The 60,948-nt window shown below is 41.7% G+C and overlaps 2 protein-coding genes across 3 annotated transcripts in view; one reads left to right on the plus strand and one right to left on the minus strand.

The window, feature by feature from the left end:
- cotl1 (coactosin-like F-actin binding protein 1) overlaps positions 1 to 18,193 on the minus strand; it is a 20,969-nt gene extending 2,776 nt beyond the window's left edge. Inside the window, exons 1-3 of the mRNA XM_067997508.1 lie at positions 17,832 to 18,193; positions 17,649 to 17,731; positions 15,592 to 15,749 (exon numbers count right to left, since the gene is read on the minus strand). Of these exons, the coding sequence (XP_067853609.1) occupies positions 15,592 to 15,749; positions 17,649 to 17,731; positions 17,832 to 17,908 (318 nt within the window). The 5' untranslated portion in view covers positions 17,909 to 18,193. The remainder of the gene's footprint in view (positions 1 to 15,591; positions 15,750 to 17,648; positions 17,732 to 17,831) is intronic.
- A 15,081-nt stretch (positions 18,194 to 33,274) lies between these two features.
- klhl36 (kelch-like family member 36) lies at positions 33,275 to 59,876 on the plus strand. Of its 2 annotated transcripts, none has more exons than XM_067998115.1 (5): positions 33,275 to 33,376; positions 39,912 to 39,991; positions 47,029 to 48,102; positions 51,553 to 51,710; positions 54,911 to 59,876. In XM_067998115.1, exons 2-5 carry the CDS (start codon positions 39,932 to 39,934, stop codon positions 55,455 to 55,457), a joined length of 1,839 nt encoding a protein of 612 aa, XP_067854216.1. In that variant the 5' UTR covers positions 33,275 to 33,376; positions 39,912 to 39,931; the 3' UTR covers positions 55,458 to 59,876. The 2 variants fall into 2 exon arrangements, with proteins under 2 accessions (XP_067854216.1, XP_067854217.1); XM_067998116.1 differs by lacking the exon at positions 33,275 to 33,376 and adding an exon at positions 40,099 to 40,199 and having other exon boundaries at positions 39,911 to 39,991.
- The last annotated feature ends 1,072 nt before the right edge of the window (positions 59,877 to 60,948 follow it).

Raw genomic sequence — 60,948 nt, forward strand, 5'->3', positions numbered from 1 at the left:
TGATTACAGTACTCTAATTATAAATGTAATACTGGAAAAATATAGTGGCAACATTATTGGAAGGTGTGATACAGCTATAAAGCCTTGTAGCACATCCTACACGTTATCCTGAACACTCCATTATGTCCCTTTCATACCATCATCTGGTATTACATTTTAAACTTTGATAACACTATTCACTAGCATTAAATCATTTACACATTTGAAAAAAAAAACTGATCAGGGTGCTGCAAATTTGGAATAGCTGAAGGTTAATTATGTCACAATTAAGACCTCACCTTGAGAATAAAAATAAAATATCCATTTGTTTTGAGACATGTCCATTGCACTTAGTGAAATGAAAATTTCTGTCATACTTTTATTACAAAAATTAAAGACCAATTGCTTCCAAGAGAGAGAAACTGCCCCACCAACAAAAATCCTTTTGAATTGGCTTAGTCACTTTTTCAAAAAGAAATCCAGTCTGACCTCTAATTGACCTGTGGATCAAAGTGCCATCACCCCCCAATTGACCAATTGGTGTAATGCTTGTGTTCTTACAAAGTATCCTATCCTCCAACCTACTGTAGCAGCAGCATCATGGGAGGCCAAGCATGAGAATATATAGGAGAGGGAAAAAAAATCATCTGTACTTGAGAAACCCAGAAAAATTTGGGACCAGAAGCAACTGCAGTCTTTCTGGCCAGTTCCAAAAACTAATCTCCCTCAAATACCAATCCAATTCTTAATTTTTTTCCTGCAATCTGCTGGCACTACTTCTGTGGGCAGTTAATGCCACATATTCACCAATGAAGTACTAAATCTAAACCATCTGTGCGCCTTCCCTCTTCTAAGCTTGAGCTGGTCTCTGCTGGTTCTTGACTGTGGCAAGCTCAAAAACATCAGGTTTCCATTCATAAATTCCCTCAAGAACCTTGAAAAAAAAAATGGAGTTGCTTACTTTTGGAGTTCACTAGGTTTTATAGTCTAGCATTCTATGATTAATGCATTTTTCCCCTAAAATTGTTCCTTGGAGAATTTTGTTTAAAATCAGAAGCCCCATTTAGTTCTACTTTAAAATCTTCACAAGAATGAAAACATTTTACTCACAAATCAGATGAAAACCTTAATGACTATCAGTGCAGTTTCCTGCTCTCACCCAAATCTGGCAAATTTCATCAACTTTGCTTTCAATTTCCACCATTCTCTTGCCTTCACATGGTCCATCTCTGACTCTTCCCTTCTTTGACTTCTATCTCCATTTCTAGGATGGGCTGTTAACCAATATCTACTATAAGCCCACCAACTCCCATAGCTACCTTGATTGCACTTCCTCCCACCCAGCTTCCTGTAAGGACTCTATTCCCTTCTCCCAGTTTCTCCATCTCCATCGTATCTGTTCTGACAATGCCACCTTCCAGAGTGCTTCCTATAGATCTTCATTTTTCCTCCACCGAGGATTCCCCTCCACAGTAGTTGACAGGGCCCTCGACAGTGTCCATCCCATTTCCCGCACTTCTGCCCTCACCCCTTCCTCTCCCAGAACCATGATAGAGAACCCTTGTCCTTACCTTCCACCCCACCAGCCTCCACATTCAATGTATCACCCTCCACTATTTTCACCACCTCACACATCTTCCCCTCCTCTTTCAGCATTCCAAAAGGGACCGCTCCCTCCACGACACCCTGATCCACTCTTCCATCACCCGCTATCCTCCCCATGGCACCTTCCTGTGCAAGTGCAGGAAATGCAACATCTGCCCTTTGATCTCCTTTCCCATCATTCAGGGCCTCAAACACTCCTTCCAGGTGATCAGCGATTTACTTGTACCACTTGCAATTTAGTATACTGTATTTCCTGCTCACAACACGGTCCCCTCTACGCTGGGGAGGCCAAACACAGATTGGGTGATCGCTTTGCTGAACATCTCCACTCTCTCCGCAAGCATGACCCCGACCTGTCAGTCACTTACCATTTGAATTCCCCATCCCACTCTGACCTCTGCCTACTTCACTGTTCCAATGAAGCTCAACGGAAGCTCGAGGAACAGCACCTCATCTTTCGATTAGGCACTTTACAACCTTCTGGACTCAACATTGATTTCAATAACTTCAGATAATAAACCACTGCTCCCATTTTTCCAGACAGCAAGTGTTGATTGTGGTTCTGATGTTGCCATTTTACAACTCCTCTCGACCCATCTTTTGCTTCTTGACTTGTCCCATTACCACCCTCCTTGCCTTATCATCCCTTTTGTCATTTAATCTCTCCTGCCCTCCACCCTATCACAGACCTTCCCTTTTGTTCTTTCCTCCCCTCCCTCTGGCTTTGTACTTGCTTAAAAATTGTTTAATGTTCAACTACTTCCAGTTCTGACGAAGGAGCTTCAACCTGAAATGTTAACTTTCTTTCTGCACAGATGTTGTCTGACTTGGAGTATTTCCAGCATCCACAGTATTTTGCTTTTGATTCAGTTGAAAACCTCGATGGTTCATATTGAGAAGCAGAATTAAGCTTTATAAACCCAACAACCACAGTTGTAGAGGAGACTGTACTCAATGTACTGGATTTATAAAAAGACCAGACTTTGAATTTAGACTTGAAGGCTCAGATACTCTCCTCAGTAGCATGTGGGGAATGCTCATTTCCCCAGATGCTGAGAAAGAGTGCAAAGCGCTATTTTGTGTCACCTCCACCCTGTTTATATCACCCCACCAAGGTGCCTACAAGTCCTACTTTCTCCAGCAGCCTCCCGACAGATTTTCTGGCCTGAAAACCTTCTGGCAGCTGCTCTCTGGCAACAGATCTCAGGCCCGCAGCTGCACTTAGGGTATGCCATGTCTGTCCAGTGCCCAGGAACAACTGAAACCATACTGATGTTCAAATGGACTTTGAATTCTTAGTCATGGAACCGCCTCAAATTAGTGTCAAATGAAGTTCATAAGTGGTCAGTTCTATGCATCCAACTTAGATCACAAGTACAGAACAAATGTAACTGAATTAACAGTGGAAGACATAGAAAAAAGACCCAGGATACGTGTAGGCACCACTTTCAATGTCCACACAGTGTGGTGAAGCAATATATCTCCATTTCAAAGAACAGTAGAATGCAACTCTGCAGAAGTTCATAGAATGATAGTTATGCTGAAGACTTTAAAAGCACTGATTCAGACCCCACTGTTTAGGTCATATTAGAAATGGTATAGAAAAAAAAAAATCAGCAAAACTAATCCCTAGACTAAAAGGGGATCAGCTATGAGAAAGATTAGAGAAATTTAATCTTTACACTCTAGAAAAAAGGCAATGGTTGGGAGGGGTTGAGAAACCAACATAACTTCAAAGTAAGCTGTGAAATAGGGCAAAAAATGGAAATGAAAATTAAATTTAGAGGATACTAGTTCATCTCCCATATACATGGCATTACAACCAAGTGTAGTCTTCAGGTAAAGCAAAATTAAGAGGGTGGGAGATAATTGGACCAGGAGATAGATCGATGTTCTATATGCTATAATGACATCCTCCCACCAGCAGAGCCACTGTAATGCCCCCATTAGCAGAATGATGGAATTATACAGTGACATGTTTATATAGGCAATTATTATTCTAAATGTGGACACAGGAATCTATAATGGAACATATGAAAATGGACAGCAACATACCAACTGATCCATCTTACCAACTGATCCATCTAACCTGTTCCAGACAGTAGTGATGCCCTATGCATCATGATTAGACACTTCTTACCCACCTGGAGCCATATAATCTTCTGGGAGGGGCAAAAAACCAGACTCAAATCCAGGCCAATTACACAAAAAAAAACTGTAAAATTCTTCTCCGACACCCTTGAGGCAATCAAAACTAGTCCAGGAGACCACAATGATCCTGACTTACATTACAAAGTACCTACCTCTTGTATAATGTGATCTCCGCACCAGCTAGAAAGAGGTCACACTCACTCTAAGGTATACAGCAAATCAGCATTCAACCGACAATCTGTACAAGTCTACTATTCTCTGGAAAAAAGAACCATCTAACATCCAACCTAGTTCTGCCCTTACGTAACTTGCTAAGCGTGACCCTTGGTTTTCCACCCCCCCCCACCCACCACCAATCCAGTTGAAATAATTTGTCCGCACAATCTAGTTCCCTTATTATTTTATAAACTTTGATCAAATCACCCTAGTCTAGGCTTCTCAAAGTATACAGATGCAGCTCTTTAAGCCTATCGGGGTATCTAAGGTGTTTTCAACTGGGAATCAATCTAATAGCCCACCTCTGCACCATTTAAAAAGCCTCAAAATCTCCTGCATGCGAGCAGACCAAAATGAGGTCTAACCAAGGTCTTGTATAAGGACAAAATGCTATGTTTCAGTTTTGTTGTGAATTGTCCTGCAAATACAACCTAATACCCCATTTGCTTTAGATATAGCTGCACAACCTAGGTAGTGAACATTTAGAGAGAGTCATGTATTATAAACAACCAGATCTTTTTCTTTCATCACTGGAATCAGTTCTGTTCCCTGTGGGGTGTATGTATATTTAGACTTGCCCACATGCATAACACTACATTTTCCTAAGATAAACATCATTTGATAAACACAGACCAATTTCCCCAATACATCAAGATCTGCTTGCAGTATTTTAGCATCCTCTACAGTCCTAACACTCTCACATAGCTTTATATCATTTGCAAACTTGCAGATCATTCCTCCCCCGCTCCCCCCAAAACACCTACACAAAGGTCATAAAGATAGTAAACAGCAAAGACCCCAACACCGATCCCTGCAGGACACCACTGGTAACTGGTCTCAAAGCAGATCCAAATCCATTTACAACTTATTGCCTATTGGTATTCAGCCAATTCTTAATCCACCACAGTAAATTACTTCTAATGCCACAAGATTCTATCTTGTAGAGTAGTCACTTGAGATATTTAACAAAGGCTTTCTGAAAGTACAGGTAGACAATGTCTACCCAATCGTCCTCATCCACTAACTTAGTAACTTCAAAAAATTCAAATTTGTAAGACAACTTCCTATTACAGAAGCTGTCTCTATCCAAGTGGTCACATAAGGCATCTCACCTAGCTGCATCTTACCTAATACTGAAGTCAAATTAATGGGCCTACAGTTACCTGGCTTTGCCTCATCACCTTTTTAAAAATTGGAACTAGATTAGCATCCTTCTAGTTTGAAGGAACAGTCCCCGACTCAAATGAGCTATTAAAGATACAGAGGCTCGCATAGCATCTGTCCCATTTCTTTAAGGACTCTTGGGTGTCTCTCATCTGGGCCAGCAGCCCAATCTATTTTAAGGCTCCTTATTCTGCCTAAGATCATATCCTCATCTATTTCAATATTAACAATTTTACTGTTAACAGCACAACTTATTGCTGTTAGTTAAACATCAGCTTCAAGATGAAAGGCTGAAGCAAAGTATTCATTTAATATCTGCCATAACTGGAGAGTCCCTTCTGATCTGTCCTATAGAATCTCAGTGGCCCAAAGCAGCCTTTGATGGTCCTCTTACTCCTCAGATAGCAAAAAGGATTTTCCCCATTACTATTCAGTTATCCACTATCCTCTTTGCCATTAACTGTTTAGCTGACAGAATAGCAGCTTTAGTTTTCCTTAATTGTGCACAATACTTGTCTTTGTTCCTGAGAATTATCTGCTTTTAATCTATGAAAACATTTTAAAGTCTTATTCATCTTTGTATATGACCATCCAGCCACTTGGCTTATTCTTGCCACGTGCCCTTCTTTTGACTTTAGGGGCTTTGATGTGTTTTATGTGCAGGAGTTCCTCAGGGCAGTGTCCTAGGCCCAACCATCTTCAGCTGCTTCATCAATGACCTTCCCTCCATCATAAGGTCAGAAATGGGGATGTTCGCTGATGACTGCACAGTGTTCAGTTCCATTCGCAACCCCTCAGATAATGAAGCAGTCCGAGCCCGCATGCAGCAAGACCTGGACAACATCCAGGCTTGGGCTGATAAGTGGCAAGTAACATTCGCGCCAGATAAGTGCCAGGCAATGACCATCTCCAACAAGAGAGAGTCTAACCACCTCCCCTTCACATTCAACGGCATTACCATCACCGAATCCCCCACCAACAACATCCTGGGAGTCACCATTGACCAGAAACTTAACTGGACCAGCCATATAAATACTGTGGCTACGAGAGCAGGTCAGAGGCTGGGTATTCTGCGGCGAGTGACTCACCTCCTGACTCCCCAAAGCCTTTCCACCATCTACAAGGCACAAGTCAGGAGTGTGATGGAATACTCTCCACTTGCCTGGATAAGTGCAGCTCCAACAACACTCAAGAAGCTCAACACCATCCAAGATAAAACAGCCCGCTTGATTGGCACCCCATCCACCACCCTAAACATTCACTCCCTTCACCACCAGCGCACTGTGGCTGCAGTGTGTACCATCCACAGGATGCACTGCAGCAACTCGCCAAGGCTTCTTCGACAGCACCTCCCAAACCCGCGACCTCTACCATCTAGAAGGACAAGAGCAGCAGGCACATGGGAACACCACCACCTGCACGTTCCCCTCCAAGTCACATACCATCCCGACTTGGAAATATATCGCCGTTCCTTCATTGTCACTGGGTCAAAATCCTGGAACTCCCTTCCTAACAGCACTGTGGGAGAACCATCACCACACGGACTGCAGCCGTTCAAGAAGGTGGCTCACCACCACCTTCTCAAGGGCAATTAGGGATGGGCAATAAATGCTGGCCTCTCCAGCGACGCCCACATCCCGTGAACGAATTTTAAAAAACTTTAAAACATACTATTTATATTCAGCGTCCCCATCCAGCAGTTGACCAATTGACCCGTTTCAAGTCTTCTACCTTTTTTTGAAGTTAACCCTTTTAAAATCCAGAATGATCTGTAGATTTTCAGTACTTTTGTTCTGTAAGCCAATTGAAACCTTACAATTCTGACAACATGTCAGTGAAGTAACGAGGGATGATAATATATTAGATCTAGTGTTTAATAGTGAGCTTGATCTCATATTGGGTCTCCATGTGGGGGAAACACCTGGACAACAGTGACCACATTATATGGTTTCAATTGGCTGGGAGAACCAACAGTACTGAAAATCGACAACTCAAACTAGATTTCAGAAGGGCAAACTTTGCTAAAATGGCAGACGATTTGTAACGTGTTAATTGGCTAACGCTACGGGTGGTGATGAGTCCGACGTAGAATACAAATGGAAAGTTTTTAAAAGAACAAAAGGATAAAAAAATGTAGAAGACAAGTATGTACCCAAAAGTAAAGTGATAAGAAAAAGGCAAGGTGGCTGACTTGTCATGTACAATGACAAATAAGATGTAAACAAAAATGTTTATACAATCTAAACAGGAAGATTAGACCATTTCGCCCCTCGAGCCTGTTCTGCCATTCAATGAGACCATGGCTGATCTGTGATCTAACTCCACTACCTTAACCAAAAGGTATTAAAAGGATATGGGGCTAACAAAGATATAACAATCTCAGATTTAAAATTAACAGTTGAGCTAGCATCAATGGCCGTTTGCAAAAGAGTGTTGCAAACTTCTACCACCCTTTGCATGTAGAAGTGGTTCCGAACTTCACCCCTGAAAGTCCTGGTTCTAATATTTTTTAGGCTGTGTCCTAGTCCTAGACTCCCCAACCAGCAGAAATAGTTTCTCTATCTAACCTAAAGGCATCTAATACTCAACTAAACGGAGTTAAGTACAAGGAACAGCAAAGGAAAAATGAGGGCTGCTATCAGCTAAAAACAATGGAAAAAGAGGATTGTAGACAATTGTGGAATGGGAAAAGCTTTTTCAGTTACGTGAAGAGCCATAACTGTCCTTGTGCACCATTGAAGGGTGCACAAGGACAGGTTACGAAGGACTCACGGGGTATAGCGGAAATATTAAATGAGTACTTTGCATCGGTACTTCACTCTTGAAGATGATGCTCGACTGTTAGAATTTAATGTTGATAAACCTTGATGTGGAGATGCCGGTGATGGACTGGGGTTGACAATTGTAAACAATTTTACAACACCAAGTTATAGTCCAGCAATTTTATTTTAAATTCACAAGCTTTCGGAGACTTCCTCCTTCCTCAGGCAAACATTTGCCTGAGGAAGGAGGAAGTCTCCGAAAGCTTGTGAATTTAAAATAAAATTGCTGGACTATAACTTGGTGTTGTAAAATTGTTTACAATTGATAAACCTTGTAACAGATGAACTTTTTTTTTTAAAAGATAGAATCATAGTAGGTACAGCACAGGAGGCAGCCATTCAGCCCATTGTGCCTGTGCTGTCTCTTTGAAAGAGCTATCCAATTAGTCCCATTCCCTGCTCTTTCCCTATAGCCCTGTAATTTTTTTCCCCCCCTTCAAGCATTTGTCCAATTCCCTTTTGAAAGTTACTATTGAATCTGGTTCCACCGCCACCCTGTCAGGCAGTGCATTCCCGATCATGGGACCAATGCAAAGTACATATTTAACATTTCCACCATATCCAGTGAGTCCTTCATGAGCATCCTTCAATGGCCCAATACAGCCTTTGACAGTTCTGACTTCACATAACTGAAGAATCTGAAAATAGATAGAGCAGCCGGGCCGGATGATATCTACCCGAGGGTGCTCAGGGAGATGGGACACTTGCTGTGCAAGGCCCTTGCCTGTATTTTTAATAGTTCACAGCACTCTGGAATGGTCCCCATCTTTAAAAAAAGGTGAGACAAAATGAACCCAGGTATCTATAGGCCCATCAGTTTGACATCAAAGATGCTTGCAGGAATCATTAGGGATGCAACATGATTGCTTGGATGGAGGGGGACATATTAGGGACAGCCAACATAGCTTAAAAAAGTCTTACAAATTTGATTATATTTTTTTGAAGAAGTCACTAGGATGGTGGATGAAGGAAGCCCAGTAGACATTATCTACTTAGACTTCTAAAAAGCTTTTGACAAGGTGCCACACAAGAGGCTTCTCTACAAGATCGAAGCCTTTGGTATAAGTTTTTTAAAAATATTTGTTCATGGGATGTGGGCGTCGCTGGCAAGGCCAGCATTTATTGCCCATCCCTAATTGCCCTCGAGAAGGTAATATATTGAGTTGAATTGAGAACTGGCTGGAAGGATGTAGGCAGAATGTAGTTATAGATGGATTTGGATCTGTTTGGAGATCAGTCACCAGTGGTATCATAAGAACGTAATAAGAGCAGGAGTAGGCCATATGGCCCCTCGAGCCTGCTCCACCATTCAATAAGATCATAGCTGATCTACCTCAACTCCACTTTCCTGCACAATCCCCATATCTCAATTCCTTGAATATACTCAATGACTGAGCAACTACAGCCCTCTGGGGGAGAGAATTCCAAAGATTCGTAACCCTCTGAGTGAAGAAATTTCTCATCTTAGTCCTAAATGGCCAACCTCTTATCCTGAGACCATGTCCTCTCCTTCTAGACTCTCCAGCCAGCAGAAACAGCCTCTCAGCAGCTACCCTGGTCAAGCCCCCTCAGAATTTTATACATTTCAATTAGATCACCTCTCATTCTTCTGAATTCCAGAGAATATAGGTCCATTCTACTCAATCTTTCATCCTAGTGAACCTTCATTGCACCACCTCAAGGAAGGTATATCCATCTTTGGGTAAGGAGACCAAAACTGTACACAGTACTTCAGGTGTGGTCTAACCAAAGCCCAGTATAATTGCAGCAAGACTTCCTTACTCTTGTACTCCAACCCCCTTGCAATAAAGGCCAACATACTCTTTGCCTTCCTAATTGCTTGCTGTACCTGCAGATTAACTTTATGCTTTGTGTACAAGGACATCCAAATCTGAGCAACATTTAATATAGTTTCTCACCATTAAAAAATGTTTTTCTATTCTTCCTACCAAATTAAATTTCACATTTCCCCACATTATACTCCATCTGCCACCTTCTTACCCACTCACTTAACCTGTCTATATCCCTTTGCAGACTGTGTCCTCCTCACAGCTTACTTTCCCACCTAGCTTTGTATCATCAGCAATCTTGGATTCATTAGGACTTGGTCCCTTTATCTAAGTAATTAATAAATATAGATTGTAATTAACTAAGGCCCGAGCATTGATCCTTGCGGCACTCCAATAGTTATAGCCTGCCAAACTGAGAATGACCCGTTCATCCCCACTGTTTTCTGTCTGTTAACCAATCCTTTATCCATGCTAATATATTACCCCCAACTCCATGAGCCCTTATCTTGTGTAATAGCGGTGTGAAAACCATTGCTCTTTACTATTTTTATTAATGATCTAGATGTAGTATTGGGGGGGCACGACCTGCAAATTTGCAAATGACACCAAGATCTGTGCGAGTGTTAGGACTGTGGACGATGCGCGACTGCTTCAGACGGATCTCAATGCGTTGGGGGATTGGGCTCATGACTGGCAAATTATATTTAATTTGGAGAAGTGCAGTGTTACGCATGTGGGCAGGGCGAATGCTCAACACATATACACACACTTCAGGGTAAAGCATTAAAGATGAAGAAAAAAAAAGAACAATCTGGGGGTTCTAGTGCATAAATCTCTAAAGGTTCATGAGTAATGCCATGAAACGATAGCTAGAGCAAATAGGGTGTTGGGGTGCATTTATAGGACAATTGGCTAAGACAAAGCATACTGTTTTGTCCTTGTAAAAGACCTTGGGTAAGCCTCAGTTGGAATACTGCATGCAGTTTTGGTCTCCTCACATGGTGGTGGTGGGGGGTGGCTTGGGGGCGGGTGGGAGTTGAAAATAGTTGTTTTGAGTCGCGACCATAACCAGACTATTTCCGGGTTTAATGTCGGCACGTAAAAGTACAGGCTTCCCACTGGGAATGCAATGTCCAAATATTTTGCGGTTGCAACCCAAAAAACAACTATTTTCAACTCCCACCCGACCCCAACCCACCCGTTCTTGGGGTTTAAAATCACCCCCTAGGTGGGTGATATTGAGGCTTTGGAAAGGGTGCAGAGTAGGGCCACTATATTAGTTCCTTGCTTAAAGGATCTTAGTTAATAAAGATAGGCTAAAAGAGTTGGGACTACACTTGAGAGAAGCATACGCATGGGTGATCTGATCGAGGTTTATAAGATGAAGGGAATATATTGTGTTCAAGTTGGCAGTTTGTTCCAATTAAATAGGTTAGGGAGGACCAGGGGATCACAATTTTAAGTTATATAAGGCCAGACATCAGGAGGTGGTTCTTGTCCCAGAGAACAGTGGAACAGACTGCTGGTTCACGTGATGGACACTGATTCACTTAATTCCTTCAAGCGAGAGCTGGACCTGTTTCTGGCTGGGGCGGAGACCACCTTGTACAAAAGGTAGGAAGGTACGGCATAGCATTATCAGGGCCAGAGTGATCTCCTGGACTAGTTTCAATCACCTGGGGGCGGGGGGAATTTCCCTGATTTTATTTTCACCCCCCAAATTGGCCTGGGTTTTTAAACCTGATTTTTCACCTCTCCCAGAAGATCATTGTTTTGGGTGGGACAGGGATTGTATATATAGTGATACACTAGGTATTTCAATTGTGGGGGACAGGCTGGATGGATCAGAGGGTCTTTTCCTGTCCATATTATGATCACTATTTCCTAAGTGTTCCCCCACAATGGAGGTTTTGATACAAAGTTAGGCTTGCTAAGCACTAGATCTAGTATATGATTACCCTGGTTTCCTCATTGACATATTGAATTAGGAAACAGTCTTGTATTATTTCAACAAATGTTTTAGCTGTAGTCCCCACATCAAATGGTATACCATTGTGCTACTGAATTCCAGGAAAATTAAAGTTGCCCATCAAACAGAGATCACTTGATTCAGAAGTTTTAGTAATTTGTTTCCAAAGTATATCATGTTCAGGTGCCTGGCCTTGAGGTCTATAAAAAGTACAAGCTTATGCAGACAAAATAAATATTAGTGAATTATACATCAGAAAGAACTTTAGTCAAAGAGCAATAAATGTTTAGATAATGTCAGGCAAAATAGTAGTAAATATATTGGGATTGTTCAAGAAACAGTTCATTACTATGATGGGAGACAAGATACTGGATGGATGAACTTTCATGGGCTGAATTGAGTTTTTTCATCCCCAACTACTTTTTTTTAAATTGGGTATATCAAACTGGGGACCTTCCCCAAGAAACCAAGGAAGACAAACACCAATTTTTCCAGGCTCACTTTTGGTTTAAGCATCAATTGATGTGCAAAACATTGAGAATAAGCATGAGGAAGGGAAACAATAAAAAAGAGTGAACTTGCATTTATAGCACCTTTCATGTCCTCTGGATGTCCCAAAGCACTACTTAGCCAATTAAGTAATTTTGAAGTGTAGTCACTGTTGCAATTTAGGCAAGCGCTGTAGCCAATTTGCACCAACAGCCAAGAGATAAATGACCAGATAATCTGTTTTGGTTGTGCTCTCTAACAAGGTATAATATTCACAAATAAGGGCACAAAAAAAAATTCAAGGTTAGGTTGGAGGAACTTTGGCACTAAATTTTAATCCAAATACTGTTTCAAGCTCAAGCCAATAACCTCTGGAAAACCCATCATTCTTATCTGTATTTGTAGAGTATAAAGTTTGGAGGAATTTATCAAATAAGGTTAAGCGCTGAATACAAACATCCTGCATTAAGACACCAAACTTTTATTACTGGGTTTTAATTAGTTAAAATTCTAGTTTCCACGCTTGTGATTTAAAGGCTCAATTTTCACCCTGAAGGCAGCACAGGAGTGTAGATAATGGAATCTTGTGTAGAATTTAACCAATGGCTTAATACATAATGAAAACTTGAGAATTCGATAAACAAATCTGCCTAGGCTTTCCCACTCCCAGCCCAATTACTTGAGGTACATCTCTGGGAGGGGAAAGGAAAGCAAGATGTTTGCCTGCCAGAGATGGTCCCCGATCTGATCCATATGTCCAACATCAGTCACTTGCATACTGGAAACAGGCTTCCCGAACAAAATTTCACCAAAAGGAATGGTGACGGAGGAAGCAGAGCACCAATACTCGAGGCCTGCCACAGCCTCTGGATGCAGACAGCCATCATGCTATCTAGAATATTGAATTTCTGCACCCCACCCACCGCCCCCCCCCCCCCCCACAAAAAAAAACTACCCTTCCCTTCTTGGGCCTATGGAATGCAGGCATGTGGAATGCAACCCTCAGTTCTTACACAGGCTCTGCTCACCAGGAAGATTTTTCCTCCCTTATCTGGGCTAAATAGGCAGCCCTTGCATCCACAATCAAACAGCACAAATGACAGGAAACACAGCAGAGGCCATATTTCCCTTATTTGCATGCAGTTTCCATATGTCCACACACATGGGCTCATTCTGCAGTGTGGAACTGGCCCATGGAAAAAGGGGAGGGAGCACAAGCAATCTTCCATCCACACCTGCCCCAGATCTGGGAAAGGAGACAGGATTTTTTTTTAATTATTAAATAAATTTATGGGTGAGGAGCACCAAGCCTAAACCAATTGATTTCAACTAGCTGTATCTTGGAAAAGGCTTTCTTTTGTCAGTGTCAAGGGAAGTGGCAAATAAATAAAACTATCCTTATTCATCCATATTTAAAATGTGACAGCTGTCTGCAAGACAACAGCATGTTTTTGGTCTGTAGGTTAGCCAGAATGCAGAACATTGACTAGCAGCTAATCAAATTTGTCCTTTGAAGAAGAATGTATTTATTTAAAGGCTCCAGCAATCAGACATAAGGAACGGTTTTAATTACTGGCAAGAGTCAAGGTATGCAAGTTTAGAGTTGAATGTATTACATCTTAAATGGCTGAACTATTAAGTAGACTTTGTTCTAAAGGGTCAAAAATGCAAACTGGACTAAGAGGCAGTTAGATGCTCTTGGATGAGGACAGGAGGGGAAGGGGGAAATACTCAGCATTAAAGAATGAAGCTAAATGGGCAAAAGTGCCTCCCTCATCTGTACTGATTTTTGTTTAAAGCACTAACCAGTCCTGGTTTAAAAAGATGCGTATCAAACTATTGATAATGAGATGCTTGCATTCCACATTAGCATCTTTGAACTTGATCAATTGACAGCTCTTTATTCAGAGCCTTCTTGGGCTTAACTATACACTGCAGACTTTTAACCACATCTTAAGTTCAGTTTCTGAAATTGGCACTAGAAATTCTTGGGCTAGCATTGGACAAGAAATGTATTGCTCATGTACTAACTTTGCATCTGGAAGTCTATGAAAGAGCATTTCCAGAAGTCATTTTTCAGATTATCAGATTGTGTAAGAAATACATTTTGAAGATATTAACCCTTTGTGGCTAGATCATTTTCCCCCTAAATATTTGTACCATCAGTAACTTGCTGCGTCTTTCTGCTTTTGTAAATAAATCTATTAGACCATGGTCAGGCTAACACTAAGTATGGTAATAGACACTCCATTTAATCTCCAGTGGGTTTTACTATAATTAAAAAAGGTAATTATTAGTCCCATGGCATGCTATCCCACACACAAGATACATAAGGAAGCAAGTTTTGGTTCATAGTCTGTCTGCTAATGGAAACTGACTTTCTTCTGTGGGCACTAGTTAAGAGTTGAGAGATAGCCTAAACTGCAACAACTCCATCTGTGAAATTCACTGAGGAAGAGCAACACGACAGTGATTCCATTTTAAAAAGTATTATGAGTCCTTAACCCTGAAGCTGCCATTGACGTTAACATTAATAATGAATGGAAGCTTAATGTTTAAGATGTCATTTTTGAAGCATGCAAGCAGTACAGTATTTATTAGCTAGTGATTTATTTTCAATGTGGAGCATCCAAACCACATATTCCAACTGAGGATGCATAAAATACACACCACCTCCTCCCACATTTATACCAAAAACCTACTGAACAGCATCTTGAACTCCCAATTTCAAATTAATTAAGCAAACTGTCACCCACTAGCAAGATTTTGCTAGCTATGAAAATGTTTGACCCTGGTTAACTTGTTCATTGTACTCTCAATGGGTTGTAAATACATCATAATAGGAAAGTACAGCTTATAGCTACAGTATATATGCGTTAAGCTTCATTTTCTTTGTAACCCCAAAGTAGGAAGAGACACACTGGTAAAAGTGAAATGCAGCTGTATTTTAAAAAGTCCTAAAATTTTACTGTGTTTTTCGAGCAAATTCCTAATATTTTTATTGCAAATACAACTACTGAATATTTCAAAATCAAATTTCTCCTGGTATCTACAAATATCAAAGCACAAAAATATTGGAATTCATTTAAAAATACTATTGAAACAGTCTTGTCATTCCTTATATGACAAAAGTAGTCTGCAAATTCATAGCCACTCATTGCAGAATCAGATATGATTAAAAGGTTTTTTAAAAAAAAACTGGTGACTAACTAGAACCATTAGTAGCCAAACCAATTAAAAACCTCTCCTATTGGCTCCACAGCATTCCACATCATTTGATTGGCTCATGAAAGTTTAGAAATAATCGCAATTGCAAGTTAGTTGTTAAGAGCATAAAAAAAAACCTGTGAAGGATGGGTTTGATAAGGTTTAAAAGAAAACAATTCAGCAAGTGTTAATAACCTACCTGTACTACTTCCTTTACCAAACTTTTATCAGTGCTGACTTTGGCTCTCTGCAGTACTGTGACTGACTCTCCAATCCAGGTGATTAGAGCAAACTTGGCACGTTTGCTCATGGCATCTCCAGTGATGATCCGATGAAACCCGAATAATATACAGTCATCTGCCAACCAGAATGGCAGTAAATTAGATTTAGGACAATTTTGAATATAAATACTCAAGCAGATCAATCAGTATCTGCAAAGAGAACAAATTAGTTGACATTTCAGATGTGGACCCATCAGACCTTTAAGGTCTCCACACCTAAAGCGTTAACTTGTCTGTTCTCTCTAAAGATGCTGATTGACCTGAGTGTTTCCAGTTGGGTTTTAGGTTTCCAGGATCTGAAGGTTTTTTTAAAAAAATACAAGAAACAAGATGGGCTCACTACAGAATCAGTCACCGTATCTAACCCAGATAGAGAGAGGAGGGTGGCACAGTTGGCTTACAGTGCATTAGTACAGTTTTTAAAATGGTGGCAAAAGAATTAAAGTGGTATTATATTTAAATAAAGGCAAACAATTCCTTTAAAAAGAGGTAAAGAGTTGTGTTCTAATAAGCATGACACGTTTAATTAACTACTCCCTGGAAGCCTGGTTGCACTGCAAGTTAGTGTGCCAACATGCTACACCAAAGGATGGTAGAGCATTGAGTATTTGAGGCAATTCCCAAAAGGGAGGAGAAAGAACTGGGCTCTCACTCATCACCTACTGGTCAAACAGCAAAGGCAGAACCTCGCCTTTTCCCCCACACCCGCCTGTGATGGGTGGAACATGAGGAAAGCTGTGTACAAGACGCAAAAACAATGAAACAAAATCAAACTTTCGCAACCGGTCTTTGGGACCAACATTATCCAATAATGAGATTTAAAATCTACTCTTCACAGTGCTTTAAAACAGCGTGATTAAAAATTAATTTCAAATACTGAAATTTGCTGGATCTTTGTAAATACGAGTCTCACCGTTTCAAGACTAAAAGCGAATGCGTTCTATTAAAATAGCCCCAAAGTTTTCTTCAAACAAAAAGTTCTTCTCTTTCGTGATTGAAGTTTCCCAACTTCACCATCGATGAAACAAACGGTTAAATCATGCCTAACGTTTGCAGTGAATTGCAGCTAAACCATTTCAGATTGACAGCCAATTATCCATAACACTAAAACCCACTGTTGGAATTGTGGGCTTCCAGTCAGTTGCTATTTGGAACGTTTTAGTATTTTTTTAAGTTACTACATTAATTAAATATTTCCCGGGGGTCGATATTGAGAGTTTACAATCTACAGAAATAGGGAACTAAGAGGAAGTAGGAAGATTCGCAATGAACACATCAGTTTCCTAGTAAGGTGCCACACCTTAAGAGTTACATTTTATAACTAGCTTTAAGCTAGTAACAAAAATTTAACCGTGGGGGGGGGGGGGGGAGGAGTGAGATTTAAGTACAAATATACATTCCTGCTTCAATACAACACCTTTTGCCTTCGTACTGGCGTAGTAGCAGCGTTGTTGCTCCGTTAAACTTAGCAATAAATTATGAGCGCTTGTGGTGATGATTAAATGAATCGCTTACAAAACCAATGGTTGGGACACGCATCGCGGTGGTTAGTTTTTTTAAAACTCCATCCAGCAACCAAATCAAGCTTTGTCTAAATCAATTAGTTTCCCCTCTACAGGGAAAAAATGTTCGCCTCCCCCTCCAATTTGTGCCTTAAAACGGAGCATAGCCCAGTTAAATCATTACAATCCAATGCACCTACGGTTTCCTTTGTTTGGATTAATATTGCGAAAAAAGAGTGAGCCATCAATAGATTAAATACCAAATATCAATAACTAGGGCCATTTCCACGGGGAATGCCTGGCAAGGAATCATCACATGACGAGGTGGTCTGTCAAAGTATATGGTTTTTTTGGGCAGGGTAGGTCGGCTGGAGATCGCAACAGACCATTTTCCACTAAATGGGTTTTGTATGCACCAAGCAAGAATAAATAAAACAAATGGAGTTTACAGTCATAAGAGCCCCAAACCTTACCTGTGCATTTATCTTTAAATTCCTCGTACGCTGTGCCTTGTGAACCAGGAACAATAAGGTGTCCATCGTACTTAAAAATAACCCTGGAAGGGAGACACACACACAATATATAGATACAGTTAGAGCTAAAAGGGCGAAGTTTGCACATTTACAAGAAAGTGGGGGATTTGGGCTGAAACTAACCAATTGACATCGCTGTTATCATCCCGGACGAGGTTATACGCCTCTCTGCACGCATCTTTATCAATCTTCGTGGCCATTTGAGCGATGGGTAAATCAGCTGGTGAACTTCTGTACAGTAAATCCCTGTTCCGAGAATCAATGAACGGAAACAAAAAAAAATAACCAAGAGAAAAAACAACGTACTGTAGCTTGCAGTAGGACTGTTGTGATGTTTTATTTCAAATTGGACTGCAGGTTCCACAATATCTGATAACAGATCTCAGATATGTGTTAGGAAGCACCCGCGAAGAAGCTGCAGATACTAAAATGCAAGCAGCTTGAACAGATGCATTTCAGCCCCTTTTACCGGCTTTGGGCGTTGGTGATGTCGTATTTCCGTCTGTCGTGATCAACTCACTTTGCCTCCGAAAGGCTGGTCTCTGAAATAATCTCCAAACATGATTGTCTCCCCCTGTTGGAATTCAGCAGGGAGAACGCTGGTGCCGTTTATTCAAATTTTGTTCTCCCAAGGCTGCAGACCAATGAACCAACTGTTCCCCCGCTTCCCCCTCCCCAGTTTCCTGGCATTTTGTTTCCTTCTGCCCCTGAGGTGGTGATTCATGCTTTTTTGTTTTTTTTTCAGGACTGCAGCCAGGTTTTATTTTATTCCTTCATGGGATGTGGGTGTCACTGGCAAGGCCAGCATTTATTGCCCATCCCTAATTGCCCTTCAGAAGATGGTGGTGAGCCGCCTTCTTGAACGGCTGCAGTCCGTGTGGTGAAGGTTCTCCCACAGTGCTGTTAGGAAGGGAGTTCCAGGATTTTGACCCAGCGACGATGAAGGAACGGTGATATATTTCCCAGTCAGGATGGTGTGTGACTTGGAGGGGAACGTGCAGGTGGTGTTGTTCCCATGTGCCTGCTGCCCTTGTCTTTCTAGGTGGGAGAGGTCATGGGTTTGGGAGGTGCTGTCGAAGAAGCCTTGGCAAGTTGCTGCAGTGAATCCTGTGGATGGTACACACTGCAGCCACTGTGCGCCGGTGGTGAAGGGAGTGAATGTTTAGGGTGGTGGATGGGGTGCCAATCAAGCGGGCTGCTTTATCTTGGATGGTGTCGAGCTTCTTGAGTGTTGTTGGAGCTGCACTCATCCAGGCAAGTGGAGAGTATACCATCACACTCCTGACTTGCCTTGTAGATGGTAGAAAGGCTTTGGGGAGTCAGGAGGTGAGTCACTCGCCGCAGAATACCCAGCCTCTGACCTGCTGTCGTAGCTACAGTATTTATATGGCTGGTCCAGTTAAGTTTCTGGTCAATGGTGACCCCCAGGATGTTGATGATGGGGCATTCGGCGATGGTAATGCCGTTGAATGTCAAGGGGAGGTGGTTAGACTTTCTCTTGTTCGAGATGGTCATTGCCTGGCACTTGTCCTGCACGAATGTTACGTGCCACTTATCAGCCCAAGCCTGGATGTTGTCCAGGTCTTGCTGCATGCGGGCTCGGACTGCTTCATTATTTGAGGGGTTGCGAACGGAACTGAACACTGTGCAATCATCAGCGAACATCCCCATTTCTGACCTTATGATGGAGGGAAGGTCATTGATGAAGCAGCTGAAGATGGTTGGGCCTAGGATACTACCCTGAGGAACTCCTGCAGCAATGTCTTGGGGCTGAGGTGATTGGCCTCCAACAACCACTACCATCTTCCTTTGTGCTAGGTATGACTCCAGCCACTGGAGAGTCTTCCCCCTGATTCCCATTGACTTCAATTTTACTAGGGCTCCTTGGTGTCACACTCGGTCAAATGCTGTCTTGATGTCAAGGGCAGTCACTCTCACCTCACCAATTCAGCTCTTTTGTCCATGTTTGGACCAAGGCTGTAATGAGGTCTGGAGCCGAGTGGTCCTGGCGGAATCCAAACTGAGCATCGGTGAGCAGGTTATTGGTGAGTAAGTGCCGCTTGATAGCACTGTCGACGACACCTTCCATCACTTTGCTGATGATTGAGAGTAGGCTGATGGGGCGGTAATTGGCCGGATTGAATTTGTCCTGCTTTTTGTGGACAGGACATACCTGGGCAATTTTACACATTGTCGGGTGGATTCCAGTGTTGTAGCTGTACTGGAACAGCTTGGCTAGAGGCCCAGCTAGTTCTGGAGCAGAAGTCTTCAGCACTACAGCCGGGATGTTGTCGGGGCCTTTGCTGTATCCAGTGCACTCAGCAGTTTCTTGATATCACATGGAGTGAATCCAATTGGCTGAAGACTGGCTTCTGTGATGGTGGGAATATCGAGAGGAGGCCGAGATGGGCAAGGAAACCTCCTGCTGATTACCACCTACCGTCCTCCCTCAGCTGATGAATCAGTCCTCCTCCATGTTGAGCACCACTTGGAGGAAGCACTGAGGGTAGCAAGGGCACAAAATATACTCTGGGTGGGGGACTTCAATGTCCATCACCAAGAGTGGCTCGGTAGCACCACTACTGACTGAGCTGGCCGAGTCCTGAAGGACATAGCTGCTAGACTGGGCCTGCGGCAGGTGGTGAGCGAACCAACACAAGGGAAAAACTTACGTGACCTCGTCCTCACCAATCTACCTGTCGCAAATGCATCTGTCCATGACAGTATTGGTAGGAGTGACCACCGCACAGTCCTCGTGGAGATGAAGTCCCGTCTTCACACTGAGGACACCATCCAACGTGTTGTATGGCACTACCACCATGCTAAATGGGATAGATTCAGAACAGATCCAGCAGCTCAAAACTGGGCATCCATGAGGCGCTGTGGGCCATCAGCAGCAGCAGAATTGTATTCCAGCACAATCTGTAACCTCATGACCCGGCATATTCCTCACTCTACCATTACCAACAAGCCAGGGGATCAACCCTGGTTCAATGAGGAGTGTAGAAGAGCATGCCAGGAGCAGCACCAGAAAAATGAGGTGCCAACCTGGTGAAGCTACAACTCAGGACTACATGCATGCTAAACAGCGGAAGCAACATGCTACAGACAGAGCTAAGCGATTCCACAACCAACGAATCAGATCAAAGCTCTGCAGTCCTGCCACATCCAGTCGTGAATGGTGGTGTGCAATTAAACAACTAAAGGGAGGAGGAGGCTCTGCAAACATCCCCATCCTCAATGACGGCGGAGTCCAGCACGTGAGTGCAAAAGACAAGGCTGAAGCGTTTGCAACCATCTGCAGCCAGAAGGGCTGAGTGGATGATCCATCTCGGCCTCCTCCCGATATCCCCACCATCACGGAAGCCAGTCTTCGGCCAATTCGATTCACTCCACGTGATATCAAGAAACTGCTGAGTGCACTGGATACAGCAAAGGCTATGGGCCCCGACAACATCCCAGCTGTAGTGCTGAAGACTTGTGCTCCAGAACTAGCTGCACCTCTAGCCAAGCTGTTCCAGTACAGCTACAACACTGGCATCTACCCGACAATGTGGGAAATTGCCCAGGTATGTCCTGTCCACAAAAAGCAGGACAAATCCAATCCAATCATCAGCAAAGTGATGGAAGGTGTCGTTGACAGTGCTATCAAGCGGCACTTACTCACCAATAACCTGCTCACCGATGCTCAGTTTGGGTTCCGCCAGGACCACTCGGCTCCAGACCTCATTACAGCCTTGGTCCAAACATGGACAAAAGAGCTGAATTCCAGAGGTGAGGTGAGAGTGACTGCCCTTGACATCAAGGCAGCATTTGACCGAGTGTGGCACCAAGGAGCCCTAGTAAAATTGAAGTCAATGGGAATCAGGGGGAAAACTCTCCAGTGGCTGGAGTCATACCTAGCACAAAGGAAGATGGTAGTGGTTGTTGGAGGCCAATCATCTCAGCCCCAGGGCATTGCTGCAGGAGTTCCTCAGGGCAGTGTCCTAGGCCCAACCATCTTCAGCTGCTTCATCAATGACCTTCCCTCCATCATAAGGTCAGAAATGGGGATGTTCGCTGATGACTGCACAGTGTTCAGTTCCATTCGCAACCCCTCAAATAATGAAGCAGTCCGAGCCCGCATGCAGCAAGACCTGGACAACATCCAGGCGTGGGCTCATAAGTGACAAGTAACATTCGTGCCAGATAAGTGCCAGGCAATGACCATCTCCAACAAGAGAGAGTCTAACCACCTCCCTTTGACATTCAACGGAATTACCATCGCCGAATCCCCCACCATCAACATCCTGGGGGTCACCATTGACCAGAAACTTAACTGGACCAGACACATAAATACTGTGGCTACGAGAGCAGGTCGGAGGCTGGGTATTCTGCGGCGAGTGACTCACCTCCTGACTCCCCAAAGCCTTTCCACCATCTACAAGGCACAAATCAGGAGTGTGATGGAATACTCTCCACTTGCTTGGATGAATGCAGCTCCAACAACACTCAAGAAGCTCGACACCATCCAAGATAAAGCAGCCTGTTTGATTGGCACCCCATCCACCACCCTAAACATTCACTCCCTTCACCACCGGCGCACTGTGGCTGCAGTGTGTACCATCCACAGGATTCACTGCAGCAACTCGCCAAGGCTTCTTCGACAGCACCTCCCAAACCCGCGACCTCTACCATCTAGAAGGACAAGAGCAGCAGACACATGGGAACAACACCACCTGCACGTTCCCCTCCAAGTCACACACCATCCCGACTTGGAAATATATCGCCGTTCCTTCATTGTCGCTGGGTCAAAATCCTGGAACTCCCTTCCTAACAGCACTGTGGGAGAACCTTCAACACATGGACTGCAGCGGTTCAAGAAGGCGGTTCACCACCACCTTCTCGAGGGCAATTATGGATGGGCAATAAATGCCAGCCTCGCCAGCGACGCCCACATCCCGTGAACGAATAAAAACAAATCCACTCGGCACTTCTGGCTGAAGATGATTACAAATGCTTCAGCCTTGTCTTTTGCACTCACGTGCTGGACTCCGCTATCATTGAGGATGGGGTTGTTTGCAGAGCCTCCTCCTCCCGTTAGTTGTTTAATTGTCCACCACCATTAACGACTGGATGTGGCAGGACTGCAGAGCCTTGATCTGATCCGTTGGATGTGGAATCGCTTAGCTCTGTCTATAGCATGTTGCTTCAGCTGTTTAGCATGCATGTAGTCCTGAGTTGTAGCTTCACCAGGTTGGCACCTTATTTTTAGGTATGCCTGGTGCTGCTCCTGGCATGCTCTTCTACACTCCTCATTGAACAAGGGTTGATCCCCTGGCTTGTTGGTAATGATAGAATGAGGAATATGCCGGGCCATGAGGTTACAGATTGTGCTGGAATATAATTCTGCTGCTGCTGATGGCCCACAGCACCTCATGAATGCCCAGTTTTGAGCTGCTGGATCTGTTCTGAATCTATCCCAGTTAGCACAGTGGTAGTGCCACACAAAACGTTGGGTGGTATCCTCAGTGTGAAGACGGGACTTCATCTCCATGAGGACTGTGCGATGGTCATTCCTACCAATACTGTCAAGGACCACTGCTTTTCTTGATATATATTAATGACTTGGACTTGGGTGTACAGGGTACAATTTCAAAATTTGCAAATGACACAAAACTTGGAAGTGTAGTGAATAGTGAGGAGGATAATGATAGACGTCAAGAGGACATAGATAGGCTGGTGAAATGGGCAGACACATGGCAGATGAAATTTAACGCAGAAAAATGAGAAGTGATACATTTTGGTAGGAAGAACGAGGAGAGGCAATATAAACTAGAGGGCACAACTCTAAAAGGGCTACAGAAACAGAGAGATCTGAGGGTGTATGTGCACAAATCATTGAAGATGGCAGGGCAGGTTGAGAAAGTGGTTAAGAAAGCATACGGGGTACTGGGCTTTATAAATAGAGGCATAGAGTACAAAAGCAAGGAAGTCATGATGAACCATTATAAAACACAGGTTCGGCTACAACTGGAGTATTGTGTCCAGTTCTGGGCACCACACTTTAGGAAAGATGTGAAGGCCTTAGAGAGGGTGCAGAAGAGATTTACTGGAATGATTCCAGGGAAGAAGGACTTTATTTACATGGATAGACTGGAGAAGCTGGGGTTGTTCTCCTTGGAACAGAGAAGGCTGAGAGGAGATTTGACAGAGGTATTCAAAATCATGAGCGGTCTAGACAGAGTAGATGGAGAGGCAGAAGGGTCAAGAACCAGAGGACATAGATTTAAGGTGATTGGGAAAAGAACCAAAGGTGACATGAGGAAAAACATTTTTACACAGCAAGTGGTTAGAATCTGAAATGCACTGCCAGGGAGGATGGTTGGGGCATATTCAATCATGGCCTTCAAAAGGGAACTGGATAAGCACTCGAAAGGAAAAAAATTGCAGGGCTATGGGGATAGGGTGGGGGAGTGGGACTAGCTGGATTGCTCTTGCGTAGAGCCGGCATGGACTCGAAGGGCCCAATGGCCTCCTTCCATGCTGTAACCTTTCTATGATTCTATGGATCGGAAACACAGGAACAGGAGTGGGCCATTCAGCCCATCCAGCTTGTTCCTTCATTCAACTAGATCATGGCTGATCTGTATTTTAACTCCATTTACCTGCCTTGGTTCCACATCCCTTGATACCCTTACCTAACTAAAATCTATCTCAGTTTTTACATTTTCAGTTGACCAAGACTCAGCAGCTTTTTGGGGGACAGAGTTGCAGATTTCCATTACCCTTTGTGTGAAGAAGTGTTTCTTGACATCATCCCTGAATGGCCTAGCTCTAATTTTAAGGTGATGCCCCCTTGTTCTGAATTCCCCCATAGAGGAAATAGTTTCAGTGGTAGCACACTCACCTCTGAGTCAGAAAGTTGTGGGTTCAAGTCCCACTCCAGATACTTGAGCACAAAATCTAGGCTGACACTCCAGTGCAGTGCTATGGGAGTGTTGCACTGTCAGAGGTGCCGGCTTTCAGATGAGACATCTGCCTTTTAAATGGGCTTAAAAGATCCCATGACATTATTTCGAAGCAGAGCAGAGGAGTTCTCCCTGTGTCCTAGCCAATATTTATCCCTCAACCAACATCATTAAAACAGATTATCTGGTAATTATCACATTGCTGTTTGTGGGATCTTGGTGTGTGCAAATTGGCTGCTGCTTTTCCTACATTACAACAGTGACTACACTTCAAGAATACTTTCATAAGAAATAGGAGCAGGATTAGGCCATATGGCCACTTGAGCCTGTTCTGCCATTCAATAAAATCATGGCTGATCTTCAACCTCAACTCCACTTTCCCACCCAATACCCATATCCCTTGATTCCCTTAGAGTCCAAAAATCTATCGATCTTAGTCTTGACTATATTCAACGACTGAGCATCCAGTCCTCTGGGATAGAGAATTCCAAAGATTCACAACCCTCTAAGTGAAGAAATTCCTCCTCATCTCAGTCCTAAATGTCCGACCCCTTATCCTGAGACTATGCCCTCTAGTTCTGGACTCTCCTGCCAGGGGAAAGAGCCTCTCAGCATCTACCCTGTTAAGACCTCTCAGAATCTTATATGATTCAATGAGATCACTTCTCATTCTTCTAGACTCCAGAGAAAATAGGCCCATGCTACTCAATCTCTCCTCATAGGACAACTCTCTCACCCCAGGAATCAATCTAGTGAATGTTTGTTGCACTGCCTCTAAGGCAAGTATATCCTTCCTTAGGTAAAATGTACACAGTACTCCAGGTGTGGTCTCACCAAAGCCCTGTACAATTGCAGCAAGACTTCCTTACTCTTGTACTCCAACCCCTTTGCAATAAAGGCCAACATACCATTTGTTTTCCTAACTGCTTGCTGTACCTGCATGTTAACTTTCTGTGTTTCATGTACAAGAACACCCAAATCCCTCTGAACACCAACATTTAATAGTTTCTCACCATTTAAAAAATATTCAATTTTTCTATTCTTCCTACCAAAGTGAATAACCTTACATTTCCCCACATTATACTCCATCTGCCACCTTCTTGCCCAATCACTTAACCTGTCTATATCCCTTTGTGTCCTCCTCACAGCTTACTTTCCCACCTAGCTTTGTATCGTCAGCAAACTTGGATACATTACGCTCAGTCCCTTCATCTAAGTCATTAAACAGATTGTAAATAGCTAAGGCCCAAGCGGCACCCCACGATTTACAGCCTGCCAAACTGAGAATGACCCGTTTATTCCTATTCTCTGTTTTCTGCCTGTTAACCAATCCTCTATCCATGTTAATATATTATGACCAACCCCATGGGCACTTATCTTGTCTAACAACCTTTTGATTGGCACCTTATTCAATGTCTTTTGAAAATCCAAATATACTGCATCCACTGGTTCCCCTTTATCTACCTTGCTAGTTACATCCTCAAAAAACTCCAGTAGATTTGTCAAACACAATTTTCCTTTCATAAAACCATGTTGACTCTGCCTAATCATATTATGATTTTCTAAGTGCCCCATTACCACATCCTTAATCATAGATTCCAGCATTTTCCCGACTACTGATATCAGACTAACTGGCCTGTATTTCCCTGTTTTCTCTTTACCCCCTTTCTTCAGTAGCGATGTTACATTTGCTACCTTCCAATCCACTGGGACTGTTCTAGAATCTAGGGAATTTTGGAAGATCACAAACAATACATCCACTATCTCTGCAGCCACCTCTTTTAGAACCGGAGGATGTAAGCCATTAGGTCCAGGGGATTTGTTGGATTTTAGTCCCATTATTTCTCCAGTACTTTTTCTTTACTGATATTAACTACTTTAAGTTCCTCACTCTCATTAGACCCTTGGTTCCCTACTATTTCCGGTATGTTTTTTGTGTCTTCTACTGTGAAGACAGATACAAAATATTTGTTTAACGTCTCTGCCATTTCCTTATTCCCCATTATAATTTCTCCTGTCTCAGCCTCTCAGGGACCCATGTTTACTTTTGCGACTTTCATCCTTTTTACATACTGTAGAAGCTCTTACAATCTGTTTTTAAATTTCTTGCTAGTTTACTCTCATATTCTATTTTCTCCCTCTTTATCAATTTTTTGGTCATCTTTTGCTGGTTTCTAAAACTCTTCCTAGCCTCAGGCTTACTACTCTTCTTTTAATCTAATTCTATCCTTAACATCTTTACTTAGCCACGGATGGATCACTTTTCCCATGGGGTTTTTATTCCTCAATGGAATGTATATTCGTTAAGAATTATGAAATATTTCTTTAAATGCTCGCCATTGTTTATCTACCGTCATATCTTTTAATCTAATTTCCCAATCAATCTTATACAACTCGCCCCTCATACCTATGTAACTGGCTTTGTTTAAGTTTAAGATTCTAGTTTCGGACTTAAGTACGTCACTCTCAAACTCAATATGAAATTCTATTATATTACGATCGCTGCTCCCCAGAGGATCCCTTACTATGAGATTACTAATTAACACTGTCTCATTACACAGGACAAGATCTAAAATGGCTTGTTCCCTGGTTGGTTCCATGACGTATTGCTCTAGGAAACTGTCTCGAATTCATTCCATGAACTCGACCTCCAACCTACTTTTGTCAATTTGATTTGCCGAGTCTATATGAAGTTTAAAGCCCCCCATGATTATTGCATTACCTTTGATATGAGCACCTCTTATTTCTTGATTAATACTCTGTCCAACAGTATAACTATTGTTAGGGGGCCTATAAACTACTCCCACCAGTGTTTCTGCCCCTTGTTATTTCTTATCTCCATCCATGCTGATTCTATTTCCTGATCTTCTGAGCCAAGATCTTCATTGGCTGTAAAGCGCTTTGAGATTTCCTGAGGTTGTGAAAGGTGCTATTTAAATGCAAGTCTTTCTTTTTTACCCTATCAAATCCTCTAATCACCTTTAACGTCTCAATTAGATCAATCCTTAATCTTCTATACTCAAGAGAATACAAGCCTAGTCTATGCAACCTATCCTCATAATTTAACCATTTTAGCTCCGGTATCATACTGGTGAATCTGCACAGCACCCGCTCCAAGGCCAATATAGCCTTCCCGAGGTGTAGTGCTCAGAACTGAATGCAGTACTGCAGATGCAGTCTAACCAGAGCTTTATACAACTGGAGCATAACTTCCACCCCTTTATATTCCATGGATGCTGAGAGATGGCAGGCTGTCTTACCAAGCCCAATCCTGTCATCACCCAATGTATGCACATGCATACATTCCAGCAAGAGTCACTATATACCAATCAGCACGGAGAATCCTGGCTGATTTCTTTACCTCCTCTCTAGCCCAAGAACAGAAAGGACAGTCAGAGGTAGGACCTTAAAATATGGTAACAGAGCTAAAACTGAGGTTAAGCATAATATAGTTAATACATTAAATGATCACTTCCTTCAGGTATTTGCTAAGGAAGACATGAACAATATGCCCCCTCCCAAATTGCAAGAATCCAAGCAAAATTAATGACTGTTATGAATGAGATGGAAGTCCCAGACAGACTAAAAGGGTGAAAAACAAATTAATCCCCAGTGATGGATAGTATTTATCGCTAATTACAAAAAAGACAAAAGAAGAGATTTGTGAAGCATTGATGGTCATTATGAAGGAGTCAGTGAAAACTGGGAAGTCCCGAATGATTGGGAACAGGTGCTTATTTTCAAAACAGAAGCAACTGCAGACCCATTAGTCTTACATTAATTCTGTGTAAAATAATTGTCTCAATTATCAGGAATAAACTTAAAAGTTACCTATATGACAATAACCCAGTAAACAGTAGTTAACATGGATTCAGATGGGGAAGTCTGACTACCCTCGAAAGGGAGGATTTTCCAAAGAATTTGGAAAAAAATAATTACTTTTAATGTTGTAATTTAAACGCATAGCATAATATTGCAAGTTAAAAAATAAGAGGATCTGAGTCAGCGGGTAGTTAAAATGCTAATAAGCTAGGCTTGAGATTGTTTGCTCATAGTCTGTATATAATAAGCAATTCAATGGTTTGTCTCCATAATTGATAAACACCTCACACCCATCGTATTGGGAGGTTTTTGATCTCTTTCTGACTGTGGTCAGAAAATAAAGCAGAATGTCTGTCACCAAAAAATGTGTCTAACCTTTGTAACAGCAACGGCAGCTGAGGCAAAATGCCATAGAAAAGGCTCTTCAGCCGCCTTCGCTTCCGTGCCCACTTCTTTGGCCAGGAATCTCCCCCCCACACAGCAGACCCTTTACCCCATCCTCAGAATTGATTGTTTAATCACTCCTGCCCTCCATCCTATCACAGACTTTTCCCTATTTTTGTTTCCCTGCCCCCCCTGGCTCTGTATTTGCTTAAAAGCTGTTCATCACTAACATCTTCCGGTTCTGATGAAAGGTCATCGACCTAAAACGTTAATTCTGTTTCTCTCTCCACAGATGATGTGTGTTTCCAGCATTTTCTGTTTTTAATTCAGAGTAGAGTATTGTTTAAAGTACTGATGAGCACTGAATAACCCAGCTCAGCAGTGTAGTCATTGGGTTATCTTCAGGATCCTTTACACAACCAGTCCAGACTAGATTACAGGATCATAAAATAGTTATGGGTGAGGTAGGCCATCCAGTTAGTTCATCCATTAGAAAGATCCTGAAATCTCCCCATGTCAGTATCCAATTGTTTCTTAAACTATTCCTCCGTTGCAATATTTTTTCGAGGTTACTCTTTGCCTCTTTGGTCACATATTTAACACGTTTCTTCCCCTAAACTTCCCCTAAGGTTCCCCCCTCCCCCGCCCTAGCCCTGAACTCACATCTTTCTCTAGTTTCTCTCCTATCTCCCCTCATGCCCTCTCCAAGCTCATCTTGACCATGAGACCCACCTCCTGTTCCCTCAACTCTATTCCCACCAAACTGCTGACCACCCAACTTCCCTTCCTGACCCCCATGTTAGCTGATATTGTTAACAGCTCCCTCTCCTCATGTACTGTCCCTCTCCCCTTCAAATCTGTGTCATCACCCCACCCCACAAAAAACCCACCCTTGACCCCTCTGTCCTTGCAAACTACAGCCCCATCTCCAACCTCCCTTTCCTCTTCAAAGTCCTTGAACATATTGTCGCCTCCCAAATCCATGCCCATCTTTCCCGCAACTCCGTGTTTGAATCCCTCCAATCAGGTTTCAGCCCCTACCACAGTACTGAAACGGCCCTTATCAAAGTCATAAATGAAATCTTATGTGATTGTGACCTTGGTAAACTGTCCCTACTCATCCTTCTCCATCTGCCTGCAGCCTTTGACAGGGTTGGCCACACCATCCTCCTCAAACGACTCTCCTCCATCGTCCAGCTGGGTGGAATTGTGCTCACCTGGTTCTATTCTTATCTATCCAGTCGTAGCCAGAGAATCACCTTCAATGGCTTCTCTTCCCGCTCCCATACTGTTACCTTTGGAGTCCCCCAAGGATCTATCCTTGGCCCCCTCCTCTTTCTCATCTACACGCTGTCCCTCAGCGACATCATCCGAAAACACATCAGATTTCACATCTTCTTCACCACCACCTCTCTCAACCCCTCTATTGTCTCTCATTTATCACACTGCTTGTCTGACATCCAGTGCTGGATGAGCAAAAATTTCCTCCAATGAAATATTAGGAAGACCGAAGCCATTGTCTTTGGTCCCTGTCACAAACACTGTTCCCTAGCCACCGACTCCATCCCTCTCTCTGGCCACTGTCTGAGGCTGAACCAGACCATTCACAACCTTGGCCTCCTATTTGAACCTGAAATGAGTTTCTGACCACATAGCCAGTCCATCACCAAGGCCGCCTACTTCCACCTATGTAACATCATCTGACTCTGCACCTGCCTCAGCTCATCTGCTGCTGAAACCCTCATCTGTGCCTTTGTTACCTCTAGACTTGAATATTCCAATGCTCTCCTGGCTAACCTCCCATCTTCCACCTTCCATAAACTTGAGCTCATCCAAAACTCTGCTCCCCGTATCCTAACTCGCACCAAGTCCCGTTCTCCCATCACCCTGTGCTTGCTGACCTACATTGGCTCCCGGTCCAGGGATTCCTCGATTTTAAGATTCTCATCCTTCTTTTCAAATCCCTCCATGGCTTTGCCCCTCCTTATCTCTGTAACCTCCTTCAGCCCTACAACCCTCCGAGGTATCAAATTTTGTTTGATAACACTCCTCTGAAGCGCCACGGGATATTTTACTATGTTAAAGGCACTATATAAATGCAAGTTATTGTTATTGTTGTTTCAGTATTTTCTTATATTCATCCCAGAGAAAATTTACCCTTTCTCCCTGCAAGATTCGTAGATGTCATTTTTCCTCTTTATTTCACCTTTAATTTGTTTGTTAATCCATTTAGGGCCACATTTGTTTCGTCTGAGCTTGTTGGTTTTCAGAATGTATTTATCCTGTATGTTCAGCCTTATTCCTTTAAAGGTGTTCTACTTGTCTTCTATTGAAGTTTTGTTGAGAAACCTAACCTTGTCCATTTGTTTTAGTTTTCCCTCATTTCTTTGAATTTATCTCTTTTAAAGCTATATACATGACTGCTGTCTAAGGGATTTCTCACTCCCAGTTCTTATTGAATATGATTAATAGTATCTTTTATTGGCACTGGCTTATATCCAACAGTTGAATTTGTCCCATTTATGACTGAGCTTCTTCCCTCTTCTGTAGCTCCTCAGAAAAGATATTATGAACCCCTGCAGTCCTTTAGTTGATGGCTCGACTCCCATCCATTTTGTTTGGGTCCAGTCATTAATTTCAAAGCTCTTCCTTTTACACAATTTTCCTGCTTCCATAAATGAATAACAATCTGTTGATCTCTTCTGTAATTCTTTTCCAATGTTCGAATCTGTATCTTTTTTTTCTTAAAGTTCACATTTTTGGTAAATTTTAATGTTCATTAGGATGCAGGATGTCAGTGCTAGGAATGCAACCCTTTTAGAACTATCCAGTTCTAACTTCAAATACTACCAAAGAACATAGGAAATGCTCGACGAGAAAAGACCAATGTCCATCTAGTTCGCCTTCTACCATCCTGGTCATTCATTGCATGATACAATGACAATAGAGTTGTTGACTAATCATAGCAATCAATCTTTAACAACAGATGCAGATTTTTTTTTCAAAAATATACTTTATTCATAAAATTTGCAGCAAAACATACAATACAGTTGTTATATCACATTCCAAACGTACACAATACAGATTATACAATTTGCAGGTTACATCAAGTACCGTCCAATTAACACATTGTACATAATTACAGTTCATGACACTCTGGGGTGTCTCATTGCATTATACTCAATACAGATTATTGATTACTGATTTATTACAGGTACATTACAGCAATTTGAATTTCACATTTTGCCCTGGGGCGTTTTTCCCTGATTTCAGCCCCTCGGTACACAATGGCAGGGAGGCTCTAAATGGTTGCCTTTCCCCACAGAGCCTTTGCGGCTGCCTCACCCAGCTTCAGTGTGTCCCTGAGCACGTAGTCCTGGACCTTGGAATGTGCCAGTCTGCAACACTCTTAGATATGACGCAAGGAAAACTCCAATGGTGGAGCACTTCAGAAAAAAAGAACTGACATAGTTTACATAGTGCCTTATTACATCTCCCTGGATGTCCCAAAGCATTCACATACAATGAATTGATTTTGAGTCCAATAACTGCTGCTATATAAGCAAATGATGTGCAGATGCCGGTGATGGACTGGGGTTGACAATTGTAAACAATTTTACAACACCAAGTTATAGTCCAGCAATTTTATTTTAAATTCACAAGCTTTCGGAGGCTTCCTCCTTCCTTCGATTTCATTTCGTTCACCTGAGGAAGGAGGAAGTCTCCGAAAGCTTGTGAATTTAAAATAAAATTGCTGGACTATAACTTGGTGTTGTAAAATTGTTTACAATATAAGCAAATGCCAAAGCCATTTTTCACGCATAGTCCCACAAATAGCAATGGGAAGAATAACCAGTTAATCTATTTTTTTGGTTGTGTTGCTTAAGGGAGAACACCAGCATAATTTCCTGTTCTTCAAAAGGGGCCACATGAACAGGCAGATGGACTTTCACTTTCTAACAAATCTCTAATAATGTAGAATGCCCTCAGTACTGTACCGAAGTGCCAGTTTAGATTATGTGTTCTGAAGTGACCCATAACCTTATAACTCAATTTATGAAGACTTTCAACTGAGTCAAGCATTCCAGCTTTGCTCTCCTGGTTTATGGTTTTGTTTACCCCCTCAGTTGATTACTTTCCTGCACTCAGCCCCATGCCTTCATTTTTAAATATATAGTTATGACCTCATTTACTTATACGAAACAAACTCTCCTTTTCACTGGACCTTAAATGATTGCAAATGGGCGTGGTTACAGCTTTAAGTGTTACGATGGCAACGGCAGGCGGAACTCCACTGGGATCAGGCGAATGTTGATGTTTGATTGGCGGGTTGAGCCCTTAGCCGCATAATTTGATTGGTTCACTAAAAACGCCAATCAAATGACGTCAGCGTTCTTCCGCTATGACCTCACGGAGTAACCGCTTATTGAGGAAATGCCGGTCGCTAACAATGTACTGGTGGCTGTTAGTGTGAGTGGGTGCTCGGAGATACGACCAGCCATTTTAACCCCGGTAATTGCTGGCTTTTTGCATTGTTTGTGATAGACCGAGTCGGACCGCAGCGGCTGTCGCAGTGCAGAAGCGGTGTGGAGGCGCGGGGCGGCTGGGATTGAAAACTCGGCTCCTGGTGCCTTACAGCTTGGGCCTCAAGGCGCATGCGCAGCAGGTTGTGCTAAGGAGGCCCATCCCCCCTCCCCCAGGTCTTCACTGTTCCTGGAAAAACAAGGAAAGCTCAGGCCCCCCCCCCCCCCCCCCCAATCATCCTCCTCCTCCTTACCACCCCCCCCCCTCCCAAATCTAGTTCACCAATCTGATTTAACACTATTACTAAATTTACCAGATAGTAGCCTTTTTTAATCTTGGAAATTCTGCAACATTTGCTGCAACTCCACTGCAAATATTTTGTGGTTTAATTTAACCTCAAGATTTTCTTAAAAAAAACTTTCATTGCTAAAACTCCTTCCTCCTTTCTTCCCCCCCCAAGGAAACAAGTAATGCCCAAGTAAATTTATTAGAACTGCAGTGGGTTCAGACACTAATGTGTCACTGCAACTTTAGCTTGAAGGGGGGAGTCTTGCACTTTAAATTCCAGTGCAGTGTGAAATCTGTCTTTTAAGGTACCCAAGGAGTCCATTGAACCTCCTGATAAACTTGCACGGTGTTGATTGAAATATTTAGAGAGGAGATGCTTCTGCCCACAGCCATTTTGTACACAGCAAAATCCCACAGATAGGAATGAGGTTTGTTTCTATTTGAGGTGTTGCTTGAGGACAGATTGTTGACCAGACTATTAGAAGGATTCTGTGCTCTTCAAATACTATCATTTGATTTTTAACATATGAATGGGCAAATGTGGCTGAAAATTATTTGAAAGCAGACATCTTTAATAGTCCAACATTCCTTCAGTACTGCACAGATTATGTGTTTTGGTCCAGGAGTGGGGCTTGAACCCACAATCTTTGGACTCTGAGGTGAGTGTACCACCAGTTGAGCCAAACTGACCATCTTCTTTGCCACAATGGATGTAATTAACTACATTCATGCATATCGAGTGGCTAGCTTGGTGAGATACTAGAGGGTTCCTTACACCTGTGGAACTCTAAACAACAACACCACCCCCCCTCCCCCCACAAGGAATGAATGCCTCCAGCAGAAGAAAACATTAAAATAGACAGTAAAAAAACCTTGTGTTGTACAAGTTGCCTGAGGAGCTGTTGTACCAAACGATCCCTTGCTGTTGAGAGTAAATGGATTGGACCATGCATATGGATGGTCCCCCTGGTGTGAACTCTGTTTAAATGGAAGGTTGTCCTCCAGTGCTGTCCATCTCACTGGTAAAGTGTGTGCCCTTTTGTTATGTATACTAATAGATCTTTGCACTGTAGAAAACCTGTGGACTATGCTACTCTTTGAACTTATTAGTAATACTTTGCCAGACTTGGCTGCTGTTTCTCCAAAAAATTGCTCCTGTGTTCTGGTCACATCTGTGCTGAACACTACCAGGTGATCAAAGGAGTAATTTGATTCCATCTGACTTCACTGCTATTTTGGTGAAATGTGCAAACGGCATACAACAGCATAAACCTAGAATGAGAGGCCAAATCCTGAGGCCGTTGAGGTCAGTTCTAGTAGCTTAACTTCTGCACTGTTTGAGATTGGGGTTGGTGCTAGAGGATTGGAGGATTGCGAATGTTAAACCCCAGTTCAAAAAAGGTGAGGGGGTAAACCCGGCAATTACAGGCCAGTCAGCCTAACGTCTGTGGTGGAGAAACTTTGAGACAATAAGCCAGGACAAAATTAATTGTCACTTGGAAAATTGTGGCCTAATAAATGAAAATCAGCTTGGATTTGTTAAAAGTAAATTGTGTTTGACTAACTTGATTGAGTTCTTTGATGAAGTAACGGAGAGGGTTGATGAGGGTAGTGAGGTTGATGTGTAAATGGACTTTCAAAAGGCGTTTGACAAAGTACCATATAATAGACTTGTTAGTAAAATTAAATCCCATGGGATTAAAGGGACTGTGGCAGCATGGATAAGAAATTGGCTAAGGGCAGAGAGTAGTCGTGAAAGGTTGGTTTTCAGACTGGAGATAAGTATACAATGGTGTTCCCCAGGGGTTAGTATTTAGGATCACTGCTCTTTTTGATATATATTAATGACCTGGACTTGGGTATAGAGGGTATAATTTTCAAGTTTGCAAATTACATGAAACTTGGAAATGTAGTAAACAACGAGGAGGATAGTAACAGATTTCAGGAGGACATGGGCAGTCACATGTCAGATGAAATTTAATGCCGAGAAGTGTGAAGTGATATATTTTGGTAGGAAGAATGAAGAGATGAAATATAAACAAAATGGTACAATTTTAAAGGAAGTGCAGGAACAGAGAGACCTGGGAGTACACATACACAAATCTTTGAAGGTGGCAGGACAAGTTGAGTAGGCTGTTCTTTTTTTTTAAAAAAAAGCATATGGGATCCTTGGCTTTATTAATAGAGGTACAAAAGGAAGGAAGTTATGCTAAAGCCTTAAACACTGGTTTGTCCTCAACTGGAGTACTGTGTTCAATTCTGAGCACCACACTTTAGGAAGAATGTCAAGACCTTCGAGAGTGTGCAGGAGAAATTTATTAGAATGGTAGCAGAGAAGAGGGACTTCTGTATGTGGAGAAATTGGAGAAGCTGGGGTTGTTCTCCTTAGAGCAGAGAAGGCTAAGGGGAGATTTGATAGAGGTGTTCAAAATCATGAATGGTTTTGATAGAGTAAACAAGGAGAAACTGTTTCCAGGGGCAGAACAGTCGGTAACCAGAGGACACCAGATTTAAGGTGATTGACAAAAGAACCAAAGGTGACATGAGGATTTTTTTTATGCAAGAGTTGTTGTGATCTAGAATGCACTGCCTGAAAGGGTGGTGGAAGCAGATTCAATACTAAATTTCAAAAGGGAATTAGATAAATACTTGAAAGGAAAAAATTTGCACAGCTATGGAGAAAGAGCTGGGGAGTGGGACTAATTGGATAGCTCTTTCGAAGAGCTGGCACTGACACGATGGGCCAGATGGTGTCCTCCTGTGCTGTATAATTGTATGATTCTATGAACTCTAATCACACCATGTAGCACTTACCCACAGAGCAATTGGGTTGGGGACATGGGTGAAAGACTTAAAACCAAATGCTCCTTGAGATAGTTTCAGATATTTGGTTAGTTTTATTGATAACCGCTTCATGTCAACTGGTACTTTTGGTCAATGATTATTTTGCCCAGCAAATTTTTTTCTCACGTTTACTGCTGAACACTCATTCATTGTGTACACATCTTTCATTTGAACCTATTTTGAACGCCTCTATCAAATCTCCCCGTAACCTTATCTGCATAAAATCTGACTGCCATTCCTTAGCCCGTTTACTTGACTTATCAAAGCTCCTTTGAACACTGCCAATCTGCTTAATACAAATCACAAAATTTGCTGAGGACACTAAATTTCATAACCTTGCTGAAATTTTCCCTCTGTTATCACTTAAGAATAATGTTAAAAGCAGCAGACTCGAGGAACTATTCTGCAGTTTCACACTATCCCCCAAACAAATCTGGTCTGCTTTTTATTATTAGCCAGTTTTCAACTTATCCAGTTAATTTATCATTAATTCTACAAGCATTTTTTTAAAGCACAGCAAAACATTATCAAGGACCTTTTGAAACTTCAAATTATGGAGTGGGTAATTCTGATCCATTAACTTACAGTTTCCCTGTCAAAGAATTCCAGCAGATTTGTGTTGTATGACCTGCTGCTTCTAAAGCCAAGATAACTAATCCCTATTTGCTTTAGATGTAGATTGTTGGAATCCCATAATTTGATTTTAAGAATTTCCCCTGAACCAAGATGTTAATTGGTGTTGAATTCCCTAATTCACGTTTTGCTCTATTTTTTGAATATCAGGATAATATTTGCTGTGTTCTAGTTCTTAGATGCAGTCCCCTATATTTAGGGGTTTCCTAAAGGTGCTTTTATATTGTTCCTTGGTTGCCAGCACCTGTACCATGGGACTTCCGCAGCTTGCGATCACACCACGGTAAAAGGAATCTTTTAGCAAGGCAGACCTGTTTTTCACCAAGACTTCCTGCTGCCAATCTAAATCAGACTAGTAAATGCACTGCTGCAATGCAGCAGCATGCTTCAGTAGTGATGCCAAAATATCGCAGCCAGCCTGTGGATGCGCTCCCACTTTGCTAGTTCACAGGGAGAATAGCGGGGCGATTTAATAGTAAATTTAGGAGAGCGATGCTCTGAGGCTGGTCTCCCCAAGATCCAGCCTTTAATGTAAAAGGCTCTTAAGTGTTAGCTTAACTTTTGCCTGTTTTCTCATTCATTTGCTTGAGGACTGTAGCACGTTTCTCTGCTGGTTCAGGTGCCCAGTGAGCATATTGGGGGTGATTCTGTGCTCCCAGTGGGGAGCTGTGCTCACAGATCAGAGAATTTGGACAGCAGTGTTGTAGCCCTATCTCTGTCCTGTACTCCCTACGAACATGGATTCTCTGGTCGCACAGGATGGTGGAAACACCCCATAATGCTTTGAATTTCTTCTTTTCATATAGTTTACTAACTGGGGGTTGCTCTCCTTAGAGCAGAGATGGGTGAGAGCAGATTCGATAGTGTTCAAAATCATGAAGGGTTTAGATAAAGTAAATAAAGAAAAACTGTTCCCATTGGTGGAAGGGTTGAGAACCAAAGGACACAGATTTAAGGTGATTGGCAAAAGAACCAAAGGTGACATAAGGAAATTTTTTTTTACGCAGCAAGTAGTTATGATCTGGAATATGCTGCCTGAAAGGGTGGTGGAAGCAGAGTCAATTGTGCCTTTCAAAAAGGAATTGAATAAATACTTGAAGGAAAAAAATTGCAGGCCTACGGGGAAAAAGTGGGGGAATGGAACTAACTGGATTGCTCTTACAAAGAGCCGGCATGGGCTCGATGGACCGAATGGCAGCCTCCTGTGCTGTAACCATTCTATGATTCTATTACATTTGTTATTCATGCCGGACCCAAAATGGCTGTCACACATGCTTTTAAATGACTATAGAATGGTCAAATGATTTAGATGCTATTGCTACAGCTGCAATTACCACTTGTTATTTGATCCACCGATTTGTTTAACCCACGCTCTGTGAATCAGGATTTTGAGCAAACACCTCTCAATGCCAATATTTCTTGTGGAAAACGTGGTGGGCTGGACTTTGCTGTGAGCGGCGAACGAACAGTGCCAGCTGTTCTCTAGACTTGCACTTGCCCATAGACTTTCTATGAGCTTTTGCACGGCACGTTATTCCAAGTTAGAGTTAGAGATCTATTCAGGGCAACGCCCTCTACAGGGCATCTGGGATCTATGTGAACAGGGCAAGCAACTGTGTATCCCCTTAGCCAATCAGATTGAAGAATTGTTAATAAGCAGTACAGAGGCTGAATCAGGAAGTGTAAGTTAGAAAAATGGATTCAGTGTCAAATCAGGTACAGTAAGCAAAATAGAGAGGGAAAGAAATATTGGATTAAGAGACAGAGATTAGAGACAAAGAAAAACTAAAGAAATTAATTTACATTTAAAAAAAAATCCAACAATAATTAAAAGCTGAAGGAATGAGACTCCATACTTGTAAAAGTTAATTTTCAGTGCCAGAGAGGTTGTTTGGCAGTAATTAAAACTTAGCATGCCATTATAAGGCTGTTTACACCAGAATAGACAAGCCCTAACTTTTTCTGGCTAGTTTAGTTCGTATTTATGACGTCAGTGCAGGAACTTCACGCTGTTCAATTCATTTGAATAGTGAGTCAGCCGGCACAAAAACAGCATCTCGCAGCTTTTGCAGGAGCAGGGTATCTTGGGCAGCAACTTCCGGATTTTTGCATTTAACTGCACATGTGCGGTCGCTGGAAGTTACTGTTCGATTTGCACATAAATAACAGTGAGTGCTGTTAGCCTCGCTGTTATTTTTACAGCAAAATCCAGTGCAATAGAACTAAAATATTAAAGTGCTAAGGATACAATGTTATGATCTACCAGTATGAGAAATAAATGACGTATTATCTTATGCTAGTCATAAACGTGACCAATGGAAAACAATACGATTATTTTTATATGTAAAAAGATGTCTGGTATGGTACCTCACTTCATTTTGTCACACATGCTGTGCCACTGAATTCTAGTATGCGGTTATGTAGCCCATGATTTCCTGTGCTCATTATTTGGTCATTCATTGCATTCCATCCCAAATTGTTCTGGATAGATTGCCATAATACCTGGTTCTTCCACTTAACATGAGCCATCCCTACCTGCTAACAAAATGGAAAAGTTGAGTATCTGTTACTAGAATTACTAATTCTGTGAAGGTCAGGCAGTTTTGGTAAGTGTGGTTGATGAATTTACTAGGAGTGGCCAGCAGGTGGCTAAAAAGCAAGCTATATGCTTTGAACTCTCCTGTACAGTATTTGGTTTCAAAACAGCTGAGGCTTTACCATAACAAAACATGATGATTTACTGATACTACTTTGTCAGGTGTCGCCAGGGAAGCTGCAATGGAGGGGACAAAGCAGTCAAGAGTGTCTCGTCCACACAAGATCAGCGAATCATCAAAGGTTAGTTTGTTGGCTCTGCATCTGATGTCGTTACCAGTTAATGTGAAAGAGGAATCCTCGAATGGCACAATAGTATAGCTGCTAAAGATGTTTCCTCATCCATACAGCTCCCAGCAATAGCTATGAATCATATTACGGTTCTTTGGCTGCTTGGCAGGACTCATAGAAACAACCTCGGAAGAAAATGGATGATATGTCTTTTCTTGTGGTAGGTGCACCTTTGTTGCACGGGTCATTGAACAGCATTCAGTTTAGAAGAGTCAAAGGAGCCCACAACCTGTTCACTTGCCCTATCCAGTGAAACATTTTCTTCATAATTATTTATCAGAATAAAGAATTTAAAAACCAACATTTATCGAGTGAATTATGATTCTGCTGCTAAGAAATTTTTAAAAATCCATCACACAGGATTGTGATCTTAGTTCCAACTGGGGTACACTACTCACTGGGTGGGTACGATTGTAGAATTACATAGATTCTATGTAAATGAAAATGTACAACATTCAGAGTCCTCAGTCCCTACTGAGTCAATGATGAACAGACACCATCCAGGGTTAGGTATGACAATCAGCGTACTATCATTAACAATGAGGCCCATTACATTCATACTGTACAGTACAGCACTAGTGAAACTTGGTTAGACAAGGGGAGAAGAAAATAGATGGGGAAAAAGTTAATTAAACATACAATAGTACAATCCTACCCACCCAGTTAGTAGTGTACCCCAGTTGGAACTAAGATGACAATCCTGTGTGAAGGATTAATTCTTGAAAAACAAATTAGTTGATTTCTTGTGATGGTCACAGATAAATACATTTTTTTAAATCTCTATTAGATCCAGGTTTAATTCCCAGTGCGTGATGAATTAGCCAATCTCAATCGGTTCAGTGGTAGGTGTGCTACATTTGGGCATTGGGCCCCTGGACTAAGCGAGGGGGGCTGAAGGGAGAAATCATCCACGGTACCTCCCTCCTCCTGATTGCCGTGCAGTGCCCTTTTCTGAAAGTGTGGATGTTGAATGAGAACAGGATGTTGTGATGATTCTGAATCGCTGACTGCAAAAGTAGGAGGAAAACAAATTGTATTGCATGTCACTAATATATTTTTTCTCCCTTTTTTTTTCCTGGGTCACTAGCAAGTACAGCCAGGAAGATGAGTGGGTAGCTTGCTATCACATTTCTGCCAATATTGCTCAGAAGTATAGACATTCTCAGGCATCAACTGCTTTACCATCCTTCCATAGTGCAGTCTTGTGTTGCATATCAGTTCATGTGAGATGTTATTAGAAAGTGCTGTGAAAGTAGAATAACTGTGGTTTTGTATCTGTTTCTGTATACAGGTTTCTGCCCCATGATTTCTCCATATAAGGAGTTTGAGTTAAACCTGATTACAAACACCTTTGGATGCTTTCTCTGTTAAAGGCACTATATAAATGTGAGTTGTTGTTGCTAGGTAGGCACTGAACAAAAGCCAAAAATTCAGAAATGGAAAATGATGGCCAAGTCACCACAGGCTTCACTTTAAGTGCCTCCTAGTAGCCAGTTTAAGAGTCGTGGTGCCAGAAGCCTAGTGTCAAGTTGTCTACTCTGGAACATGATTAGCAAATTGGAGTGAACCAGAAAAATTTGATATAGGAATATGCAATATTTCCTCAAGCATCAACTTAATTTGTGGTTGCTAATTCAAATAGTTTTGAAACTGAAGAAGACATCCCTTTTATTATGATACCATAATTTGTAGCAGACATCATTTTGAGGAAAAGACTTTACATTGTGCCTTCATGGAGGTAATTGTTTGCTTTGTTTTGCCCCTTTATTTCTCCCCCTGAAGCCTTGCTGAGCTAGGATTCCATGGGCTCTGATTGTCCTCCAGTGCCAAGCCTAAGTGGCCATTCATCATTTGTAAACCTAGACAGTGGGTGTCAGAAAGCTATTTGACCCATGCTGGGAAGGATGGAGAACAGAGACCAGCCTGAACCTGTCCTCAACAGAGGTCCAAATATGCACCTCCAACAGGGGTTACTGTATGGCTGTCAAAAGTGGGAACTTTGGCTGATTTTCTCCATCCCTCTCCCCTGACCTGACAAACCAGATTCCAAAGCTGTTGGCAGAATGTGTTGTGGCGGTGAAGGCGCAGTCTTTCACACTTTATCATTAAGCCCAAACATCCAGTCTTACTGGCAAAAAATGTTGTGTGGAATCCAAAAGACTGTGTAACACACAGTAAAGCCCGACACATCACACTTTCTTCTCACATTCTCCATAGTGGTCATCCTGGACCTTTGAACTGATGGATCACACTCGTTTGGCAGCAGGTGGGATTCTCTTCTTTTTTTTTTCCCTCCCCCACCCCTACCAATTCAATGTGGGTTGAGGCAGATGGGAAAAATAATTGTCTGAGAAAATGATGTGCTCACTGGTACTGAGATCAGAGAAATTCTTCCAGATCTGATCCCATTTTTATGTTGCTTGTCAATGGCCGGCCAGCAAACCACCAACATGCACCAATCCAACTGTCTGTGGAAATTCGCAAAGTTTATGGTGGTGTCGTCAAAAAAATACAACATAAACTTTACTACAACAGGCGTCCACACCAGTTAAAAAGACATTCCCTAAACCACGGCCAGCCTCCTGCGCCTTCCATAAGCTGTTAATATAAAGCTTTCTCCCTATTCTCTCTGATTCATGTCATCCAAATTACCTGTGCTGTATTCTATGCCCACAGTAAATGAAATTATGACTATAATTTTTAATTGCAACAAAAAGCACATTCAGTGAAGAAACATCTCAATTGAGTCAGCTTATCACTTGAGTGCAATTTATTTTTACCAAATATTACCAAAAACTAGAGGTAATATGAGCATGCTACCAATATTCTGTTTTTGCAACATATAAAAATTATTTTCTTTGGTAAACAAAATTTACATAATATATAATTGCTATATTTCACCCATGACTAAATTGGAGTCATTTTTACGGATAGTTATAAATTTCTTTAATATTGGTCTTTTATGACTGGGCCTGTAATTGTTTGTAAATTTCAATAAAAGCCAGAGCCTAATTTCAATATAAACATATAAAATAGTATTACACTATATGGTCATAATTTTAAAATGTCTTTTAAATCCTGAGGTCAGTAAGTTTTTATAAAACAAAAAGCAATGTTTTCAATTACCTTATCATAGTATCGTAGTATGTCACACCACAGAAGGTCATTCACCCATCGCGCCTGTGCCGGCTCTTTGAAAAAGCTATCCAATTAGTCCCATTCCCCTGCTCCTTCTCCAAAGCCCTGTAAATTTTTCCCCTTCAAGTATTTATCTAATTCCCTTTTGAAAGTTATTATCGAATCTGCTTCCACCACCCTTTCAGGCAGTGCATGTAGGTGTTATAATGAGAGCTTGTGTCAGAATAGGGCTCCCAAACACATTTTCAGAGATTTAATTTTTTGTTTAGTCATTCTAAAGTTCATGTAAAGAAAGAACAAAAGCACACAAGGGGGAGGATTAAGTTGATGTGAAAGCTTCATGCCTTTTCCATACAATTCGCTTCTCGCCAGCTCTCCTGAAGTTGTAATGCCGGGGCATAGATTCATGGGGTGTGGCATTATCTGCTACCTCACAGAAATGGCCAATCTTCATGTGTTGAGAGTATCAACTGGCTATTTAACATTGCGGGACATAAGTACCAAACTCAATTGTGCCCACCCATAAGCACTTTCCAAAGGAGTCATTTGAAAACAATCAGGAGTGGAAACTTTGGCTCTCATTTAATTTTTTTTAAAATGTTCATAATATTAAACTAGGCAAACTTCAATCTCACACAAGTACCTCGATATCATATCCCTTTTTTCCTTTGGTTTAATTTGCTTATTTTTGCTGATCTTTTTTCTGGACTCTTTTTTTTCCTCTAACCTACTTCTATATGCTATTTCAACAACTGCTGTTCCAACAAAAAGTATGGCAGGATTCTGCTGCTATTTTTTTTTAAAAAATAACCTTTTAAGATCTGAATTACATAAACTATTTGATTTTCAGGTTTACATGGTTTGATACTCAATTAACCATTGCTCTCTGCTCTATCTTCCTACATTAAAAATGGTTGTATTTGTCTGATTGTTCAGTGGGTAAAGTGTACTACTTACTACCTGTTGTGATACTGAGTCATATAGATAATGGCCTTTGCTGAGTTAGCTGATCTCAGCCGGGCAGCGATAGAAGCGTTGCTGGTAGCCTCAATGTTGTAGACTAGGCAGGTGAAGGCACGTAGGAATGGAAGTAGGCCACTCAGCCCCTTGAACCTGTTCCACCATTCAGTTAGATCATGCCTGATCTGCAGCTCAAACTCCATTTACCCATCTTTGTTCTATATTCCTTGATACCTTTACCTAACAAAAATCTATCTATCTCAGTCTTGAAAATTTCAGTTGACCCAACATTCCACAGTCTTTTGGGGGAGCGAGTTCCAGATTTCCACTACCCTTTGCATGAAAGAGTGCTTCCTAATTTCGCTCCTGAATGGCCTAGCTTTAATTTTAAGATTATGCCCTCATGTTCTGAATTCCAAATTTCTGGAAATCCTCTATTTCCACCAGAGGAAATAGTTTCTCTATATCTACCCTATCGAATCCCTTAAATCATTTTAAATACATCAATTAGATCACCCCATAACCTTCTAAACTCAAGGGAATACAAGCCAAGTCTATGCAACCTGTCCTCATAATTTAACCCTTTTAGCCTCAGTATCATTCTGGTGGGCAATAAATCAATATCATTAGGGATGGGCAATAAATGCTGGCCTTGCCAGCAACGCCCACATCCCATGAATGAATTTTTTTTTTAAATCTGCGTTGTATCTCTACTAGGGCCAATATACGTTTCCTAAGGTTCAGTGCCCAAAACTGAACACAGTATTCCAGATGGGGTCTGACTAAGGCTATGTACAACTGAAGCATAACTGCCTCACTTTTGAATTCAATCCCCTTGACATAAAGGTCAACATTCCATTAGCCGATTTGATTATTTTTGTGGTTCCATCTCTTGCTTGCTGTGCGGTGGCTCCAGCTGGAACATGGCGATGTACAAACATCGAGTGAGGACAGGATCAGGCTCAGCTGTGATGCCAATGATCAATTAGCTTGTGACAATTGCTGTTCAGGATCACCTATCAAAAGTGGCTATTACACCTTGGCAGTGGATGGTTACCAGCACCTGTAGACACATCATTAGCCTGAATCAGTGTTTTCAGGAGAGCAGAGAAAAAGTTTAGGGAGGCCAGGGAAATGAAATAGTTAAAAGGAGTAGGAAATAATCTACTTCATGGTGATTCAACATTCACAATACACAAACATATAATGTGTAAATTACTTCTAAAAATCTCTCATTACTCTGTTCTGCAGGCATGTCACTTTGTTCCATGTTATTCTAGGCTAGAAAGTCACCCATTCATAATTAATGGATGGAAAACTTAGGGGCAGATTTTCCTGTTCCTGGGACTATTGGATTGCCTCAATGTGGCAAAGACAGGAAAATCGGGCATAATGACCATAATGGAGTACACTTGATTTTTTTCCCTTGTCCATTAATTTCAGCGGACGGAAAATCGGGCAGGCTCCCATACAGATGTGAGTTCCCCACTACCCAGTTTTCCTGTATTTGCTGCGGCAAGGCAATCCAATAGCCTCAGGCACAGGAACAGGAAAATCTATCCTTTGATGTCCTTAACCATCGCTGTTCATAGTAACTGTCCAGCACTACTTTCATCTTCACAACTGGCATAAAGCAATTCCTATGGCAAAAGAACAAAGCTAGCTACAGTACTTGAAAGTTGGCACATAAAACATTTTAATTTTTACTCCAAATGTCAAAACGTTAGATAAAATAAGTAATCTTTCCCCCATTTATGCTGTTTAGTGAAGATGAGGTAAAACTTCATAGACCAGCAAAAAAAAACAAAGAAAAAACTGACAAGTTAGACGATGCTACAAAATTTAGGTAACCTATTCGTAGAAATATATTGTAAATATTTTGAAGGGAATTTACAAGGCACTAATCTAGTCTTGGGGTGCTCAAAACCCCATGAGCTTTGTCACGATTTGGCCAAATCTGCTAATTCCCATGCAATATTTGTTCTTTGTATAATGCAGTCGTGCACGATTGCAGATTACATCAGGGTTAGCTAAATATCTGTGTGTTTATGTATTTGGCATTTTGTTCAGATTGTTATGCCATTTCTTTGATTGTTGAAAAATCATAAGTCTGTGCAAACTGATTTAATGTTTTAACTATTGTATTAGCACAGATTATAATGCTTGTATCACAGCTGGAAACAGCACTGTAAAAGAAAGCGGAGTATTTAGTTTTGGCTACAGATTTATTTAGCCACTACAAAAAGCTACAATACATAATGTCCTGGTTGCTACAGCTGGAGTGGTAAATCCTGAAAATTGTGCTGCATTTAATTAAAATGATACCGGCATCCAGCTGAACCTAACTGAAACAAATTGGTTATCAGAGTTTGAAAGCACAGCTGGTTTAAATCGCCTAGTTGCATAATGACTTATGGCCACTGGCCATTTTAGCAAAATACCTTTATAAAATTGTTTATATTGCCACTGCATAAAAGTAACAAGTAAAAGAAAAGTATGGAAAATAATAAAAAGAAACAAATTTGATCCATGAAGGAAAAGGATTTGGGTGTGATTACAATAATGAAGCTGAATATTTCCAGCGAAGCTCTTAAACTAATTACTAGGATATGTCTTGTGGGCGTTAGGCTGTGTCAAAACAAACTTATTCAACCTTGTGTGGGTCATTGAGACTGCACTGGATTTATTGTCCTTTTACATACTGCACTCTGCAAGTATATGAATACTTCAAAGTATATACCAGTGTAAACTAAAATGTGCAATTACCAAATGCATAAACTTTCTGTATCTCAATTTAAATGCAGGTCCTAGGGCTTCTTATGCAGTAATTTTCACTACAAACGCTAAATGGAAGGTGAGTGCAATAATCTTAAGGTGCATTGTCTTTTCAGGTATACAGGTGGGCAGATCATTCTAGTGTCGTCCTTCAGGGGCTAAATGAGCAGAGACAGAGGGGACTGTTCTGTGATATTGTGCTTGTGGCAGATGAACAGAAAGTGTCAGCCCACCGGAACCTCTTGGCAGTCTATAGTGACTATTTTAATTCTATGTTTACGATTGGAATGAGGGAAGCTTATCAGAAGGAAGTTGAATTAGTTGGAGCCTCCTATATAGGCCTGAAAGCTGTGATCGACTTTCTCTATAGCAGTGAGCTTCCTTTGGACGGTGGAAATATTGACTATGTACTGGAAACTGCACATCTTCTACAAATTTGGAAAGTGGTGGATTTTTGTTGCGAGTACCTAGAGAACGAGGTTAGCGAAGAAAACTATCTTTACCTTCAAGAACTGGCCTCAATTTATGACCTGGAGCGATTGGACTGTTACATTGATAGTTTTATTCTACATGATTTTGGTACCCTTTCCTTTACTCCAGACTTTTTGCAGAACATCTCTGTGCAGAAACTCTGTCTTTATTTGGAGAGCAACAATGTACAACATGAATGTGAGCACGATTTACTGCAGGTCGCACTGCAGTGGCTGACACAGAGTCCTGATAGAGAGCAGGATGCTCGCCTTGTACTTGCAACTATCCATTTCCCACTTATACCTAAAAGTGATCTGTTACACAGAGTTAAACCTGCAGTGTGCTCCCTGCTTCCCAAAGAAGCAAATTGCGAAATCTTCTTGGAAGAAGCGGTACATTATCACAATAACATCACAAAACAACCAGTACTTCAGAACAAACGTTCTGCCCTTCGCTCGGATATTGAAAGGCTATTGTTTATTGGTGGGGAAGTGTCAGAACGCGGAGAAGAGCTCAGTGATGACATGTGCTTCTTTGACGTGGTGACAGGGCAATGGTTGCCTGAAATGATGCTGCCTGCAAGACGGAGCCATCACTGTGTAACTGTCTTTGGAGGATTTATCTTTATGGCAGGTGGAAGCTCATCTCGTGACAATGGAGGTGACGCTGCTTCAAACGTCCTTTATAGATATGATCCTAGATGTAACCAATGGTTAAAGGTAATTTTCTTCTGTTCTATAACTTGACATCTCTTCTATTCAAGCATCAAAAATGAATCCATACGTGAAAATTTCACAAATATTTGCAGGCCTGTTCCATGTTTTCTGTTGCCATTGTCTTTATGCTGTGGAGGGACCAGTAATGTCTGGAAATTGATGGCATTCATGTATTAATTTGCCAATGAAAACCATTAGAGAAAGCTATATAAATGAGTTCAAGAAACTGCTATATATATTTCTAGAGAAAGAAAGGATTGAAGGATAGGTATGTGGATTGATCAAACAAAAACAGGTGGAGTTATTGGGCATAATCATTTGAAATGTTTCTCCCCTCTTCTTCCTCCTCCTGGATATTGACTTCCCCTGAGGTACTGTTCTGTGGACATCAGGTGTCCTGACATTGTGCCTTGGTGGCACTTCTTTGTGGGTGAGACTAGTCGATGTGTGCTTACAGGCTATTTGACTGTAGAGGGTACTACAGCAAAGCTTGATCCTGAACTCACCCATATGTGAATTTTTGAATATGTGATGAGGATCCTCGGATGATTTTTTTTTTCCCCCCGTCCCTTCTAGCCCAGGATGCTTAGTCCTGTTAGGTTGCCCGTATTGCTGAGATCAGCTATCTTAGTAAGACCCGTGTATTGCTCAGTTGTGCACTCTTTTGCAAACTGAGCGATATGGGAAGGAACGGGGACATTGGTTTAGGAGTACTGCTCATGCAGAGGATAAACACCAATATGGACTGGTTGTGCTGAATGACCTGTTTCTGTATTGTAATTTCTAGGTAATTCTATATAATTCTCTGCTACTGAGTTGAAGATAAAAGGACGGGACTGGTGCTTTAAAAAAAGATAGTGAGAGGAAAGAAAAGGGAGTGGGTAAATTGGTGAGGAGACCGTTCTTTGCATTAGTAAGCAAGTGTACCAGCCCAACCAGTGTGTGGAATGACAGGCAATGTAACTCAACTTATGTTGTCAGGGCACTGTTACTGGGAACTAATTTCCTTCAGGTACTGGTCCAACACTGGCTAAAACATTCAGCCTTCTCTTTTTTTACAAGTCTGTTGCAATTTGTAAGAGACGTGCTCGGCCAGCAGCAAAAGACACTATCACTGTGTCAAAGGAGGTGATTGGCTGATAGCTTGTCACATGTTGGAGCATCTCCTATGGTGTCCGAGGCTGACCTGAATATTCTCAATTGAATTTGAAAGTACAGCATTCAGCCAAACACTGATCAAATTATAATTTTAATGTGACATTTACACTTTCATCTGTGCTAGTTTGATATAATTGGGACAGAGAAACACAGTTGCTGTGTGTAATGCATACATTGACTTGAGTCCTTTTTATAATTGCGGAAACAATTTAAAGAAGGTGCAGCACCGAAAGAATCTGCTAGTAATTTCCAATAAATTGTACAAAGATATTGAGCGCACTATTAAAAGCGAACTGTGTCAGCAGATGGAATAGCCTTTCACCCACAAGTAATTAATATAAAATCCCTGACTTCACACTGGGGACTTTTGCAATTAGTTCTACTGATCTATTATGTAAGAAGTAAGGCAGAAAATTTGCAAATAGAATGGAGGGCATAAGAAGCAGGTTTGATGTGTGTAACATAGTCTTAATGGTCTATTAGTGGCTTACAGCAGCTTTTGACTTTGTGGGCCATATTGGTGCATACTATGGCTCCTCAGAGACCATGTATGAAGTTGAAATCCAAGTTCCTGAAGTTGTTGATACTAATAGATCATGGTTTTCTGATGGAAGATTTATCCACCAATGAGACAACAGCATTAAAACCAGTCTTGCAAAATTCAAGCAGAGCAAATCCCATCATGACAAGTTGTGAAACTGAATTCAATAAATCAGATAATCTGTAGGCTAGTGCCAGAAAATGACCATGAAAGCTGCCAGCTTGTCGTAAAAACCCAAATGGTTCACTAATGTCCTTCAGGGAAGGCAATATGCCACACCTAGCTGGTCCGGCCTACATGTCGCTCTATTCCCACATTATGTGGTTGACTGTTAATATCCTCAGGGCAACTGGCATACTTAATGACCTATAATTTGCTGGAGCGGGGCATCTCGTAGCTTGCGCCGTTAATTAGATTTTTTCCCCTTACCCTTCAACTTGAAAATGTTTTGCGCTGTTAAATTTCTGGAAGTGCAAGTTAATAACAGTGCAGCGAGGGCAGTGGGGCATCTGGGACCTTAGTGAACGATGAGACCAACAGTCTATCTCCTTAACCAATGAGATTTAAGGATTGAGGAAGAAACAGAGGAACAACTGAGAAGGAGGGTGAATTAGAGTCGAATCGGGTACAGATAGAGAGGGAAAGAAAGATTGGATTGAGAGAGAGAAAGAAGACAGCAAGAAAAAATGTTTTTAAAATTTTAATTTTTAAAAAAAATCTGAGTACAATTTACTATCTGTAGGAATGAGACTCGACAGTTTAAATTGTTCCCTTCTGGGCTGGAAAGGTTGATTGGCATTGCAGGAACATAAATCTCCTCTTTTAAAGAGGTATTCAGGCTGTTAAGTACTAGCCCTAATTTTCTACAGAGTTTAATTGGCAATTAATGCGCAAATGCAGCGTCTTCATGAAACTCACGGAGGTTGAGGGTGAGCTGTGGTTTTCGGGAGGCTACCTGCAGAGTGGCGCAAATGGTCCAGCAACTTGTGGTAATTTGCAATTCACAGAGTAACTCTTCCTCACCACAAGTTGCTGGACGATTTACACATTAATAATGGTGAGTGCCATCAAACTCGCTGTTATTTTGGCAGCAAATTCTGGGCAATAAATACTGCCTTGCCAGTGTCACCCACATCCCAAGAACAAATTTTTTAAGAAGCGAACACTTATGTTTTCCATTTAAAAGGAGTGATAGGTTAGGATTCTTTTACGAAGGGGTCAACTCAAGCTGCCAACAGCCACAAACAACATAATAGAGGAAATAAATGCTCCAGGATTTGACCTGAACATGAACATTGCGTTCAATACTTATGTCATTGGTTACAGTATAACAGGAGCCTAGCATAAAATGGCAATAGATGGTATGAAAATACGTGCTGTGCTTTGGCCTGTGGTTCATGCATGGGTGTCATGGTTGCATAGGATAGCTGTAGTCTCTATGGTAACAGCTTTCCACTCTTCATTCCCTTTCAATTAAGGGTGGTATAAATGACTGTTTTAAAGTTAAGGTATTGAGAGCTTTCAGGTAAGCAGGCATTGACCTAAGAGGGAGATGGATATAAAAATAAATTTCACATACACATATGCACATGCATATAAATTATATTACAGAAAAAGGCCCTCTTCAAATTCAGCCTTTTATTAAATAGTGAATAACATTAGAAGTTTTAATGGAATACAGTTTAAAAGAAGTTATGAGAAATGGAGTTATTTTACATATGTGGTTTCTTAGATGTTCTAGGTTTGTTTTTCAGTTTGCTCCCATGAATCAGAGGCGAGTGGATTTTTACTTGGATGCCTTTGCAGATTTTCTGATAGCAGTTGGAGGCAGGAATGAGAATGGTGCTTTATCCTCTGTTGAAATCTACAACCCCAATAAAGATTCCTGGTCCTATGTTGCTGGCCTACCAAGGTATAGCAGTAATTTTTCACATAGTTAGTATTGTATGATTCTATTGATTTGTTGCATGTACTTAATATAGAGACTAAAATGAATCATTCATGATACCTTAAATCTGTGAATTGGTTTTCATCAGTCTATTTAAAAAGAACTTTTGCACAACAACAGCTTAGTGTGTTTAATATAGAAAATATCTTGAGGGTGAAGAAGCAAAAAAGAATAGATTAAAGGATCAGACACCAAGTTATGGTACAAGAGATAGGAGAGATGACCAATGGCTTGGTTGAAATGATGCATTTTTAAAGGTGGAGTTTAGGCAGGATTTAAGCAGATACATTTAAAACTCCCAATGAATAGAATATGAGTTCTAATTGTGCCGGCTTGCTGGTAAAGGACGCTGTACACAGTTCTGATAGTGCACTTCACTGTGTTTCATGGTAGAGTACCCCATACTGCATCGTGACAGAAGATGTCATATTTTTCACACTGTCCTGTTGCCCTGAGCTTGATACTATGGAGTCAAATTGTGCATCTGATTGTGCGTGTACACGTTTGCATGTAATGTGTATACAATATATTGCCTATCTTGCACACCACTGGAACTCTTAAACATTTTGGTGAATTGCCTTGTGCATATCCTATACCTTTGACAGGATCTAACAATGCACTTCTAAACAAGTTATCACCATAATGGCCTTCTACTGTTATCTGGATTCCTCTCAAATTGCTGTATTGTGCTGCACTTGACAACTCATCAATGCTCACAACCTCTTGTCTCCTCACAGTACAATGGCTGAATTGCTACATCCTGATCATCTCCATATCCTTCAATGGGGCATTGAAAATCTTACTTTTCAGTTCAAAGATAGTTTTTTTTCATGTCTTTAGCAAGTCTAACCAACAGCTATCACCTCTGACCTTTGACTTCCACCTTTTTGACCTTTTTTAGTAGTATTCTTTCGCTATCTCCTCTGACCTTAAATGGGACTCCCACATCTCTTCCATTGCTAAAGCTGTCTCTAAGAAACTTGGTTTCCTCCTCCATGCCAAACACTTCGGGCCCGATATTACCACGGCGGTGGGTTCGCGGCTGGGGGTCGATTGGGCGCATGCAATCGCAGGCTGATTGGATCCACTTACCTGTTCGTCCAGGTTCCCCACTGCTAAGCTGCGCGGCGGGCGGACTGCGCATGCGCAGTAAGGTCTGTCAGCTGGAGGAGCTCTATTTAAAGGGGTAGTCCTCCACTGACTGATGCTGCAAGAAATAGGAAAAATTACAGCATGGTGCAGCCCAGGGGGAAGGCTGATCCCAGGTTAATGATGCCTCACTCCAGTACTCATCCCGCCGCTACCACTCAACCCAATCCTCATGCAATCTCATGGCTCTATCTCATACTCACCCTCTCATGCATCTCTTTCACAGTCAGCCTCACTCAACCTGCCACTACCTGTGCTGCAGCCACAGGGCATGCATCACATATGTGCAGTAGGAAGCGTAAGGCAAACGTGTCGTGAGCATGAAGGGGATGCACAAGGGTGTTTGAGGGTTTGTCATGGTTTTTACTTATATTTAATTTCTGATCAACTCACATTACATATATTGGCACCACTACTGCCACATCTTTGCGAATCTTGTCTGGTTTGTGCAATAATGCCCTTTCCTGAGGATCACAAAAGACCCACAACTGATGCCACCCATTGTGTCACTGCAGAGTGGGTGTAGGTGTATTTGCAGGGCTCTTTTGTGCAGACGACAGAGACGTCGGCGACGTCGGCGATGTCCCCGGTGGCATCCTGGAAGGATGCGGAGGAGATGTTGTTGAGGGCAGTAGTGACTTTGAGAGCGACAGGTAAGAAGATGGTGCTCGGGCCAGCCAGGAGCAGCTTGGCATGAAGGAGGCTGCAGATGTCCACGACTACATGTCGAGTGACTCTGAGCCTCCGTGTGCACTGCTGCTCAGAGAGGTCCAGGAAGCTGAGCCTCGGTCTGTGGACCCTGTGGTGAGGGTAGTGCCCTCTGCGACGCATCTCTCTCTGCGGCTGCCCTCCCTCCTGCTGTGCAGGTGGATGTGTCACAGCACTGTGTTGTGGAGCTCCACGTGTCAGAGGTGGCCGGCGAGGCTGGTGATGCTGTTCGCCCTCCGAGGAGGTCATGACTGCAGCTACGGCGGCCCCCAACCGGAAGATGTGCAACTGAGGGGGTCCGCAAGGTAGGTACATGTCTCTGGACCCTGGGGGTAAGTGTGCAAGTTGGTGAATTTTATTGTTAGGAGGAGGGTGGTGGAGGCCAAACTTTGTCCAAAGTGACAGAGTGGCCTCCTGCAATGAGTGAGGGTCTCCCACCCCCCCCCCCTCCCCCTGTCAAATGGACCTTTGCAGCTGCCACAGGCTGATGGCTGCAACACGTCCATTTGAACTGGGAGTGTTTCCCCCAGTACAGGAAACAGTCCCAGTTGTTTGCAAAATCCCACCCCTCCTAAAATATGTTAATCAGGTCTCTAAACGACCTGAAATACCTAAATAAATACCTTAAGTGGCACCCCGCCGGCTTTAATTGCTGGCGGGAGTCCCACATGCGGGGGCTGCGCGCACATGTGAGCGCGTCAGTGGGAAACCCGGAAGTGGACTGGTTGGAGCCGGGCTCCCGACCCGCCCCGGGAATCCCCGATTTTCAGAGCCCCCCCCCCCCGCCACCAACGCACCCGATCGCGTGTGCGAAAATCGAGCCCTTCTTCTCCCCTTCACAATTGTTCACTGTATAAAGCATAAGTCTGTCCCCCCTTCATCCCTCCATTGGCAGCTGTGCCTTCAGCCATCTCTGCCCCAGGCTCTAGAATTCCCTCCCTAAACTCTCTGCTTCTCCATCTCTCTCTCCTTTAAGAAGCTCCTTAAAACCTACCTCTTTGACCAAGCTTTTAGTTACCCATTCTAATATCTTTCTCCGGCTCAGTGTCAATTTTTGTCTGATTATGCTTTTGTGAAGTGCTTTTGCACGTTTTACTGCGCTAAAGGCACTATATAAATGCAAGTTGTTGTGTATATATTATGTTACAAGTGTATCTAATAAAAGATGGTGCTGTAAATCAATTATGCAATTAAAAACTGTTCGTGATTTACCACATCATTAGAACCACTTTCCTCCTTAAATCCATTCTATGCAATGTATTTGTTATGATTGTTTCATTAACATGATCTTTGTCTTTCTTTCATAGGTTTACGTATGGCCATGCTGGAACAATATATAAAGAATTTGTATACGTCTCAGGAGGTCATGATTACCAAATAGGACCCTACAGAAAGAATCTTCTTTGCTATGACTATCGAACTGATGTTTGGGAAGAAAAAAGACCTATGATAACTGCTCGAGGATGGCACAGCATGTGCACACTGCAGGACCATATCTATGCTATAGGTGGCAGCGATGATCACATTGAGTCTATGGAGAGATTTGATATTTTAAGTGTGGAATGTTACAGCCCACAGTGTAACCAATGGACCCGAGTTTCCCCTCTCTTGCAGGCCAACAGTGAGTCAGGAGTGGCAGTCCTGAATGGAAAAATTTACATCCTTGGTGGCTACAGCTGGGAGAACACTGTGTTTTCAAAAGCTGTACAGGTATACAACAGAGTTGAGAATAAGTGGCTCCGTGGCTCAGACCTCCCAAAACCAATTGCAGGAGTGTCGGCCTGTATTTGTGTGCTAAAACCTAGGTCTCTAGAGAAGAAACCGAAGACTAAACACCAGGACTGCGGTAGATAATAACCAGTCCAATCAGGCATAATCTCAGGATGTCCATTAGTTTAATTTTAATCCATTGTGTTATAGAAAAAGCATGCAGCAACCCTCACTACTGTTAGGTTTCTGTCATTTGGCAACATTGTTTGAAAACAGACACCTGTCCTATTTATTCACTGTAAATGCTATGTAATGCTGTGTTCATGCATAGTACTTTTCTATCTATAGCATACATATCATTCAGTGTTCCTAAAATGTGATAAAAAAATTTAAAAATAACTAACTCAAGAGGGTTGGATATAGAGGTGTTTTTATCCATTTAAATGGGGTTTGATTTATAGCGTTAATTATAAGTGTACTTGGGGAAATAGAGTACATTTTAAAAAAAATGCATTCAGTTTTAAGTTATTTGTGCATTCACGTGTGTGTAAGTGAGTGGCGCACACATGTACAAGCCTCCAAGCAGTCTGGTCCTATCTTGTGTACCTAATATTTACCATACTTGATGTGACAAAAGTTGCTGGTTTGACCAAAATGTAGGATGTTGGTAGATTGTTGGAATGGCCATACGGCATAAGGTAAGCAGTATTATAATTGATGTCTGGATGACATTACAAGTTTCTTATGGTATGAAAGTCAAATTAACAAGTTTTCTTCAAAAAGAACTGAATTCTGAGTAGTTTTTATATGCTATTTATTCTGTAATAGAGAAAACAAAACCCTTAGCTGTATATTTAATTTAAATCTAATCAACAGTATGACTGAAGTACTAATGTAGCAGTTAGCTATTTTACGGATCAATGAGTTCAATAATAAAATAGAATAAGCCCACAATTTTTAGGTAATTAATTTAGCTGTATCAGCTGCCCTGTTGCAGTCTTTTGTGTTAGCATAATCACTGACAAGAAGAAATTGTAAATGACGATGAAGTATGTTTTCTTATTCCTTTCCTCCACTTTTAATTACTTGTCTCTTTTCTGTCTTCCCCCTGCACCCCCCCAAAAAAAATCACTACTAGTTCCCTACGTGGAGAGCAGCCTGCTCTCACATCTCTGCCAATGTTGCATTTCGATGGGAGCTACAGAAGCTCAGGTGCTTCCCTGGCACAGCTAAAATCAAAACCTCCCCATGTAGGAGGAATCATGGGGATGAAGTTGCATCACTGAAGTATTAATGCACTGCAGGATTGTGTTTGTCATTTTTAAATGTTCTTTTGCTATGAGAATCAAAAATAAATTATATAAAAAGTACATATTTAAGAAGTATGATTAAATAATTTCTTAATCTGTATATTATTGTCATCCTTACACAGCCCTTTAAGGCAGAAAATAAGGATTTTTTTTTTCTCATGAGGCATTGTTAAATATGTGAGATGGTGTTTTTTTAATGTTTGGCTTGTCGTGATGCATTTACTCAGAACATAATGGACACATTCGAACAGTGTTAAAGCACAAAAAGGTGGAGTGTAAATATATGGCCAAGAGTTTTCTTCAGTGTTTTTAAAATATAAAGCACATTTGTTTTAACATTTTTGTAACAAAGTAAGCTGAAAAATTAATTATAACATAGCAATAATACACATGCAAGAATTTTATTAGATTTTTGGCAATATGTATTTAAACTCAGCATTTACCTGAGAACATAAGTGCTGCAGTATCCCTTTCTTTGTATCTTTTTAACAGACTTGTATTTAAAATCTGTAACCCAGAATATTGGCAACTCTTTCTATTCTCCTTCTCCCCCAAGCAAGTTTGGATTGTTAATGGTGGAAGTAAACTTTTATATATCGCCATAGTTACTGATTCTACAGTGAAGAACTCTACTCGTTTTGGCTTTTTGTGGAAAGCACCTTTTCTTCATATTAAAATGGCTTTTAAAAATCTAAGCACTACTTGGACCTGTAGCACGTTCATCATCTTGGAGCTGAGTCAGTGTATGGGACCCAGGCCTACACTTGTAAAGTCACCCACCCCCATCACATGTATGATGACTTGTGCAGAGCATTACTCGTTTTAACTGCCCTGTACCTACTGTCTGAACTATCTCTTAGGGTGGAATTCTTCAGGTTTTTTTTTGTTCAATTGTATATTTTTTTTTTAAAAGGTACCAAATAGAAAGCTTTACGGTTTTTTTAAATAAAGACCTTTCTAGGCAAAAATTTAACTATTCGCAAAAACATGGTACGTGTAGCTCCAAACACCAGTAGCAGTCCCAGATGGAATAGGTGACAGTGGTGAATTATGTCTCTCAAAGAAACTATATAGCACTAATGTTTAGTGAACAGGCAAAGAGTTAACTTCAGGGAAGAGTTACAGGACATGCTAAAAGTACACTCTACAAAGAAGAGAACAACAAATAGGATTCAGAAATGCATCAAAAGAAATCTTGTGGGAAGTTAGATGGACAGGTTACATTGACCAATAGTCTACTCCTGCTAGAAATTTTAGTTACTTGCTGAATTCTGTTCATCTCCATGGTCTCGGCCTGCGAGCATGGTCAATACTTACTGCCAATTGCAGACTCTTCCAATACTGTTTGCAAGTCTTATCTGCTTGACTCGAACCAAATTGGTTGCAGTCTGCGTCAAGCATGTGGACCTAAAGAACTTTACAGTTGGAATTAAGATTCATTATCGTTCTGATTTTCTCACCTATATGGTAATATACTTCCTTCTGCAGTATAATTGGAGGTGGGGGAACAGGTTACTGCAGCTTTCAATTTAATAGTTACAGTAACTATTAAATCTTGGACATTACACCAGAAAGCTATAGGCACATATACAGGCCTATATTTCAATAACATGACAGATGTAGACATGCCAATTATTTTGTTTACCTTGGGTAAAGCAGTCGTTCTACAGTACAGGTATTGTAAATACTACATGAGTAAACGTGTATGTGTGAGTAGAGCAACTGTATATAATGACGACAATGTGCATATTCAAATGTGTTTATTCATTCTCATGGGTGTTTGGTACTGCCAACTAAAATGTACAGTATTCCCTTGTACAAAATAGCACCTATTTATTTTGATAGTAAACGATCTTGCAGAACTTATTTACTTAAAATGAGCATGCTTGCATGTGCTGTAATTTTAAATGAGGTTTTGTTTCTTGAGATGTTTTTGTAATATATACAGTGGGGAACTTAAAGCCAACTGTTGTAAACACCATTTTAAACAAAGCTATTGTGAGGTGTACAGCAGTTGAAATTAAATTATGTAGTTAGTCAGTGTTTCCTGTAATTGCGGATGTATTCTCTTTCTACTGTAACATTAACAGAGCTGAATCATACGTACAGCTTCTGAAATTAAATGCCCTTCGCAGACTGCTCGAGTGTTATTGATACCGTGAAATTGCTATTGTACTATTTTGCATTGTCTGAATTCTAGAATTCCGAAATGCCAATCTGCCACCTATTCGTTTCTATGATAAACTATTCAGCTTGATATTGTATACTAGAACCCAGCTGGTCACCAGGTTGCCTATGCTTGCCTGAATTTATGACCCCGATGACATGTAAAAGTACAGATTCTTGCTGACCTACTGGGCTCCCAATATTTTTCTAAATACTATAAACATTTCAACAATTTTGTGCCTAAGAGAATCATGCTGTGCCCTCTACCACAAATGGCCCTTATTTACCTGAAGTTCTGCAATGATGATGACAAACTTGCTATTAACTAATTCACTGGATTATGTAATAGGAGAGAGTGGTTTAATCTGTTCCCTGTTTAGCCATCAAGATCTTTATAATCTGCTGGCAAATTTGGGAAACCAGTCTATGTTTCGGAATCTGTTCGCTTTTGAATGACTCCTCTTCCCCGTGGAGTTGACAAATGCAGGAGATTTGCTGATTAAAATTGCCAAATTCTGTTTGTGGCAGATATTTTGAGTTTTCTGGCCTCATGTACACCAGATATTGAGAAATTCTAGCATTGATATCATTTTTTATGTTGTGTAGCATTGTACCAGTTGAGAGAGAAAACATTATTGGGGTAGATTTTCAATTTTTTGCTGGGGTATTAAACTGGCGTTGCGGATCAGCCGACCGCTATAGAAACCGCCAGATTTTCATTGATTTTAACGGAATTGAAAATTGGGCGATTTCTATAACTGGCGACCGATCTGCAACACTAGTTTTATGCCTAGGCAGCAAGTTGAAAATATGCTCCATTATTGACCACATAAATAGGGTCAATGTTAAACTGCAGCCACTCATTGGCATTCTTCACTTCATTCTCAGTTACCTATTTTTATTAGTATGTAAGTAGATCCTTCCACAGGTTTCTTTCTCTCTAATTCTGCTCTCTTCTCTTCCCTTCCCCCCCCCACCCCATTTCCCTCATTTTTATTTTTCAGCTGTTAAAAATACAAATCTATAAAACTGGATTTAACTTGACTTAGCGAAAACCATTAATAAACTCAACTGTTCACGAGAAAAATCCTTTTACTACTTTTGTTGTCAGTGATTACCTGTTACAGACTTCATATGCAAATTTTTCATAATATCTAGGCACTCTTTGGGCTCAATATTAGCAGGGCGGCGTAGGTAACGCGCCCAGTGAAATCGGGGTGCTCCGCACGCGATTGCAGCTTGATTGGAGCCACTTACCTTGGCTTCCGGGTTTTCCACTGGTAAGCTGTGCAGCGGGCGGACTGCGCATGTGCATCATAGGCTGTCAGCTGGAGGAGCTCTATTTAAAGGGGCAGTCCTCCACTGACTGCTGCAGAAAATAGGAAAAATTACAGCATGGAGCAGCCCAGGGGAAGGCTGCTCCCAGGTTTAATGATGCCCCACTCCAGCTATTATTGGATCGGGGGAGGACAGAGATCTCTTTCCCCTTCCCCCCCCCCCCCCAACCCACCCTTGGCGGGCGGGAGCAAGTGGCCTGCCTCTGCCACCAAGAAGGCCTGGCTCGAGGTGGCAGAGGAAGTCACCTGCACCACCAACATATCGCGCACCTGCATACAGTGCAGGAGGTGCTTCAATGACCTAAGTAGGTCAGCCGAAGTGAGTACACTTACTCATTCCCCTACACTCCATTTGCCACATCACCACCCCCACCCCACATCTCCTTCTGCACTGCCAACACTACTCTGTCACATCACCCCTCATACCCACTCAAATCTCATCCTCATCTTACCTGCACTTACTCACCTCGCCAGTACTCATCCTGCCACTACCACTCAACCCAATCCTCATACAATCTCATGGCTCTATCTCATACTCACCCTCTCATGCATCTCTTTCACGGTCAGCCTCACTCAACCTGCCACAGGGCATGCATCACGTGCAGTAGGAAGCGTAAGGCAAACGTGTCGTGAACATGAAGGGGATGCACAAGGGTGTTTGAGGGTTTGTCATGGTTTTTACCTATATTTAATCTCTGATCAACTCACATTACATATTCTATTGGCACCACTACTGCCACGTCTTTGCGAATCTTCTCTGGTTTGTGCAATAATGCCCTTTCCCGAGGATCACTATGCAGACCCACAACTGATGCCACCCAT

Source organism: Heptranchias perlo, chromosome 16 (genome assembly GCF_035084215.1).
Source record: "Heptranchias perlo isolate sHepPer1 chromosome 16, sHepPer1.hap1, whole genome shotgun sequence".
In the NCBI taxonomy this organism is placed as follows: domain Eukaryota; kingdom Metazoa; phylum Chordata; class Chondrichthyes; order Hexanchiformes; family Hexanchidae; genus Heptranchias; species Heptranchias perlo.

Excerpts from the sequence above, each read along its gene's own strand:
- klhl36 (XM_067998115.1), top strand. The coding sequence starts at position 39,932 with ATGGAGGGGACAAAGCAGTCAAGAGTGTCTCGTCCACACAAGATCAGC. Across the intron at positions 39,992-47,028 it reads AGATCAGCGAATCATCAAAG|GTATACAGGTGGGCAGATCA; the intron begins GTTAGTTTGTTG and ends TTGTCTTTTCAG. Across the intron at positions 51,711-54,910 it reads TATGTTGCTGGCCTACCAAG|GTTTACGTATGGCCATGCTG; the intron begins GTATAGCAGTAA and ends TTTCTTTCATAG.